This window comes from Cyprinus carpio, chromosome B12, assembly GCF_018340385.1.
Source record: "Cyprinus carpio isolate SPL01 chromosome B12, ASM1834038v1, whole genome shotgun sequence".
Lineage (NCBI taxonomy): Eukaryota > Metazoa > Chordata > Actinopteri > Cypriniformes > Cyprinidae > Cyprinus > Cyprinus carpio.
In genome coordinates, this window is record NC_056608.1 from 635,549 (window position 1) to 707,637 (window position 72,089).

Below are 72,089 nucleotides of genomic sequence, written 5' to 3' on the forward strand. Positions count from 1 at the left end.
TTTTTATTTTTTCCAAATAAATGAATAAATACAAAATTTAACAAACCACTACAATACAGAAACAATGTTTACTGTACCTTCTGAACACAACACACAAGTGTCTTTTCTTCATTAATATTTTTGTTTTGTTTTAATATCTAAAGATTCTTAAATCTCTTGAGAAGTAAAAAGACAAAAGTTAGAAATGGATCAAAATGAAGTGAGTTTATGCTTTAAACGAGAAAAAATATCTGCTAATGGACCGTAATATTTTAACTTTAATTTGCAAAACTTAATTCAGAGGGAAAACTAACTTTCATTTCTCACCGCCAGATATTTCTTCTTATATGAAGAATAAAACTCATTTTGTTCCTTTTCTGAGAAAACAACTTACTCTCGTAAAATTTCTTAAATGTAAAAAAAATCCATAAGATATACACAACAACATTCGATTCAACGACTTTAAATGGAAGGCTTTCTGCTCTTTTAATACCAGCAGACACCCTGCAATATAAATAAAGGACAGATTAATCAGTGCAAAAGAGGGTGCAAAAATATTTATTGCTAATAAACCAGTCGTCAGTTCGTGTACATTTGCGGTATATTTACAATAATGTATAGATGAATGGAAACGTGAGACAAAAATTCATAACATTTAAATAAATACAAAGGACTGCCACTGAACAACACTAATTTATTTATAAGCTTGGGGCTGCAAATGAACAACACTAGACTTTTAATGTGATTGGTCATTTATTAATTCATAATTGTATAATAATACAGCCTTGTTAATATTCTTTAGAGCAGCCCAAACCCTCCCAGGTCTGTTCCTGTGTGATTTACAGTCATCAGAAATGCTCCTTTTATTTAAAACATCCGGAGATGCTGCAGAAGGCCAGCGGTTAATGATGCAAGCGTCGACTAAATGCAGCTATTTTATATGCATCCCATTTCACTAAAACAAGAAAGAGCCGGAGGAAACTTCCAGCGTCACACACCAACCTGAAGCCGGGATGATAATCGGTAGAGTCGAGTCGTGACGTGGATTACTTCCTCCACTGGCGATTCACACAAACTAAAGAGTTCAAACAGTAGCTTACACAGTCGTGTTTAGTGTACGCATGATAGATGCTTCGTTAAAAACAAAGTATTTACATTAAGACATGGCAATGAAAACAAACCAACAACGTCACAGTAACTGAAGTGCATGAAATGCAGACTATAGACAAAACTCAAACTTCATACCATGTTTAATATGCGCTGTAGCTGTGACCAGTGTGTCTCTAAGTGATTAATTATTGGGCTAAAATACGCAGCTCTTTATTAGCATGCAGCGAGGCCGTGTCAGAAGTCCTTAGTGTCCTTGTTGTCGAACAAGTGAAGTCTCTGCTCCGCCGTCAAACCTTCCTTCAGACTCTGGAGATGCAAACAGAGAGACTCAAATGTGATGCTTGAAGCGGTTTCTGTGAGCATGTCCATAACAACAGGGTTTCTGCAGGGTTTATGAAAATTGACTTGTTTTAAGATCAATTAAGGAACACAAATGTGACCCTGGACCACAAAAGCAGGTATATTTGTAGCAATGGCCAACAATACATTGTATGGGTCAAAATTATCATTAGGATATTAAGTAAAGATTATGTTCCATGAAGATATTTTGTACATTTCTTACCATAAATGTATAAAAACTTAATTTTTGATTAATAATATGCATAGCTAAGAATTCATTTAGACAACTTTTAAAGATGAATTTTCTCAATATTTAGATTTTTTTGCACCCTCAGATTCCAGATTTTTAAATAGTTGCATCTCGGCCGAATATTATCCGATCCTAACAAACCATACATCAATGGAAAGCTTATTTATAAATCTTATGACTGGTTTTGTGGTCCAGGGTCACATATGTCAATATGATCTGTGAATGTAGATGTCCAGGGACATGCATGTATTGTTTTGCAAGTAATGCATTGTATTAGCAACACTTCAAAGTCTGAAAAATACTGCTTTTGACAATTACTTTTTATTTATTTTACAAAAAAAAAAATAGCTTAAGCTTTGAATTGCTTCTGCTCACACTGCAAAAGTACTTCTGTCTTGTTTTCCAGTGTGAATGTCTAAAGATTCTTAAATTAAGATACTTTACTTTTTTGTGATATTAATCCGAATGAAGTGAGTTTGATTGAAACAAGAACTAATATCTGCCAGTGGAGTCTGAAATATCAACTTAATTCAAAAGGAAAAGTTTTCACACCCCACTGACAGAAACTTGTTTATTTGTGTTCAGTTTCTCAGAAATCATTTTGCATCTCCAGTTAATGTATCTTGATTTAAGGATGTTTAGATATTTGTACTGGAATACGACAAAAACACTGAGGAAGATATTCATGTGTTTTGAGTTAATTGTATATTTATTTGAGTGTCTTTATGAATGTAAGACTTTCCGCTCCGATTTAAGATCTTTTTAAGGTCTTCATTTGTGGAAGAGCTGCAAAAGCCCTGTTCAAAGCAGAAAGTCTTTTATTTTCTTCATTACAAATCCCTGCTTTTTCGTGGCATTTAAATCAGTGACCTCAACAAAAATGACAAAAGTATTAAAAACTGCCAGCTGTGCCACCAACAAACTCCAGTGACACACACACACACACACACACTCGCACACACATGCCGTGAACCGCCGCGACGGTCCCGTGAAACTCAATCAGTCCGTCTGAAATCTGAACGATTTCCAGCAATGCATATGGAAATGCCCTTGAGTCCAGGAGACACGTCTGATGAACATGAGACGACACGGACAGCCCTTCATTCAGCAGGACCACATGCACCATGACAGAAATAATCTGATCGGTTGTCTTTCAATGAACTAGAGCTGGGCGATGTGGCCAAAAATACTATCACAATATCATAACTTGTAAGTCACTTTGATAGAAAAGCATCTGCTGAAGGACTAAATGTAAATGTAATAATCATTTAGCATTAATGAGGAAGGAAATGCTGAAATCACGTGGCTTTTGAAGTTTGACGCGCTCCAGATCACTGGATGATTCACCACGGTTTCATGACAACACACCTATCACTACATGACGGTAGTTTTTTCTTTAAGTAAATGGCGTAAAGCTGCTGAAGTGACTCTTGGAGCAGCTCTGGAGAGGAAGTTCCCTCATATATTGAGTTTGAGTTTGTGTAGTACATGAAACTACGCAGAACATGCAGATTATTACAGACACACACTAACATTCAATCAGATGCACTAAAAACCACCAGAGCTTATCACGGCTTTATCATGATCTCGATGTGATCTGGTTTATCGCCCAGCCCTAGCACGAATCCCTCTGAATGATGCACGGGGAGTTCAGCGCATGCGCTCCCTTCTAAGGGCTTTTACCTAAAATCAGAAGTCAAACATCTTCAGGTTTAGTCTTTAGCTGTCCCAGGGCATGTCACGACTCACAGACTGGGAACAGAGGGAAGGACAGAGGAAACACACACACACACACACGCGCACACACACACACACACACACAGGACTGTGTGTTAGAGGAGGGAATGTGCAAAAGACATTGTCTTACCGCTACATATCAGGCTTTTTCCTGGACAACACAAAACAGCACACACACAGTTCAGTTCCTGACTTCACAAGCAGAAGCTGCTGTATTTTGTCTTAAAGGCAACAACGTGTTGACCTGAGGGTGGCAGTGTGAGCTTAACTAACTCTTACTCAACACCAGAGGACTGAACGTGTGTGAGGAAACCTACCTTTGACCTCATGGTGCGTTCTGAGCGTTTGGCTGCTGCGGCCGCCATCTTTAAAATGTCAGGATTGCTCTTTGACTTCATGATATCTGAAGGACATGACCGCCGGTCAGTTCATAGCATGCACATGAATGTATTTGAGTGTGGGTTGATCTGGAGGCGAGGCTCGTACCGTAACCGCCGCGCTCCACGTCCTCCAGCGCGGGCTGCCCCAGTGCATCATGGGCCTGCTGCAGCTGCTCACGCAGGCGGCTCAGATCGCACTCCGCTTTGGCCCGGACGATGCTCAGCTCCGTGTAGATGTCCTTGTATTTATCAGCTGCGTATTTTTTATCCTATAAAGAGACGTGGCACACGTTAATCAGCATTTTCATCAGGGTCCTTTAAAAGTCTTAAAAATCAGTTCGATCAAATTCAGGTCATAAAAACTCTTTATTATCATTTTAGGAGATCTTAAATTTGGGTACAAAAAATAGTTTATTTAATAGTTTAAATTTATTGGCATATTAGCTACATGGCAGATACAGATTCAACATTTATCACAATAAAACAGATAGAAACATTTTAATACATTTCAATTAAAAAAAATTTATTTAAATGTACTTGAGTAAAATCTTATTTTTTCTGTCCATCTTATAAAATTCAGCAATCGCAATACATCATATTGTGATGATTAACTTCAAAAGGCAATGATGCTAAAAGTTAAAATAAAGGTTAAATAAATAAATCAAAATGATGCATTTAAATAAATATGAGCACTGCATGTTCGATGATTAACTTCAAATTTTGCCAAATCAAAGAAAATAGTACAAATTTATGTCAAGCAACTGATTATGATCTATTGATGATGAATTATATCAGCATTTATGGTACGGTATTTACATTGTTCTATGTTCTAGATGGTTTTAAGAGTGCAAGAGCTTCACATTTCAAAATAAGAGTCCCAGTGTTTTCAGGACTGTTTATAATTAAAAGTCCTGCATAATACATAAAATGCTTGTTTATTTTCTGGTTTCACAAACTATCAGGAATTTAATTTAAACGTTAACTCAATCTGGGAGGAAAGACTAAGACTAACATTATTTACCATCCAGTTTATATATTTTACAACTATCGGCACAATAATCAGTTTATTTCTTTGAACACATTATGATCATATCTACAAAATCAAATATCATTGACATATATTTTCTTACGTACTGATACTATATTAGAACATAAACCAATTGCAATACATAATATTTTAAACTTGAATGTGTGCCACAGCCTGTTTAATAAAAACAGAACAAAAAACAAATACAATAGTCATTTTGTAAGGACATACAGTATTCATTTTATTTGTGCAAGTCTTGAAAAATGTGTAACAAGTTCTTGAAATTTTATTTTGTTAACTCTTCAAACATAACTGAAGTTGCAGCACTTACTCTGTGGGCCGTCTGGAGCTCATCCTTTAGAGAGTTGATCTCCTGCTTCAGATACTGCACCTCTGACTCCTTCACCCTCCGCATCACCTGTGAACGCAAGTGTGACGATGAGCTTTTCATTCCCAGGATGCCGTGGGAACAGAGCGAGACATAAAGGGAAAGAAACAGACCTCCAGCTCATACAGCTCCTTCCCCTGTATGACCCCCGCCAGCGTCCCGCCGTCCTCGCTCGTCATCGATCGCATCTTAGTGATCTCAGCTGCCAGACGATTGTTTAGCTCCTGCGTAACAGACGAGAAGCATAAAACAAGCTCTTATGTGCATCTGAAGTGGATTTTATTTAAGGTCAGGTCATGGTTACCTGCAGTGGAAAATTTTGATTTAGTTTTAGTTAGTCTTTTGACAAACCTCATTTAGTTTTAGTCATCTGAACGGTTTTTAGTCGACTATATGTTAAACTGTAAAAGCATTCATTAATAATTTATGTCCTAAAAACTCATTATATACTCCTGGAGAAAACAATGTATTTACCTGTTAATATGATTTTAAGGTTTGAAGATGCAATACAGACACAGACATATAACATGCCTTTATTTATCTTTAAATTAAATAAAACAACTTCTCATTAAGAAACAACAACATGATGTTTCAATAAAAGACCAGTGGTTATATATGCATTCTTTGTAATAATTAGCTTACGTCCTTCTTCACTCTTTCAAGCAGACATCTATATGAACTAAATATAGATGAATACTAAAGTGATTCAGTCATGAGCAGAGAGGGATTTTCTCTCTTTTTTGAAACAGACAGTAGCAGGTTTATTAGGCTGCTGTCACTTTAAGACCTAATGCATGGATCCGATACACTGACACACATCTGAAATTTCTCACAACTGCTTACATTCACTTGATACATAACTGACTGAATACTCACCACAAGTGGACAGTTTGAGATAATTTTTTCGTATCTGTCTGTTAAATCACAACAAGATGAGAAAGAGAATTCAGTTCTCTCCCTAACATTTGTCTCTCATTTTCATTCATTGATGAAAAGGTCAATAGATTTGCCATAGTTTGTCATTCAAAATTGTTTTTTATTTATGGCACTTTTCCACTGAGTGGCACGACTCGGCACGGTTTGTGTTTCCACTGCAGTTTAGTATCGCCTTACAGTGGGCGGGATTATTCACATGTTGTTATAGTTGCACCACCTCTACTGCCAAAAAAAACTTTTTCATTCCGCGTCGCCCCAACAAGCTCTCGGTGGATCCACTCCTCTGCTATCAACGAGAGGAACGTCTGTACTTTCATAACAGACAAGGAAACGTTTTGGATGTTAAAAAAAGGTGCGCTCATTCAAAACATTTGCGTTCGATCCTTCGCTGGCTGTGCTGATTTAAAACTCTTTTTTGTGTTTGTGTCGCAAGTTCGGTGACCCAGGTAGTGACGATTCTTTCTGGCCAATCCGTGATCAGCAGAGTTTGTGTGTCACATTTTTTGGTAACGGTACGTTTCACTTGAAACCTCAACCGAGGTGGTAAACGGGTACCAGTACCAGGTACTGTACCCAGTGGAAAACTCCCCAAAAGTGAACGTACCGAGCCGTACCATGCAGTGGAAAAGCGCCATTAGTTGTAGTCTCATTTTTGTCAGTGAATAGGGCCCTGTAAAATCAGTTTCATTTTTTTTCCCAAATTAAGTATTTTTTTTCCAAATTCCATTTTAATTTTCCTAGATTTTATTCTTTGGATTCTGTTTTAATGGTTAAATTATATTTTATTAAAAAGCAACTCTAATGAATTAAAATCATGTAACTTATACAAGTTTAACAAAAAAATCAGATTTTTAGGGCCCTATTAATTACTTTTTTTTTTTTTTTTTTTTTTTTTGAGTTTTCCAAGTAGATTTTTCTGGATTTCATTTTAATGGCTTAATTAAATTTGAATAATCAAAATTAAATGTTTAGCGTTTTTTTTCCTTCTCCAGAAACACTGTTATGTGCTTTATTTTTTCTGGCATAATGATGGCATAAAACATACAATTTATTTTTTAATCAAATGACAATTAACCAAACCCTTTAATTTTTCTGGCAAACAAAATGCTGCTCAACAGAGGTTAATCACTAAATTTGAAATATGGAAAAAAAAATTATTATTTCCTAAAAATAAAGCTTTAATAATAATTTTATTTTTAGTAGTAAGACTATATTTTACTGTACAACAGTAATATATTTCTGTCACAATTTCTTCAAGTTAAACTGAACTTTTTTTTTTACGGGTTGCCGTGCAGAGTTTTTGTTTGTGTGTGTATATGATGTGACATAAGTTTTTTCGTCAGCAGTTCTGGAGGTTTTATGTATTTATGTCCTCTTTTAGTGAGACGGCAGACTCTGAAAACGTTGCGAGCGTCACATGCTTAAACAGGTGAAACTGCGCGTTTGCGCCATTCATTCACAGAGACACACAGAACATGAATTAGTCTGTATCACCATTTGATTTAAGTGTACTGACCTACTTTTGATTTATTCATTCAAAATTTGGCATCATAGAGCCCTAAGTGAAAAATAGTTGTGGACGAAAAGTATGCTGGAACATATTTTTCAGTGAAATTAGCACTGGTTACCTGGTTGTGCGCATTGAGTTCCTGGTTCTCCCGCTGGCACTGTCTGAGCGCCTGTCTCTCGGCCTCCAGCGCCTGGGCCAGATGAGCATTTTCTAAGCATTTCTGTGAGTACTGCTCCGACAACACCTCGATCTCTCTCTGGTACGACACCAGCTCTTCCCTGCAACACAAAGGCACTCTTCCTTTCAGTTTACAGTGATGATAACAGAGCAAGGCCTGTATGTCTAGACAGAAGTACAGCCGAGAGCTTGAGGGCAGATTACGAGCATGTACACAAAGAAAGAAACTGTGCAATCACTCCAGATTTGGCATCTAGGTTGCGTTGCCCCAGGATACACTTGGCAATAGAGGCAGTCATGCAGTCAGGCTTTAAACCCTTTATCCACTCCAATTAATGTAAGATGCAGAATGCACAAGACTTATTTGCGTATCACAGCTTCAACAGTGAAGTCAGAAGAAAAGCATCATAAAAGCGAGGTAGAGATGTGGCTTTGAAAACTCATTTCAAGCAATTCAATCTGAAGAGGCAGTTTATTTTTCAAAAGAATGCAAAGGTGCGGCTGCGCTGCATTATGAGGCTGAAATAGCGTAAAGGAATAGCAACTGACTCGTGCTGTTTGCGGATTTCCTCTATGTCTGCGTTTTCTTTGTTGCTGTTGGCCTTGCGTGCTTTCTCCAGCTCCCGCTCAAGCTCCGTCCGATGTGCGTTCTTCATCGCTTCGATAGCTAATCATGTGTATACTTAATTAAAAGGCTGTATATTTCGCAATGTGTCTTAAAATCAGAAATTGGCATTACTCTAAAACGCTCAAATAGATTCAGGAATGACTCTTCAAAATTTTATCATTTTATCTTTTTTACCTGGTGAAGGTTTTCTTTTTCCAGAAATGCTTGTTAATATCATGGTATTGGACTAAAACTTTCTAACTTTCTGGTCATACAGACTATAAATCGATTAAAAAATTCTTTTTTATAATTCTTGTATTTTTTGCCCACCTTGTTTACACATATCAAATATGACCAGCCTACAAAAAAGATCTAGGCCTATATTATTACAAAATATTTTGTGTCAGATTTTTCAGTTAACAAGTTTTGTATTTGTTTTTTGATCTGACTGATCACAGGCCTTATTGATCTGAGCTAATGCACCAAAGTTATCACTGCCAAAATAAGCCACAAATTTGTTCATAAACTCAGAGGCCTCAGTCTATTGCAAAAAGAAATACAAAACCTGTGCTAATTGAAATAAAACAAGGACTGAATCCAAGATTTGGTGATAATACAGCATAATAAGTAGGGATGCACGACATTTGTTTTTTGCCGAAATCCGATATTTTTCAACTCATTTTAGCCAATACCGATATATTTCCTTTTGTTTGGAAACAAGTCTCTCCTGTGTGGAAATTATAAGCAAATTATTTTTACTTTTGGTTAGTTTTTAACAAGAACTTATTTGTTAGAATTAAATAAACAATAATGACGTTCTTTTATAATGATCGGCAAAAAATATCGGTATAATTTTTCATATCAGGCGATGGTGATATGTACATTTTAAGCCATTATCGGCCGATTCCGGTCAGATAATACCGTGCATCCCTAATAATAAGATATTTACAAACTATTTTAAAAGTCTGGTCATTTTTAACTGGGAACACCAAATTAGGTAAGATTTTCAGCATTGCGCAAGAGTGCATGGCGCAAGAGTTAAATCAGCACAATTTAATATTTTATGTTTAGGAGATAATGGATTCTGGCATAAGGAGCATTTTTTTATTAAGAATTTGGAAGTGATTCTGGAATGTCCTATTCTACACTGCGTATATGTGATCTGATCCCTGCGAATGATCATATTCAGCAATATAATGACCCAAAACGTCTTCTCCTGGCCCTTTTCATCCTTACTAACCAGCTATAGTGGCTGCGGTCTCTTCTGCCAGCAGTCTCTCTTTCTCCTCCTGCAGTTTCTCCAGTTCCCGCTGGTGCTTTTTCTGCAGCTCATCAATTACCTTCTGGTGAGACTCTTCCATGGTGGCGAAGCCTCGTTCACACGTCGCCTGTAGGGAAATGCATGAAGCGGCATTTAGTGCATCTCTTTCAGATCGCTTCAAGTCCACTTCTATTGTGACAAGGACAACATTTACACAGACGACAGAGATTAGCGATGTGTGGACAGAAGAGTGTCCACACATAGCCAGGTATTAATAACCTACAATGACAAAGGGGACACAGAGGCCAGTGAGAGACGGCTTCTCAAAAGAAACAAATACACACACTATGATGGGACTGTTTGTTCATTCAATGTTCATCCCAAACACTTGGATACTTTAGCCAGATTTAATGCATGAATATAACTGGATTAGATACAAAATATCTAAGGCAATTTATTATAATAAAGAAAGACCGCAAAAGAGTCTTCAAATGATAAAGCAGTATATGTACTGTTCAAACTCAAGATAAAAAGTATTGGACAGTTTGTGGTTGTCAGATGTTGGTGGATCATGTTGATAGTAATAAACTGTGAGAGCTGACTTCATACATGCAGAAAAATCACCTTGACATCAATTAAAAGTCAATGCAAAAATTGTTCAGAAAAGTTGTAGCATTTGATTTGGTAAAAAAAAAGTCCTATGCCGTGATTAATTTAAAATAAATTTATTTCATACTAATTATAATTCAAACATATTTATTGACATAAATTAAGACTAACTGATATAAAATTGTAATTAAACTTTATTTGGAGTATTTCTTTATTGCACAATGCACATTTCTTAATATTAAGCCTAAAATATGTTTTAATATCACTATTATTAAGGACTGTGTGATCCTTGCATAATCAGTTGCAAGATATTTAAAGTGCACCTGAAGTATATTTGCAATAGTTCCACTTTAGCCCAATCAAATACACTTCAGTATATCTTTAGCTGGAATTCAGCACTGGTTCTGCACAATTTAAGTGCATTAAGCAAAAACTAAGTTGTTCAAATTTAGAAGACTTTAAGTATTCCAGTTTAGTATAGCAAAAATACAATTGCAGGGTATTTTTTTAAACGCATAAATATGTAAAATCATTTGTAGTATACTTAGCACAAAATAAATACATTTCAAATTCATTTTAGTATATTTTGTTTTCACTAGGGTACAGACACTTGATTTAAGATTTTAATGCATTGAAATTCAAACATTTGCAGCTTAAATGTCCAAGTATGTTTTCGTGTGTTTTGAGTTACAGATTTTAATGGATTGATATTTATATATTTATATATATATATATATATATATATATATATATATATCATTCTTTATATATATATATATATATATATATCGTCTGAAAAACAACTGGAAATTCTATTTTAAAAATGCAGCACCTATATTTGTACGATTTGCCATAAATGTGAAGACTCTTATAGGATTAGAGCTACTATACATCAACATGGAGTTTAATTTCAGTACAAGAGATGTCAATGCTCTTCAAACTTTGCAAACTCAATGCATTTCTGCTGTCTATTCAATGGCCCTAATCTCTGTCCTCTGTGCTCTAAACAGGGGAGTGAATTAAGCAATTGTTTTTGAAGGACTAGTGTCTACTGTCCAGGGACATGACCTGCGTCCTGATCCACTACAGGCCAACTCTTCCTGTCCCCGTATCACAGCCGCACCTGCACTTGTTTACTCAGAGCAGCCTCTATGGATGGAAAATCTCATTTCCTCTTTTGTCCGGACAAACATGAGTCCAGTAGCATATATTGATGACAAATTTTGCATTCAGAGCTATTTCTTTTTTCCCCATTATATTTTTTTCTTAAATCTTAATCTTAAATGAATTGAATAAATTGTAAGATGTAACATACAAACGTAAATGTTAATGTTCAATATAAACTGCAAGCACTCTTTTAAATATGAAATATATTAGAAAAGAAATAGTAGTAGGGGGAATGAGAAAATATTCCTGCAACTCCAAAGTACAAATTATGTTTTGCAAATAATAAAGAAAAAGAAAGAAGTAAATAAGCATTGCACAAATGCCAACGCCATTTAAAACTGGCCTCATAATTTCATGTTTATAATTTGTCCATAATCGCAAAATTATCTAGTTAGGAACTGACTTGAGCTCTGGTCTTTAAGGCCACATCACACTGACAAAATATAATGGAAAACTACAGAAATTATTCTAATTTTTAACCCATTATCCATGTGTTTTTAATCAGCAACTGAGCGACAATTTAACTGTTAACTGTTTTTTGTTTTGTGTTTTTGATATTTTTATTTTTTTTTTGTTCCGCTTAGTTGGTGCAACAATGCAATACTGTAACTGATATAATTTATTATCTGAATTTGTTATATTATAATAATACATAATGCAATTTTATCATCTCTGTCTTCAAAGCCAATTCTTTCACAAATACTTTCATATAAACTTAATTGTTTAAAATAAATTCAGTTATTGTCATGCATTATTTGTTACTGATTAAGTTAAGCAGCTGGCATTTTACAGTTATCAACGATAACCAGCGATTTATGCAAAGAGCACTGGCTGTTAATCAGGCAAAGAGTTTAAGTGTGAGAACAAGTTCAGATCAAAGTCAACCAGGTGAACCACATAAGTTCAGACTTGCTGGCATAAGGAGTATGCAGTTATGCATTCTCCAAAACGTCAGACGAATGGATTCTTAACTGTTCTCCATTGGACTTGAATTATCTAGAAATGGCTTCTTCTCAGTGAGAGAATGGTGTATTTTCCCCTCATCACAGTTGGCTCATCCACACTCCTAGTGTTAAACCGTACATGCAAACCTATTGTTAGCAGCCATGCATCACTGGTGAGAAATATTAGACCAGACCAAAGCACCACAAAGCAGGGTTAGTATGAGAAAAGGAGGGGAAAGGATCAGGTTTAAGGTTGCCACATGGGTTAGTTTGAGAGGGGGAGGAGGGGGGAGGTTGAGGTTTTTGGTTTTTAGGTTTTCCAGGTCTTTCTGGTATTTCAAACGCAGCAATGACGCATCCCCATCACGAGCTCGCATATTTACTTCCTCTGTCAGTTCTGACAGCCGGGAGACAAGTTTTTGGATCCGCACTTTGAGGGAAGTTGCGTTCGGGTCTCCGTCTGTTGCAGGTTCGACAGGGCCGACGGCGTCCGTAAGCTCTTCCATCTCTTGATTGAAGTGTGCTATTAAGTCCTTACGCTCCATCTCGTGCTTCTTCTTCAGGTTCTCCATGCACACCGTCAGAGAGTCGATCTCTTTCACGTTCTCCTCGGATCGCAGTCTCAGAGTCTCACCAGCCTTGGCCACTTCCAGCCTCAGCTTTTCTGCTTCTAGCTCGTACGCCTCCTTTAATTCTCGCAGCTCCTTCTTATGCTTGGCCATCATGTCCTGAAGCTGTATGGCCTTGTCCAGAGAGTCAATTGCTTCTCCTTCGATCTGAATGTGGGTTACACCGATGGGACTCTGGACGCTTGACATCAACTGTTTCTCAGACTCGAGTTGTGCTCTCAAATCAGCACAATTTGCACACGCAGACAGGTCTGACGGTCTTGTCCTTGGCAACATTTGAAGAACTACCAAGTACATGCATGTTATATCCATTATGGCCTCACGAACATACTCAGACCAGCTTCTTTGAGAGCCACAGCTTGACACGGTCAAAGCCAACGACTGAAGCTCCTCATTAGTTTGTTCCCTAAGAGCAGAAGCGGTTTGATTCAATAACGCCACTTTCTTCTGAATGACTTCAGCGAGCGTCTTCATGACGCAGGGGTTGGCAGCATCATCGAGCAACCAATTTAAAACATTCGATTTCATCGTATCTTCATTCAGTGCATTTCCACATGCAGCACTTTTTTCTGTGCAAGATACAGGTTTTGCGTCACTTTGAAGTTCTTGGAGGTGGGAGAGCTTATTCATAAGAAGCAGCATTTTATTATCCACTAGCATACATTCTACAACATTCCTTAGGGTTTGCTCAACCTCTGAGCCTTTCTGACAGTCCTCTAAACCAGCTAAAACCTTATGTAGAATCATTCTCTCAAACATCTCCATCATTCCTGCCTGATTCTCATCCAAAATGTTGGTGTCCATGCCGGTGTTGGACAAATCTGTCTTACTGCCTATTACCAACACGTCAAGTAGATGAGTAAGAGATTTAGACTTGCTCTTGAACTCCTCCACCACTTCCTCAATTACACCTTCATTTGTGAGCTTTTGCAACAACTCTTGGCACCCAATTTCTGTTCCTGGTTCACTACCAAATGTACCTTGAGTGCCTGCCTTCTCTTTCAACATCCTAATTTCCTCCTGAGCATCTACAAGCATCTGACTACACATCCTTGCGGTCTCTTCATGTTTCGCACTCTGGGACTGAAGTTCTCTACAGACCTGCTCAGCATTTTGAAGCTGCTTGTCCTTCTCCGAAAGCTTGGACTGAAGGACCTCCAATTGGCGCTTGAGGTCGTCTGTCTCCGAATCAAACTCTTTATCATCTTTTTCGCTCTCTGCCACCTGAAATCCAAGACCCCTAAGCGTTGCTTCTTTAAGTTGCAATCTTTTCTCTGTATCTTTCAAAGTATTACCAAGAGTTTCCAATTGAATAAGAGCCTCTTGTAGCTTTTGTGACTTTTCATATAGTTCTCGCTCGTACACATTTTTCTCAGAGGTCTCTTTGTTTTCTTGCTCCTGTTCCATGTTGGATTGTGGATATTGCTGACTGCTACGTAGTCTACAAAGCTCAGCTTTCAGCCTGTCTATTTCTCGATCCGCTTCTATCAACTGGTTCATAATTTCCTGATAGCGCTGGTTCAAAGCTACGTTTTCGCCCGCAAGCAACTCCACCTGCTGCGACAGATCCGGAGGGTCTTCCCTCGAGCAACCTAGTGCAAACGAACTCTCAATTTTCTGCTTATGAACTCTTCCCAACATGTCCTCCATGGTGACCAAATGAGCTTCATAGTCCCGAATACAGTCTCCAGCCTTTTCCAAGCTTTTCCTCGTCTCATTCTCAATCTCCTGTTGGTTCTTGAGGCTTTCCAACAGTTTCTGCGTCATTTCTACTGACTCACTTCTTTCCTGTCCTTGAGGACTTTCTACCCAAAGGTATTCGCTATGCAAATGCATGAGCTTTATCAGCTCTCTTAAAGACAGAGGCTCACTGGCATCTATCAAGCTCTCTAGCTCTCTGATCTTTCCCTCGCTATCCTGAAGCATGAAGCTGACCGTTTTTTGAATAGAGTTTGAGGGACAGACCTCGGAGGTGGTGGGATTTTTGGTGTCAGAAAGGTAAGGTTCCTTTGCCGGCCAGTGAGAGAGAGAAAGGCCAAGCTGTGCCTGCATGTTGCGCTTTTTCAGTTCTTGAAGCTGCAGGATCTCTTTGGTTTCCTGGTACTTCTTTGTTAAGCTCTGAGCTTGAGAACTAACCAGTTCAGTCCTCTTCATCTGGAGCTCTGTCTCAACACTCAAAGGGGACTCCAGCTTGGAAAAGGGGACCAGACAGTTGGTTAACAGTCAGCACAGATGAACAACGCTAATCAATTTCTAGATTATAATTAACAGTGTTGAGGATTTGAGGTAAATGTACATTTTATTACAACAACTGTGTCGAATCAATCTATTAAGATTAAAGGGAGAGTAAATTCATTCAGCGTCTTTCATGGAATAAGGCACATTAGAACGCTAGAAAAAAATGATGGCAAAAGGTTAGTAATTCGAAACAATGCATGCATATTAAAAGGTTAAAGAGTTGTTTCATGGGGTAAGTAACGCAAAATTAGTGCTAGCTAAGAATGCCAGAACAGTTACATGCCAACCAGTTAAGCCTTGCAGGCCTTATGCGGAAAGATTTAACCTAAACTACTGTGCAACCCCTACTGTGTCTGTTTATAGCAAACCTGAATAAATAAATAAATACATAAAAGACAACCCTTTAAAACTAGCTACTGGAGATGAAAATGTGTCCTTGACAGATATTCAACATAAAGCATCACCTTTTGTGGAACAAATGCCATGCCTAAGATAAAAATCACCACACATTTGCTTTTCATACAAATAAGCCTTAATTTTGGTATACTGAAAATATATACTACAAGATGTTAAAGAACAACAAAAATAACTGTAGCTATAACAAGTCAAAGAATTTTGAGAAGTCCAAATTAAGCTCAGAAGACAATGCAACAATATTTTGAACAAACACTAAAGACAAACATATACGCACACATAACACATAAACGAACACACAGACGTACTCTATAGCATATATGGAAGAAGGTTAAAATGAAATGAATAAATGTTAAATATGAATAAAACACATCATGCATGTATTCCTGAATAGGCATCTTTCGATGTCGATGTTCATGTAGCACTATTCTGCAAAAGATGCATTTTTAAATCATTTTCAACACCCTTAAGATACACTGATACTCAATGCTTTTTTAAAATATTGGTCACACTTTACTTTTATAAAGAAGTATATAAGTATTTTTAATGCATTAATTATGCCTTGTAATGCACCATGCAATGCATTGTATCTCATGAATAACCTTAACCACAGATATAATACACTATAATACTTATCTATTCATTGTTACACCTTTAGAAAGTAAAATGAAAGTAAATATTTTAATGCATTTTAACTTTGGTTACAATTATTTATGAATAATGCATTACAACATACATTACGAATACCTTTTTAGTCCATTATACATAAAGGTTTTAAGTAAAATGTGCAATACAAAATATGCTGTAAATTGTTTTCCAGTAATTTAAAATGTGTATCATTGAGTATGACTGTATCTGGAGGTCAATGTAAGTTCATAGTATTTTTTCATGCTATTAATGCATATTTATTAATTCAAGTTCAGTTATTGTTAATCAGTTCTATGTTGGAACATGCAATAGAGCTTGCATGAAATTGAAATTTTTAATGTAATGTCATTTTGCTTGAACATGGCAAGAGGAATCTTAAGCAGAGGCAAAACAGCGCTGTTTGTTTACATGCAACGGTCTCTAGACATGCAAAGCGCGCGTTTGCAGCTTCGATGATAAAGATGGAAGCCATGTGTTTGTTCTTCTCCTAATAATGACACACAATGTGTTCAATCAGGCAATACCTGAATTCGCTATGGAAACCAAGACATAAATGTGGCCTACCGGTGAAATGTAACCAGCACGGATTTGCTGTTCACGCTCAAGAGCGTTTTTGAGCTGACCCTCCAGCTCCAGCTTGTGCCGATTGGAGTCCATTAAATGCTGGTGGCAGCTCTCCAACTGAGCTTTCAGCTCTTCAACCTAACAATGTCCACACCACAAAGAGAAGTTATGATCTGAAATGATATCATATTTCATTTTTCAACTCTGGATGTTTAAACTAGGGCTGTTGAACACATTATTTGGTTGCGATTAATTATAGAGAAAATAACGCCACGGTCTACAAACCTGTCTGTCATCTTACACTGATGCAGTTATTGATGAACACGGATGGAGTCTATTAAAATGCAGTTATATAAGCCTACAATTCAAGATATGAGTGCAAAAAAAGACCCTCTTATTTTTATATAATATGATACAGTATCAATATCAATATCACATCAGCAAGAGTGCAGTTTCTCTAAGCCTAAGTAATTTAATTTAAATCTAAGTAATTTCTAAGCCTAAATGGACTTGTGATTAATTTTGTGTTGAATTCGTTTCGTTTGACAGGCCTAGTTTAAAGTAGTAACTGTGCATTGGATTTTGAAGCCCGTACCCCTTTTTTGTAGCTCTCGACGAGTTTCTCCAGCTCTGATGCGTCTCTGTTGTGATGGGTGGAGGGCAAAGGCACCCTCCTCTCCTCCCTGATGGGGGTCTTCTCCACCTGCTGCCAATGCTGCTCGATCTCGTCCTCCACTCTCTGCTGCCGCTCCACCGATGGGGGCGGGGCATCTACCTGGACCACGCCCACACTCTCAAAGTCCATCTTCGCGGCGTCTGCGGGCGGATCGAAGGACGAGCCGGTGACGCTCTCGTACCTCCTCCGCCTCTCCTCCCTCCTCTTGTTTCTCTCGGTTAGCTCAGCCTGGAAGGTGTCGGCCTCGTGCGCTCTCTGCTGCGCCAGAGCCTGGGCGATGGGACGAAACTCGGCCCAGTCAAATGTTTTGGACCGTCCTTCTCGCCTCCTTTCTCTCACTCGGCTCTTCTTTAATCCACCTTCCCGCTCTGCCGAGGCTTCAGAGGACGGGGAGTCCTGAGTGATGTCAGGCCGGGCGAGACTCTCAAACGGGCCGCAGGACGCGTGCTCATCTGTCAGGCTGTTTCAAAACATTTAAGATGCAAAACATAAATAATTTAAAGACAAAAACCTATTTTTGTGCCACTGCATCATGCATGGTAACACACCTAGCAACATCTGGTGCAGTGGACGGCCGGACATTTTTCATAACCGCTTGGATCCAGTTGCGGCGTATTCCTGCAGTCATTGCAGAGAGTGTGTGCACCGCCTCTTGAGTCTGGTGTGAGATCAGAAACAGATCAGAAGAATCTTCTGATTAATAAATTCTTCAAACTCTTGGAAAACAATAAAAAGACACATTCAAGTCAAGAACTGGACTATCTGTCCCTGCAGTGCTTGGATAATCCATTAAAAGGCATCAGAACCAACATTAATAACATGACAAATAAAATTAAAGAAAAAATAAATAGAAAAAATAAATAAAATCTGAAATATAAATCCATAAAATAAAACAAAAATAAAAAGTCAAAACAAAATATAAAATTTAAATCTCTATAAAATAAGTCCATGAAATATAAACTCCATAAAAAAGTCAATAAATTATAAGATAAAAAGTCCATTAGAAAAAAAAAAACTATAAAATAATAAGGCCCATAAAATGAAAATACAATGTCCATGAAACAAGATAAAATATAAAATAAAAAAGGCCATGAAAAAAAAAAAAATGAAAAAGTCCATGAAATAAAAACGCCATAAAACAAAAAAGTCCAAAAATAAAATAAAACCAAAATAAAAAGTCTGTAAGATAAAAAAAGAAATTAATTAAAAAGGCCCATAAAATAAAATGTCCATGAAACAAAATGAAATATAAAATAAAAAGTTCATAAAGTACAACATAAATAAAAAGTCTATGAACTCAAGTCTATAAAATAAAATCTAAAATTAAGTCCGTAAAATAAAAACTGCATAAAACAAAATTAGAATAAAAAGTTCATAATATACAATAAAAATAAAAAGTCCATAAAATAAAACAGAAAAAAAAAAACTCCATAAAATAAAAATTCCATGCAATAACATTACATAAAATATGAAACATAAATAAGCTTTAGACACACGTACATGAATCTGGAAGCCATAGTTCCGTTGAGCTTGATATTCTGTTACATTATAGCATGTACTGAGATCAATCTCTCCATCCAGATCAGACGCCTGTTGATATATAAAAAAAAAAACACTGATTCAGTGAGAGAAATATTATCATTACAGCAATAAAGCTTATTGCCAAATGAAAATCTAGAGGAAAAAAAAAAATCAGGAAAAACATTGTGAATTACCTCTTCAGCAATAGAATCTTTGTAGTATCGTAGACTGTGATCTGTCAGCACAAACCAATACTTCTTCCACTAAAACAGAAATAATAAAATGGCAAATGAGATAAGATATTGGAATAGATCAAATATAATACAATTAATAATATTAGAGAGAGCTGTTGGTCCGGGAGGATGCTGCATGTGTCTGATGTACAGGCAGGTTGTTTTTAAGACATTTATACTTCTTTAAAGACCACGGTGAAAAAGTTGAGAGGCTCTATCCTTTCAACTTTAACCTATTGCTGCAGTGCAATCAAAGTGTACTATGCCCTTTAAAAGCATCAGTGCTTTGAGTCAGGGCCATTTGAGCTGAACAACTTTGATCAACGTGAAGTCAGAAAGCAGATCAGTAAGTAGAGATGATGCATTTAACACTAAGAACTTGCTCTGTAAACACTAAACATCAAATACAGAGGCCAATAAGATAATTACACTGCTAAACTTTTTTTCTCTTTTGTGTTAAGCCACAGCTTGATAATATGTAAGACTCAGAGTAATAAATAATGCAATACTAGCGATGCACTAAATTTTTCACATTTTAATTTTATTTTTAATTATATTACTATCTTCATTATTAATGTATATTTAAATAACTCTGTCATTAAAACAAGTTATTACAGCCACCATTTAAATGTCTATATTTCCACAACGAATTAATGCATAAATAAGATTTAATAAAACCTGCCTTATAAGCAATTTAAAGGTTTGCATTTGAGCATTGATTTTTAAATAAATTTGACTAATTTATTATTAAATAAACTTTTAGTACAAATCAAAAATATATTATTTTATTATTAAATACAATTTTAGTTTTTGGCTAAATGAAAACAAAATTTAGGTGCATCACCGTATACATTACAATATGATATAACATAAGTATTAAATAAGTTTAATTTATTATTGTTATTATTATAAATACTAATAATAATAATAATTGGTATTATTATTATTAATATAATGAAAGAGTAATAAACAGCAATAACATTTACATATAATAATAAAAATAATAATACTGAAAGATTTTAATATATAAAATATTTAATTTTTTTTTTTGGATTTATATAATTATCAAATTAAAAAGCACTAAATTCAGCAATATTTGCAATGCTTTTATATGTGTTTCACTGCTGTGAAAACACTGAATATTCAACACATCGCCCAGCACTTAGATTCAGTATTTAATTTCCATACACTATTGTCTGATCTAATCGGTGAGATGATATTTTGTTTATTGTTCACACAGAAACATAAGCTCACCTGGCCCTGTTCATCAAGTTTCACCATCCAACCCTTCTTGAAGTTCAGCAGGTCTGGCTGTAATCCAAAAGGGAAACAGTTGTAAATATAAACAGAAGCAGTGGAGTTATGCGTGTCATATTGTGTGTGATCACACAGATCTTCATGCATTATGAGCTGAAGAATGAATGAATGTCAGGTGTGCCGAGTGAAGAACAGCCGCTGCTGAGCATTTACTCACATCCACGAGTCTGAGAGCTCACCTCATTTCTACACACTTCAACAAGCCTTTTCTGCTCTTTGACACTCTTGGGTGAAAGAAAAAAAAAATGCAAGCCAGGGTGTTTTTCTGGACTACTTGACAGTCACTTACAGCGGGTAAAATAAGAATTGAACACGTCACCATTTTTCTCAGTAAATATATTTCTGACGCTGCTGTTGACATGACATTTTCAACAGATGTCCGTAACGACCCAAGTCACCCATACATGAAAAAAAGGAAGTTCAGAAATTAAGTCATGTGTAATAAAATGGAGTGACACAGGGGAAAAAGTATTAAACACATTGAAGAAAGGGAGGTGCAAAAAGACATGGAAAGCCAAGACTCCAGCTGAAATCAGTAATTAGAAAGCAATCCTGCCCCTAGTCAGTGGAAATCAATATTAGCTGGTTCAGTCCCAACACCTGCAGTACCAGGATGATGATGATGAAACATTCCAGCGAGACAATGATCCCAAACACAGCCAAGGAAACTCTCAATTGGTTTCAGAGAAAGAAAATAAAGCTGCTAGAATGGCTCAGCTAATCACCTGACTCGAATCAAATAGAAAATGTGACCCCGGACCACAAAACCAGTCTTAAAGGTGCTTGTAGGATTGACACCGAGTGGTTGAACCAGGTACTGCAGTCCAAATTCAAAAAATTGGAGGATTTTTTTCACCAGGCCCCTCCTCCTCAGACTTGATGCACACGCAGGTTGCCAGATTGACGACACAAACAGGAACGAGCGCAAGTGATGATGAACGAAATGAAATACGCTGTGTTTTCCACCAACTGGCGACCCGGGGTGCTGAAATACAATTGGGTAAACTGGCAGTTTGTGCCAAAACAAACTCCGACATTCCGGCCCGGAACGCACATTCTCAAAGAAGAATAACTGACTGTAGCATTGTTTTTCAGATAAACTTATAACATAAAGTTATGTTAACTTAGAATGTTTTTTAAATATCGGCAAACATAATATGGTATTTTTATGCTTTAGTAGAGTCAAAATCTTACATACAGCACCTTTAAAGTGACAATTTTTTTAAATTGAGATTAATGCATCATCTTTATTAGGATAGAACAATATTTGGCCGAGATACAACTATTAAAAATATCTGGAATCTGAGGATGTAAAAAAAAATCTAAATATTGAGAAAATCACCTTTAAAGTTGTCCAAATGAATTCTTAGCTATGAATATTACTAATCAAAAATTAAGTTTACAGTAGGAAATTTACAAAATATTTTCATGGAACATGATCTTTACTTAATATCCTAATGATTTTTGGCATAAAAGAAAAATGTATAATTTTGACCCATACAATGTATTTTTTGGCTATTGCTACAAATATACCCCAGAGACTTAAGACTGCTTTTGTGCTCCAGGGTCACAAATAAGAACTAAAGATCAGAGTTCATAGAAGAGGCCCAAAGAAACCTTCAAGATTTCGAAGAAGTTTGTGTGGAAGAATGGGCCAAAATCATACCTAAGCAATGCATGTGACTAGTTTCTCCATACAGGAGGCGTCTTGAGCTGTCATTACCAACAAAGGCTTTTGCACGAAGCATTAAATACATTTCAGTAGTTCAGTACTTTTTCTGTGTCATTCCATTTTATCACCCATTACATAATTTCTATTTGTTTTGATTTCTTTCTATGTATGGGTGACTTGGGTCGTTACGGACATCTGTTGAAAGTGTCATGTCAGCAGCACTTTTAGAAATATATTTACTGAGAAAAATGGTGACGTGTTCAATACTTATTTTACCCGACAGACAGGAGAAACACACTCCACATGCCAGTTCAGAGCATCTGTACTTCACAGCTTGCTGAGGAGCAACACAACAGGCATTTGTGTGTTAAGAGTGCTGGACAGAGCAACACACACTCACACACACACAGTGACAAGGACTGCTCTCCATACACACAGACTGAAAAGAGAGCAACATATGTATAACATGGTGAGACCGCGCACACAGAGGACAGGAACACACAGCTGGATGCAGGACGAGCTGGAGATGACCTGGGCAGGAGAGAGGAACACGCGACACCCCGAGGAATAGGACGTCCGAGGACTTACAACAATGAAGTACACAAATAGCACAGAGAAACAAGAGGGCGACCAGGATTAGTCTGAGTGGAGATACCAGCAGAAAGATTTAAGGGTCAAAGACAAATGAGAGTGTCCACGATAAAGGAAAAATCTGTTTAAAAATACATATAACACTTGTTCATCAGTGTTATTTCAGTATTACTGATATAGTATTATAGCTTTTAATTAATATTTTGAAGTAAAAAAAGTCCATTTTTACTTAGAATTTTTATTTCTACTTTTTTTCTGTTTTCATGTTAACTTGAAAGAATTAGAAATGTATATACTACTATACTTTTTATTAAAATTCTGAATTAGAGCCTATTTTTGCATTTTCCATTTTCATGTTAATTGAAAGTATTAGAAATGTATATAATGTTATTATTTTTATTTTGATTTTTTTTATATCTTCCTTTTCATTTTAATTACAGTTTATACATTTTTAATTATAGTTTATACAATTATATTGAATATTTTTTTTTAGTTATAGTCATTTTTTTTATTACTGTTTACATAAATTTGTATTTATTGTTATTTCAGTTTTGATTTTAGTTGTTGTTTTATTATATTTTAGTTTTGATTTTAGTTGTTGTTTTATTATATTTAAGTTAAAGTTTATTTTACCTCAAGTAAAGGAATTATTTTAATGATTTAAGTTCTAGTTAACTATTCTAAATTTACGAAGAAAATTTATTTTGAGTTAGTTATATAAATTTTTTTTTTGAAGGAAAGTTTTTTTTTTTTTAATATATTTAATTATTTATTCTATTTATGAAAACTATTACCAAATGACTTTTACAACCTCAACTCTGCTTTGTAAGGCCCAATTATGTGATATTTACTGACGCTGAGTCACAAGAATTCTATCACACCACTTCTGACAAAAGTTTTTTTTTGCAATTCATAAACAAGGAATGAAGCGGTTATTTAAAAAATAATAAAGATTTCCATAAAAAAAAAAGGACACCGGATGACATCACTGTAGCCTGTACAATGCATTAAAAAGCAGCAATGAGTGATTTCTGGACAGCAGTGATCTCCATCTAATGCTAAAGTCTGTGTAAACCGAGATGTTCTTTATATCATGCTGACTAAAATATTCCAAAACAGTAGTCCTTCAAATCATGCCAAATCCTGCTGCTGCTCTCTTTAACCTTTGAACCTCAGAGAACAACAGAGCCACTGTGGAGGACCTGACAGCGGTTCACCTCACACACAATGTAGGCTGATTATAATGAAAAAGCCGTATGACTGTCCAGCATGTGTGCTGAGAGAAAACAGAGAGATGGATCTGTCTTACTGTCATGACTGATTCGGTGGTCCTGCGGTCCAGAGATTTGGCTCGTCTCAGAGGCGGCAGGGTGGAGTGATGGAAGTCTAAACCCTGGGCTGGGTCCATCTTCTGCTCCTGAATGTGTGAAAGAAACAGAAGAAGATTTACTCTTTATGATGTTTTAGTGCGCAGAATACAGGGAAGACAACATCACTATTGCTTACTGGATGGTTGCAAACACAAGTCAAGCAATCTACAAGAAAAGCACTAATCTGTTGATATCTAAAGTCAATAAATAATATTTTCATGTTGACTGAAAACCACTAAATGGCTAGTTTTCAAATGCTATAAACTAGTGTTCACAAGATTGGAATCAGTGAGATTTTTGAACGAAGTCTTTTTTGATCACCAAGGCTGCAGTTATTTTTGTTGTTGTTTTGATCAGAAATACAGTAAAAAAAAAAAAAAAACTGCTTTCTGTGTGATTATACTGTAATGTGTAATTTATTTCTGTGATCAAATCTGAATTTTCAGCATCATTACTCCAGTCTTCAGTGTCACGTGATCCTTTAGAAATCATTTTAAAATGCTGATCTGCTGCTCAAGAAACATTTCTGATTATTATCAGTTGAAAACAGTTGTGAGGCTTCATATTTTTAGTGGAAACTATGAGACATTTTATTTTTCAGGATTCTTTGATAAATAGAAAGTTTAAAAGAACAACTTTTGTTTGAAACAAACCTTTTTATGTTTTTTTTAATTATTTGAAATATTTTGAAACATCTTTACTGTCAATTTAATGCTGCCTTGCTGAATAAAAACATTCATAATTAAATCAACTTAATTTAAAAAATCTTTTGAAAGGTAGTCTACATTTCTGCGAAAATACATTTAAAAACAAAACATCTGCAAAAATCACATTTAACAATCTCATTAAATTAGTGTCAACTTAAAATAAGCATTAAATGAAGGCAAAGGTAAACTAAATGTAATGCATGCATTATAAAATTTCCAATATATAACCAACATTGACCAACACCAGACGGTCTCTAATGAAGGACGATGAGTGATAAATGCATCCACACAGATTGCCATAGTTATAAAAGTATTTATTAAAGGGTTACATCAAATGTTAAAGTTTCATTCAAGAGTTTGTGGACTTGTTTATCCATTCGCTGAAGATGTTTTGCCTGTTGTCTGAGCAGCTTGCTTGGATAGAGATGCATAATTAGGTCCATCTGCTGTAGAATAATATCAATACTTGACAGACACTCTGAGGATCACTGACCTCCACAGCAGAGAGGCTTCATAAACAGATCAACTGCCTTCGGAACGAGGCAGAAAACACCAGTTACACATCAAAACCCTGGACTGACCTTGAAAGCAGCACAAACAATAACAATCTTCAGCCTGAGAAGCTCTCAGCCTCATTTCAGATTCAACTTGAGCCTTGGTTACACTGACAGATGCGTGTACTTGCGACAATAATCCTTGTTATTTTTCAGAGCACTTTGCTTGCGAAACAAATGCCGTTTGTGCTCCTTCAATGATCACACACACGTAAAACCCTACGCAGCGAATGTTGTTTTTTTTCGGTGAAGTATGTCTTGTAAACAAGAGGCTTGATCAAAATCTCTATTGCTCACATTGTTGAGAAACCAGCAATCCTTGCACTGAACCAGCGTAAGTGGAAACAGACACAAAGGAAAGTGAACTTATACTAGCTCGACTAGTAGGCATGTGTGTGCGTGTGTGCAACAGACTTATTTTAATGGCGCCAGGGTGACGCGGAGGAGACGAATTGTTGAATAAAATCGTTGTTTTGTTTTCTTTTATGCACAAAAAGTATTCTCGTAGCTTCGTAAAATTACGGTTGAACCCCTGATGTCACATGGATTATTTTAAAAATGTCCTTGCTACATTTCTGGACCTTGATTGAGGACACTTGCTGTCTATGGGAGTGTCAGAGAGCTCATGGGATGCATCAAAAATCGAAGATGAGGTCTTATGGGTTTGGCACGACATGAGGGCGAGTAATAATGACAGAATTTTCATTTTAGGGTGAACTATCCCTTTAAGTTGACTATTTAATTGTGTAGTATGTAATATTGAGAGCTAGTGGTTGAAATGGGTACTGCAGTCCAAATTCAAAATACTGGGGGGATTCAGAACTTGTGGGTTGCCAGGTTGAGGACACGCAATAGAAACAAGCTCAGTTGACACTTAAAGGCAACAAGCCTTACTCTGTAAGCCGATGAGTTGATTTATTTGTGATTTAATATGCCTCTGATCATAGAGATTTTTAGATGGATGCAGAGTTTTTTTTTAGGTTGGGTAGAATCTGCTATCTCTGACCCAGTTCGTTTACCCGCCTTCATGACTGCAGTACGCTGTATTTGCCGACAACTGGCAACATGGAAACTTAAAATGGTAGTGGGCGGAGTCACACAGACCAAAACAAGACCAAAACAATAAAAGAAGTTACGAATTTGAATGTATTTTAATGTGGGAGTAGCTTTGTTTTTTATTGTTTTTTGTAGGTGCAAGTAGGTGTGTTTAGGAAATCTGTGCAAACATATAATTGTAATTTTATGCTTTAGTTCAAAAAAAAACATAAAAAAAAAACATATGGAACCTTGAATTTTTTTTTTTTTTTAATCAAATTTTTTTTTTTTTATCTACCAGCCCTAAATGAAATACAAAAAAAATTATTTGAGTGAAGTGAGAAAAAAAAAAAAAAAATAAAAAAAAAAAAAGGCCCTGACAAGATGCGGCACTCTATAAACCATGACGAAAAAGAGACGTGGCAACTATAAATTTTCTGTCAAAGAAATTTATTCGGCCCAAGGCACAAGACTGAGAAAAGGGAAAGAAACTGTCAGGGGAATCTGAGCACATAATGGAAACTGGAAATTAATTGAAGCAAAAGGTCATGCGTGCAAGAGCCAAAAAACAGCTAAACGTTTTCTTAAAAAAAAAAATTCATTAGGTCATCTTTTCTGTTTTGCTTTAAAGGGACAGTTCACATAAAAATGAAAATTCTGTCATCATTTACTCACCCTCATGTAATTCCAAACCTGTATAAGTGTCTTTCTTCTCCGAAACACATGATGATATTTTAAAGAATATTTTTTCTCGTACTATGGAAGTCAATGGCTGCCGACAACTGTTTGATTACCAACATTCTTCAAAATATCTTAATTAATGTTCAACAGAAGAAAAACTCATTCAAGTTTGGAACAACATAAGTGAGTAAATGATGACTGAATGATCATTTTTGGGGTAACTATCCCTTTAAGACGATTAAAGAACTTTAAATGCTGAGTTTCTAGGGATTCCAAGTTTTGGAAACATTCACATCGAGAGCTCGCGTGAGGAGACGGCGTCTCCAGGAAGTGCCTGATGACAGTGCCGGCTGTAAAACCATCAGAGTGTCTGTGGATATGAACACTGGGGGTTTGGGTAAGTATACATTACCTCCCGCTGGAATCGTCTCATTTCACTGCGGCCCTGCCGGACTCCACTGCATCTCTCCTCCACCTCCATTCTCTCAGCGTGCTCCAGCTCCAACGCCTCCAGCTTCTCGATCACATTCGAGCGCCCACTAAGAACGCAGAAACAGAAAGAGATCTTAACAGAGACATCACAGTGCAGTGTAGATTCTGCAGTTTCCGGCTTAATTTGCCTCTCAATCCTCTGCTCTCTCAATGCTCGAGTGGAAATCACCAGTAAAGGTAAACTGGAGGAACTAAAAAAATGTGCACCAAAATATAATAAAACATCACGTCTTACAGTGTAAATTCAGTAAAATGTACAGCTCATTTTAATTACAGACCTGCTGCTCAGTATCTATTAGAAATCTCAAGTCATCTCAAAGCTGTTATTTGTGTAGTTCTATTGCATATTTTCACTTTGTCTCCTGGTTTTGATGACCCCAAACACTCGAACATTTCCCGACATACAGTCAGGAATTCAGTTCACAAAACCATGTCTGAAAATATTAAATGAATTTGTTCAAATTTTGCCCTTATTTGGGTTCTGCACTGCATTGTCAGCCTCCTTAAAAGGAAGCAAGAAAGCCAGTCAGTGAGGTATTTGTGTCACATGACTGCTCACAGCCTCATTGGCTACTGGGTACAAAGTGGCACAATTCCCATAAACCCAAATTCAACCAGAGTAGAGAGCGTTCCGTTCTTTCTCTATGAATTCTTCAGTGCTGCTCATCTATGCTTGTCAGAAAAAACCGAGCCGTCTTAAGTGCGTCAGAGATGTTGTTTGAGACGGCGCTCTCAAGGGCTTTGACCTCAGAGGGTTGATGGGAGCTCCTTAAAGACAGCAGCATTTATCCTGTTAATTCAGTGGTAAACGCAAGCAAATGTAAGCTTATAGATTTCAGCTGAATACAGGCTCAGGACTCTGAGACCTTCCTCCTTTCATTTGATTAAACAAATGTCTCTTTTTACATTTTATTAACAAGAAAATAATGTGGAATGCTAGATAATAGTGACTGAACAAATCCCCAGTGTGTCAGTGAGATGCTATACTAGATCTTGAATCAGTTTTTGTTTATATTTTAATTTTAGTTAAAATTTTAGTAATTTTCATGTTTATTTTTAGCACTTTTGGTTTATGTCTACATACATTTTTTTATTTTTAATTTAGTTTTAGTTATTCTAGTACATCAAGTTAAACTAAATTGTGTAAGAGTTTTTGATATTTTATTTCGGTGACTTTTTTTTTTATAGGTTTGGTTAACTAAAATAACCCTGCAAATCACAGATGTGAGGGTCTTCTGTTTTTTATTTATTTTTTTAATAAGAGATTGTACTGATAACTATAACTTGGATAGTTTTAACAAATGTATTTTTATCATAATTTAAAAACTAATTATTTAGATTACAGTTATCAGCACAATTTAAGCTATTTATTATAATTTAATTACATTTATTATAAATGCTGGGGTGGGAAAATTATAAGTGTTATTATGTGTGTTACATCAAAGGTCCCAATTATGTTAAAACTGTAATAAATTATTAAATTGTATAAATTCAATAGATGAAAACCATTAATTAAATTAAACCATTAAAAAGAAAAACACAGAATCAGGGTTATGTAATCCCTTTGGACATTAAAACAAAATGTATCAAAAATAAATTAGAATTGGGGAAGCAGTGATGTTTACTGACTGTTTACGGCAGGGCGCCTATCTAATGACCTCCATTATTCCATGACAAAAGCATGTTGCAAAACACTCTCTGGCCTTATAAGGCACATGTGGTTTTATCCCTGTTATACACCGAGTGTAATCAGCATGCCTTAAAAGGAGACGCAGAGAGCAAGTGTGTGAGGGAACGGCCTGCGCTCACCTTCTCTCTGGGCTGAACACAGACTCTTGTCTTTCTGGACTGCGCAGGCGGCTCCGTTTCTCTGGCTTGCGGGTCTCAGCGTCTCCACGGCGGGACAGAGCGCGGTGCGCACGTCCGAAAGGTTCGGCCGGGTGGCTGTCGGTGCTGGTGACAGTGCTGCCGCTGGCATCCGAGTCCAGAGAACTCATGGAGCCGCTGATGTGGGAACCGTTGGACAGCAGGCTGCTACCTGATGGGAAGGGGTCGCTAGGAGCAGGAGACAGGCAGCGCGGGACGCCCCCCATCTCTACACTGTGCCGGCTGGACCAGCTGCCCGTGGGCGACAGGGGGTCATGAGCGGCCTGCGGAACAGCCGAGTGGAAGGAGAGCCTGCTCCGGTCCACCTCGTCCCCGTTCACGGAGCTCTGATCCGAGCAGCGGCTCACCATCGAGCCCTCGGGTGTAAAGTGCAATGGAAAAGAGTGACTTAATAAAGGGTTTTAGCCAAACTAATGTATTTGAATTCATTTAATTAATTAAATGATGTGCTGACTAATTATTTGGCCTGAGAATTTGACAGACTGGTCAGCCGTGTTAAATGCCTTAATCATTTTAAAGCATTATTTCTCCCACAATTAATCGCACCAAATTAACGTGTTAAATCAACAACCGAAGGTCTGCCACACCTGCAGAGGACAGTGGTGAGCCGAGAGGCGGCATCTCGCTCCACGTCTGGGACACCTCCGCCTCTCTGCTCTGCAGCTCCTCCTGCCATATGATGGACCTGGAGTCCGGCGTCGTCTCTGCTTCGGGGATACCTGAGCCGGTCACTGCTACCTTCGCTGGGCCTGAGTCCTGCGTCTTTTTTGTTTGGGGGATACCTGAGCCGGTCACTGCTACCTTCGCTGGGCCTGCTTCCTGAAACCAAAGGTAATGTATAACGCTGAATGTCACGGAATCATTTTTTAACAGTTGTGTGACTGCAGTGTGTGAAAACAACTAGCCCAGTAATGGTAGAAATACACCCACTCATTTTTTTATAATCCCAATAAATCATAAACAGTCTCTCAGAACAAGTGATTCCAGATTTCTCCCTTAGGTACAAAGTCCCACCTATTTGTGATGCTCTCTGCCCTATTAGCCTAGACACGGGAGACACATCTGAGCCGCTAAGGACACTGTGGTTAAGTTTCATTTTCGAAGGAAATATCCCGGAAAAAAAATTGATAAAGTCATGCCAATCATTTTACACCGGGCTACCTCCACAAGCGAGCGTCATTTCAATGCTGGATTTTCGCAAAGTCTGATTCTGAAAGAGGGATCAATACCAACGCTTCATGCTCGAACGTCAGATCCAGACAAAGCAAGCGCGTCATATTTTGTTTTCGAATAGCCTCTCTGAAAGAGCTTCTTGGCACTCGGTGAGGCTAATGTTAATAAAGCTACCACCGTCTCTGGCTGTTTTCACTGACGCTGCCTTCACGTGCTACCAGAACCATTGTAAATAGGAATGTGGTAGTTAGAAAAAAAAAATGCATATGAAAGCAATGTGAGTTGATCGCTTGAGAGTTTCTGATAGTTTCAGTGTGCAAGATTGTTTGTTGTTGCCGATGTCCCGGACTCTGAAGCTCCGCCCTCTTCTGAAAAGGGGGCCGGGAATACCAGCTCATTTGCATTTAAAGGGACAAATACAAAAATGCTGAGTTTTGGCTCATACCCTAAAAGTTGCAACTTAAACAAGCTATACAAATTTATCTGCGGGGTATTTTGAGCTAGAACTTCACATACACAGGGCAAATCAGAGACTTATTTTACATCTTGTAAAACGGGGCATAATAGGTCCCCCCTTTAAACAGTTAACCTGTTTGCATCACTTTCTTTGCTAAACAGAAAGAAATTGATTTAACTTCATTTGTTAACATCTTAAAAGATTAAATTGTTTATGCATTCATTTGATTAGTTTTTGATAATAATATTGTATTAAATAATAAAACACAGGCACAGATAAAAAAAAATTGTGAATTCTATTGATTAGACATCCTTTTTGATTATTAAAATGCAATAAAACCACAATCCAGAAACTTCCAGAAAATCACAGAATTTGGGAAAACAAAAATTTCAGTTTGAATTTGGTACAAATAAAACTGATTTCAGAGCACAGGTTGTAGTCATAAAGTACCTGTGAGGTTGTTGCTGGTTCCACTTTGCGTTTCTTCTGATTTTGCTTGTTGGTTCTTGGATAAAACCAACTAGCTGTTCACTCCACCTGGTGAACTTGAAAGACAGAAGAGGTCAAGCTGATCTCGTGTCCCATCGGTAGTGAGACTGACGCCCTGAACACGCCACATACCCATTGATGATCTCCTTGTTGTCTCCTCGTATGTAGTACTCCTGCTCCGGGGTGATGATGCACAGAGCGTTCTTCTGTCCGGTCCTGGCCTCAGCGTCGATCACATCAGTGCACAGGTTCATGTTGACCGTCCCTTGCGGTAGTGTACTTGGCTGCGTGGGACAACAGATGACAAGTTAACGATGACAAAAGTCCAGATTAATTTTGGTCCGACAGAGACAGCAATGGCTCAGATGTGGATATTTCATACATCTAGGAATGAGTAAAATATATATTGTGATCTTTGTCATTTAACCTCACCTCCGGCTGAAGCCGCTTGTTCTAGAGAAACAGTTTCTGAGTAAACATGTACGTCATTGATATTTTTTCATATCATTAAATCCGTGCTGGGACCAGCCTTTATCATTACTATAGTGCTGATGCCATTTGTTCCCTGATGCTCGAGGCCTGCCACCATCAGCCGTGCCAAGCACTTCACTGGAAACATGCTGCTTTATTTATGCCTGTCATCTAGGGTTGCTTTGAGATGCCGATCACGTCATACATTAAATCTGTACTGGACCCCCAGCAGCTGATCTAATGACAGCAGATCCATTACAGTCCCACATCAACAATACAAACACTGTCAGACTGCTGTTCAATGACCTCAGTGGCTCAGGACTCATGATACATGGGTACTTCACACAGATCAACGTGTACAAACCCATTCAAAAGTTTGGGGTTAGTACTTTTTTTGAATACTTTTATTCATCAAAGATACATTAAATTGATTGAATGCAACAGTAAAGGTTTTTATAATGTTACAAATGATTTCTGTCAAATAAATGCTGTTCTTTCGAACTTTTCTATTCATCTGTGAATCCTGAAAAATAAAATGTATCAGTTTCACAAAAATATGAAGCAGCACAACTGTTTTCAACATTGATAATAATCAGAAATGTTTCTTGAGCAGCAAATCGGCATATTTTCATGATTTCTGAAGGATTGTGTAAAATTCAACTTTGATCTAAGAAATAAATTACATTTTAATATATATATTCACATAGAACTTGGTTACTTTAAATTGTAATATTATTTAGCAATTTTGACTGCAAACTTTTGGACAAAGAAAAGCATATAAAGAGTATAAATTGTAAAAAGTGTATATGTCATGTGTGTATAAGTTTTCACAATTTTAAAACCAGCTTTCTGACTATATTTATTTTAAAATATCCTCTGGTGTCACTTGTTTTTTTTTTTAGAATGTTAACTATGACCTCATTTAATCTCAATTCACATGAGGTCATACAACTTTTTTTTTTTTTAATCAGAAAATCAGAAGACTTGAAATTCTGTGCATGCCCTCTGTATATGTGGTCCTTTCTTGCTATTATGGAGCTTGAAAAAGACAGTAAGTCAAACAGGTTTGGAACGAGATATGAGAACAGAGCATAATAAATGGCTTAATTTTTTGGGGTGAACTGTTTCTTTAAAGCACTGGACTGAGATTCTGTCAGTGTTAAGATCCAGAGATTCACACTCCACCGTCTCGCAACTTCTGCCCGGGCTGTTATCAGACGTTCTGCAGACTCGAGATGTAAAACAGGTGCCGTCTTTTCCCGATTCCTTTTATGGCCATTTTAAGTGATCTCGCTTTATTAAAAGCTGCCAGTAAACTCCAGGGAATGCCAAATATGGAAATTACAGTGTGTCACAGTTATAAACTGCAGCAGTGTTTCTGTTTCACTACAGAGTGAGTGCTGCGGAGGGAAAGAAATCTGGGTAACGAGACACCAGCAGCATAAGAACAGAAGACACATCAACAAAGAGTCTCACGTCACTTCGTGCACAGCCCCGAAAACACACAACGAGACATTTTTATCCCTTTGTTCCACCACAAATCATGATGAGAAACCTAGATGTATCGGATTACTAAATTTCATATTATTTTATCCAGAAGCCGTCAAGAACAAACCCAAAACTGTAGCATAAATCCCTGTAAAAAGTGCCAGTAGCCACAAGCACACAAATAATTTGAGCTATTTGTGTGCTAAGGTTCGCAAGCAGTTCAGTTAGATCATTTGGACTCGCTTGGTTTAGGGGTGTGAGTCTTTAAGTCATCTTCAGATAAGAGAGGAAAATATGAGGCAATGCATGAAAAAATAAAAAGAAAAAGAAAAACAGAAGAGCCAATAGCTGGAAGCAGGACTGTCATCAAGGGGAATGTCATCCCGCTGAGGTCCTCAAACATCTGCCCTGCAGGGACCAAGGGGCCACGCATTAAAAATACAGTCACAGACCTGTGAATTACAGCAACGGCCCGGGCCAAACGCCTAATGTGTGCGACGGTTAATGAAGCCATCATAACCATCTTAGTAAACACGCATATAGGCGGTGAATCAATGGCTTATCGGAAAAACAAAGACTTTACGTTTGCCAAGCTCACCATTCTTCATTTCACATTATCGTGGTTTTATTCCAAAACACATCAAATCTCATATCCTTTAATTGTCTTGCTATGCTCAGCTTTTTTTAGAACTGTAATAAAACTAAAAATGTTATGCTCACTTGCCAGTTTATCCTGCATTTGTAAAAAAAATTTAAACTGCAGTCAGAAACAGAATGAAAACAGATTCCTTGTTTAATAAAAGACTTTTTAATGGCTCTATGTTCCAGTTAAAACAAGGATCAGTGAATGAGGTCCTCTATAACCACTGTCCATCTTTAAAAACAGTAGTTTCTGGAGCCTGTCGATGTATGGAAAGGGCTGCGGTAAAGCAGAAAAACATTCATTGGATGCATACAGACTTGGATCCACAAAACTTTCATTGTTGGCTAAACCATTATTTTTACATTTCAGTTTGTTTCTCACACAAAGCTTAACTTTCGGAGGCTTAAAATACAGCCCATGAGCCATATGAACTACACTGTCAAAAATGATGTTTCAAAGTTGTATAAAACAAAGACTACTGGAAAATGATTTACAAGAAAATACTAACATGCCATGATGCAAAGCTCAACAGTGTCCATTTGTTGATGAGGGCAGATTAAAACACAAAAACAGCCAGAAGGACAAGTTTTTAGGAGTGTGATAGCAATGTTTTGGGTCACAACAACTGTTTTATCGCAAATATAAGTGGCACAATAGCAAAGCTGCTCCATTTTCAGGTAGCTCTTCTTATTTTACAGCACATATGTGCCCAGACGTGCCATGTCCTCTGTTAAAACACACCTATGTGAATCTTCCGGCTCTGGAACACCTGAGGGCGTAAAAACAGACGCATTTCATATTAAACACCTGGCAAACGGCTGCCCCTTCTGTCTAAAGCAAACGGTGACCTCCAGTAGATCTCAGATGATCAGAGGACTGAAAAACCAAGCTAAATGTGGGGTCGCTTGATGTACCGTGTAAAATAAATCTGTGTCTGAAACTCTGCTTTTATTCTGTAAAGCTGGTTTTCTCTAGGTGTCGTGGCAAAGCCCTCAGCGGACCGAGAATCTCAAAGCATTTTTAACATTTCCCTGTGGTTTTGAGGAAGCTAACGCTCTCCGAGCGGAGCACCGTGACCCACAGTCCTCTGCAGTTTCTCCTAATAAGGGCATATTGGGGGGAAGCGCAATCCTGAGCGCAGACTCCACGTTAAGAACATCTCAGTCTGACAATTAAAATACTTTGCTTCAAGACCGCAGCTGAACGCACATCATGTTTAGACAAAATTTTAACGTTTGAAATTTGCTAACATTAAAACACTTCACGTTTGCAAGAGTCACTAGTGAAGCTAGATGAATGGCTTCTTACTGGAGACTAAACAACTTCAACCATACTGGGATATGATTAAAACAGAGCCTGGAGTGAAATGAGCACACTTGAGCATTTCTTAAGCTCAACTGAAGTTCACAGTATATGTAACAAACCCTTATATAAATAAAAACTAGCCATAAAAAGAACATAGGTTCAATGGAAAAACATGCCTATCATGACATGTCTGTAAAAATAATTATTACGTTGCTTCTTGAATGTTTCTCAACACTGAAAGTGTGTTCAGTTCTCAAAAATGAAATACGCTAAAAGGTGAATGCTCTATCGCATTTTGAAAATAGCATAACTAAACCCGACCCCAAGTCGTTACTGATAGTGTTAACAAAAAGGAAAATGAGTCATGTCAATTTATTTGCTTCTACAAGTCTTTAAGTTCTTTTATCGCAACTTGTGTTTGACGGACTCGTCACAAGTGCAGAGCTGTACCGGGTGCGCTACCGAGCAAGTTTACAACCCCAGAAAAAGACAAAAATATGGAGTTTGCTATGTGATGCAAACATCAAAATCTATTAGTTTGCAAATGCACTATGGTTAAAGTGTTTTGAGCTCATAACATAGCATTGTGCAAGAAAACGTATTAAAAATAATTGATAATCTGCCATAGTAATCATAATCTGTGTGAAAAGGAATAAAAGTTGTTGGTGTTTTTTTTCTGCTACTAGTGTTAATTCGGCTGGAAACTGAAGTGAAATGTATGTACAAGTAAAAAATTAGGGGCACGTTTCACCAATGAACCAGAGTTGAAAGGAACGTTCACTAAGGAAACAGTATCTCTGACTATATAGAGGTCAAACAGACTCGGTGTTATGAGAAGATTCCCAGGAGACGAGAGAAAAATCAATTAAGACATTCACGGAAATCCATTTAGCCTCTTAGAAGTGAGCTAGTGTGTCATGTGCTCAGATATCAGATCAGTTCTCAGCTGTAATTCAATTTAGTTTATTAGAAGTGAGCTAGTGTGTCATGTATAACAAAGTTAGAGTCCTACTACCTTAACCCTAAGCACATTTTTGCACAAAAAAAAAAAAACCTAAGCCAAAGCGTTCCTGCTTATATCCATACTCTGAAGAGTCTTTTTTTTCTTGACCTAATTTAACAGCATTTCCTGAAACTCCCCACACAGATGAAAAGACTATAAAGACAACAGGGCTGACAGCATTTTCAAAGCAAAACAATAGCAGGAAACTCTGTAGTACCCTGAACTAGTTTGGACTGTCCTCACCACTCACTGGAAATAACAACAATGTCCTCTCTCAGCCATCTCGCACAATGATGCGACTCCAACCTTCTGCCTCGTGTTGCAATGCAGGATGATGAATTGCATGGCGTTAATGGGCATTGCTACAGTAAGCAACCTAAGCGTCGGGAGTCGAGGGTCTGGCGGGACTCAGCAACCCTGAACTGGTTGTGTTTGTCCTTAAATTTTTATACGTATAGAATTTTTTTTGATTGTGTGTGGAGATGGATGTTTTCTCTGGAAAGATGTGGCAGCTAATCTGGTCACCCGTGTGACCTCTCATTAAACACAGGACCGTGTTCTGCTAGTTCACATCCGATGGACTCCCTCAGCATTTCTCATCTCTGAGCTGCTGATGGAGCAATAAACTTTTCTTGGATTATTTTAGTTCAGGAATGGTTATGTTGTCTTTTTAGTGGAGAGGATTTCACTAAGGTTTGGCTTTGGTCAGGGCAGCTTTAAAGAGAACAAATGTAATCTCTCAACTATGCGATTAGATTCACAGATCACTCATGTGCAATTGTGTGAGATGTAAATAACAGGACAGCTTACCGATTCATTTCCAGAGCGAAGCGCAAGCAGCCGCGGTGTTCATAAAGAACAAAGAATCGCCGCTGCCATTTCTGTGTTGAAAGGAAAGTTAGTAATGTTATTCATATTTACTCAAATAAATACACTTTCTATTGGTAATACACATTTAAAGGGATACTCCACCCCACAATGAAAACGTAAGTCATTAATCACTTACCCCCATGTCGTTCCAAAACCGTAAAAGCTTTGTTCGTCTTCAGAACACAATTTAAGATATTTTGGATGAAAACCGGGAGGCTTGTGGCTGTCCCATAGACTGCCAAATAAATAACAGTGTCAAGGTCCATAAAAGATATGAAAAGCATCCTCAGAATACTCCATCTGCCATCAGTGGATCAACCGCGATGTTATGAAATTTTTTGTACATGAAGACAACAAAAATAACAACTTTATTCAACAATTTGTCTCCTCTGTGTATCTCTACAGTGATGTGGAGAGACACAGAGGAGACAAATTGTTGAATAAAGTTATTTTTGTTGTTTTCGCATACAAAAAGTATTCTCGTTGCTTCATAACGTTACGTTGAACCACTGATGGCAGATGGACTATTCTGACAATGTCTTTCATATCTTTCATGGACCTTGACACTGTTATTTATTTGGCAGTCTATGGGACAGTCACAAGCCTCCCGGTTTTCATCCAAATATCTTAAATTGTGTTTGAAGACGAACTGAGCTGTTACGGGTTTTGAACGACATGGGGGTAAGTGAATAATGACTAAATTTTCTCTGTGGGGTGGAGTATCCCTTTAAGTCTGCATTAAATGAAATTTTCCTTAAAATTCTAAATGCATGTTATTGATCTTACTGTAAACAATCCTCCCGTGCATTTCAGTTCTGATTTTTTATCGATATGTTGCAACTTGAATTTCTGGTGAAATGCTGGAATTCTCTGATTATTCATCTTTTTCAATCATCTCCAACCAAGTCCAGCTCCAGATTTTCCATTTTATTTCTATTTTCCATGTTAAGCCATTTAACTTAAGTGCTACCAATTCAAATTCATCAAGTACAACTATACAAATAATGAACAAACTATTAGTTTATAGTTTATTCGTAGTTTATATATTGCAGTCTCTCCATTTGTTAAAGTGTTAAATAAAATAAAAAATAAAAATTAATTTAGTCACACTCGAGGCATCCTAGGTGTATATGCCTTTCTTCTTTCAGACGAATCCAATCGGAGTTATATTAAAAATTGTCCTGGCACTTCTAAGCTCTTCTAAGAGAAGTAACTCTTTAACAAACGTAGAGACTACAATATATAAACTACAAATAAACTATAAACTAATAGTTTGCTTTATAAGTACTTTTATAAGTGTATAGTTATACTTAAGTGTTACCAATTCATCACATCAAATTAAAGCTCTGACTTGACAGCTCTAATACAAAGTTTTGAGTGATTCATCAACAGAAGCAAAATACAGTATCCCACACACACCGTGAATACACATCAGGTGAGCTTTATTTGTGTACAGTGTCAAGACCAATAATGCAAACAGACGCCAAACTTCATACAAATAAGTAACGAGAGCACATCTCAGACTGAAGTTAATGCAGTGTCCCACACACCTTATTACACACCAAACTAGTTTTATTTGTGTACAGATCCAGGATATTAACGCAAACAGACGCCATATATTCTTAAATCAAGTCAACAACTGTACATGTTCGAGTCAAAAGAAAAACAATTTGTGGTTTGATTTTGATAATGCTCTCATTTTCTGTAAAAACTTTAGATTTTGTTAATTTTGAGTGACTGACATAACTACTTTTAAAGTGTTAGCTACAGGTGCAAGCTTAGACGCAGCTAAGCAGGACTAGGCAAGTTAATATAACTTCACTTTAAAGCAGATGTTTGCCTCAAAGGTTTAAAAATGCAGTGTTATTAAGCAGCGTCTCACCTTCTCACTGAATGCAATGACCTCGAAATTATGACTTGAATATTTTTTACCCATGCATGCATACAAAAAAAGGAACAAGCAAGACTGATGTTGTAATATTATCCATCAGTTGAGCTTAAGCTAAATAATGCAGTGCTGCCCACACATAGACTTTACTTGGGTGGGCCGCCCAGGTATATTAACGCAAATAAAAATAGATGTGCGCAAACTGTAAAATGTATTTAAGGAGCACGTGTGCGAATAAAGCAAAATCCCTCTGGATGAGTTTTCTTAAACCTACTGCCATGAAAAGTCTTCAATACATGAAATGGTAAAACAAACGTCTTAATGATCATTTAAAGTCGTCTTATATTTTGGAGACGGAAAAACATAAATCACGATACAGCCTATCGATTATTAAACTTCAAAATGATTTCATTAATGATTTCATGCACTTCAGACTGCTTCAAAGTGATTCTCAATCAATAAATAGTGCACATTTATGCCAAGCGATTGCTTATGAACTCGAGTTGATGAATTATGACAATGTCTAATTTATGACCTTCATTTAATGTGTTTTAGACGGTTGTAAGAATGCATATTTTCTCTCTCATCTGTATGATCAGCCCGCAATTAGTCTCGCATAGCCAGACCTTCAGATTGAAGGAATCTATGGCAGCTTTCTTTGGCCAAGCCCCGCCCATGAGGCCGTTTGACCGACATGTCAAACAACCAATCACAGTTCGTTTTGTCCATCGTCACGTTTCGAGGCGTGGAAATGTCACCTCAGTAACAGACCAGTGTGTAAAACTCTTCGACATATTTTAAAGATTCTATGCCGCAAACTTTCAATATTTCACATACTTTTGAAAATCCAGCATTTAGTTGATCCTGATAAGCACTCATTGTCACAGTTGTAAACACTAGGCTTTCTTCTTTAGTGAGGGGGTTTGGCGCCACGGTATCTTTGTTTCCAGGCAGAACTTTAAAGAACGCGACACACACGTCTCGCGGAAATCCTGTAGAATTCAACCAATATGATGACGACTTTGACACTCCTGAAATAAGAGTCCTGGTGTATTTCGGGGCTTGTTTATGATTAAAAGTCACACGTTATGGTTTTTTTTTGTTTTGTTTGTTTGTTTTTCTTGGCATTATTGGTATTTGGTTAGGCAATTAATTGAATTCCATTTAATTTCCATTTCATTCATAGTAAACTATTGTAGTTTTTGGCAGAGATGCTTCCCCACAGGAAGAAGAGACTAAGAACATTATTTGACATATTCAATATATAGATTTCACTAGTATCAGTAAAATCTGTATCTCATTCACTGAGAGAGACACTATATGACAAAGTAAGGAGAACTCTGCCATTTAAATGCTGTAATTTTGCATAATTTACAATGCATATAATAATGCATAATATGTAATTAAATGCAATAGTAGCCTATAATAGTAGCCAATAGTAGCCTAAATTAAAATACTGTTAAAAATTACACATTATTTGTTATTTGTCACATGTAGACCATTTGTTGTGTCATGGGTAATAGGAGGATTTTCCACCCGGCTACCACCGCAAATATATTTCAAACCTATGGGAAGCACTGTAATGACACTACTGTCTTTACAGCAGAACCTGAACTGTCTTAGTTGAGGTTCTGCTACTGATTTTGCCATTTTTCTTTTTATTACTCTGAAGCTGCGTGACACAATCTGCATTGCTCAAGTGACATAACTTTACTTGGGAATCGTTAGGCACCTCATGATCCGTTCCAGTTCTAAACAATATTTTTTTCTAATTAATCAATTAATTAATTAGTTTACCACCACTGAATATAGGCTGTCCAATCAATCGCATTTGATTGTCATGTGCATCTCGTCAGTTAAGCCGGTCCCATGATTAGTAGTAAACCACCATCACCTGCTTTCAGATGGAGTGGCTTTCACTACACAGAGTGAAACTGACAAATAAGCAAAAATCGCTCTCATAATCGCAGATGAATCGCATTCGATTACAAACGCGATATCATCTAGCTTGTCAGTGAACTACGGCTCTGTGTAGTGAAAGCCGCTCAGTCTGAAACCAGGTGATGGTGATTTACTACTAGAATCACGGAACCGCTTTACTGACGAGATACGCATGACAATAGAATGCGATTCATTGCACAGCCCTAGTAATTGAATGTCAAATTTAGTTGTGCATTTTTATTAAATTACTTGTATGATTATAAGTACTCAAAATCACAATCACAAATTTAATAATAAAATTAAAACAACTGTATGTGAAGAATTATTAAATAAAGTTTAAAAATTTACAATATATCAAATGAAGGAGAACAAAGAAATGCAATACAAGCAACAAACAAAAAGTGTTTTCAGTATCTGAGATTGCCTGAAATTTTCTCTGGAAAACTTCCAGACAAAAGAGCCTTTCGCACCACTTTAGTTCTGGAACTAAATGTACAAATACTGGAATGGTTTTGCACGAACTATTTCCCAGTACCTTTTAAAGGGTTGCATTTGCACCGACAGTAAGCCGGTCGACAGCACGTCATTTGTGCACTGCGTTCATTAATGAAAACAAAGAAAAGCAACGTTAACAACAGGAGGATGGAGGATGCTGTGATCGGAGCTGTGTTTTTGTTGTGTCTCGCGGGTTTCACAATAATGGACATGGAATGTCGACGTATACGTAAAGCGACTGAAAGAACGGAAAGGAGGACTAAGATTCTCCAATGACAACTGGCAGTGCTACATTTGCTACAAGTGCCTGCACTTCAGCGTCCGTCCATCTATGTTCTCCATCCTTGCGAAAATAAGTTGACACAATGTTTGCAGTATGTTTACACAGCGTTTTTAAATCATAGCGGGTGAGGGCGTTTTCGTACGTGGTTTGGACAATCAATGTCTACTTACATCATTGAAACCCTGCTCTGTAGTAGGAGCTAATTTGGTTCTCGAAAAAGGCAGTCCGGTACTAAAACCGCACCCAGTCCCTGCGGTGCGAAAACGCCCAAAAGTGGGTATTTCCACAATTAGTTCAGGTTCCTGCGGTGCGAAAGGCCCTAAAGAGCAGACAGTTTTACAGCCTCTTTTGCTGAGCATTATTGCTGTTTGATTATTACTGATAGCATCACAGACAGCAGCAGGTCTGATATGCTGCATTCACACAAATGCACAGACATATTTTGACATTTCCTATGTTTTGTCCTGTTGTTAAAACAAAACTGTTTACAAGAATCACTGAAGAGAGAATCGTAGTGCATCGATTTTTTTTCTCTCCCAGTCCTCCCCCATAAGTACCCATAAATACATCTTTACAAAAAAAAAACAGAGGATACCTGGGGACCAAAATTTATCCGTTTTCCTCTCTGGAAGAGGTGGGGGGATTGGAAGCAAAAAACAAAACACAGCTGTGACTCCAGCATGTGTGCAGTGGCACACCCCCTGCGCTTTCCTTCTCTCTTCTCCAGCTTCACGTCTAACCCTACGGCCCCACCGGGCCGCATCACGTTTAAACTCCCAATTTCCTCCCCGGGCTGAATCCTGAGGGCGGCCGGCTCCCAATGGTCCACTTTATCCCTGCATCCCCTGGACGCACTCACCCTGACCTTCCACCCCCACCTAAAACAAACCCAACGCCCACCCCGGGCCCAACCGCAGCTTCAGAAGTGGGAGCGACCTCTGGGAAACTCTGCTCCACTTTCCCAACACGCACTTCCTTTCACAAGCCCCCGTTCCGCCTGCTCACAGCAGACCTCCTTCTGCATGGGAATCACACTGGGACCGCTTCAAGCCACTTGATGCAAGTTTCCATTTTTAACATGCGGGCTAGACCTTGACGTAAAAGACAACTCTAGAAGACAAGTATAAGCAAAATCCAATACATGTATGATTCCTGTTGCTCTCGCAATGAGATCAGTAGGAAACTGTAATATATTCTAGCAATTTCATTTCTGCATCAAGCTTCTGAAGATATCAACAGTCTTTCTTTCAAAATCAGAAGATTTTTTTTTAATTATTATTTTATTTTTTTTTTTACATCTAGTCCTGTAAAGCTAATAAAAGCCAAATCTCATATGAGCTAATCTCTTTTAATAGACTCCATGCATGATTGCTTTCTCATTTAGCCCCTCAACTTCAGGTGCAATGCAGTGTATCGAAATTGTGAGAAATATAAGCACAAAATTAAATCTTTGACTAAGTGTTACACGACAGAGCAATACTAATACAATCCACCTTCACAAAAAATATATTTAAAGCTTCTGGAACTGTTAGGTTTACTGAAAATGTTAGGTTTAATATACTATGCTAAAATGTTTTACATACATATACACACTGCCATTCAAAAGTTTTCTGATGTTTCTTTAAAGAAGTCCATTATGCTCATCAAGGCTGCATTTACTTTATTAAAAATAAAGTAAAAAAAAATAATATTGTGAAATATTATATATACATGTAATATACGAACAGGAAACAAAAACACGCAAATAAGAAACACATATGAAAATATGATATTGGAAAGCTTGCACAGAACTAGAGTTTTTCAGAGGAAATGCTTATAAAGCCTTTTTCCATAGAGTCAATTCCACTGAGCTCGCTCTGGAAGGCCTTGAGAGAATCAGGAGCATTCTTAAAGGAATGAGTCTGTGAAGATTACAGTATTTTGAAAGCCTTTTAACCCCGGGTGAGTAAATGACTATGTGCTGCCAACATTTCCTGAAAGGAACCGTTTGACTTAAACCTCCAACATGTACTGTAACTTCAACTTCCTCTGTAAATTACATAGAAGGCAACTCAGATGATTTTAACGTATACATTTCATAGATCTGCAATGGTCTAGCTATGAAAATTAAGGTTATTTTCAGACTTTTACAACATTTGTTTTGTTACGAAGTCTGAACTTAAACGTAGGGCTGGGCGATAAATCGATTTATCGATTAACTCGAATGTGTAGTTTACATCGGTTTGTTTGAATGAAAATCGGTTTTCTTTTTAACATCCACCGGCGCTCCACTCAGGGCTCCCGTTGTTCCGATTGGGCTCAACCCTCATCCGTGCATTTGCCATAAAGACATGCTGGCGAGCAAAATATGTTTCTCCGGAGCGCGGAGTAGAGCGGTGTGATTTTGACTGGAGCGAGGCGCGGGTTTTTTTAAAAGTCAGAGCGTCGTGGTTTTCACTCGCTCCAAGAGCATTCCTCCACTGCTCCATCACGAGTACAATTCATGCCAACGGCCCGTAATATAACTGCATATTTAGCAATAATTCACATGTTAAACATATTTAGCTTTAGCTTGATACAGATGAATCTCTCAAATCAGAAGATTATAATGACAGGAATAACCCCGACCGAGCGGGAAGTTATAGGCTAGTTCTCAAGGAGTTTGTCTTTTCTTTTTTACTGAATATTTCTGGGTTAAAGCATGATTTACAATAATGCATTCAAACAAATGTAATCTTACAATACTTCATCTTTATCTGATTTTGAAATCTGTAAGAAATGCATCGACTTTAGCCACGGAGCGAAGGCGGAGCGGTGTTTCTGGTATCAGTGAGCGTGGAGTGATTATTAAATGCTCGGAACGCGGAGGGAAATAGTTCCCGCTCCACTCCACTCACATACTCCGCTACCAAGTGAGAGAGATGTTTTGCCCTACAAAATGAACAAGACCGCGGCAGCACAAGCACAGCATATCCGCCAAAAAGCAACCTGCAGCAATGCTCATTGCACGGCTCGCCAAGCTTTTACTTTTGTGGCTCGCATGGCAGTAAATAATACGATGATATGATGCAGTCAATACAGATATTTAATAAAAAAAATAAAAAACAAGCAGGGCTGTAACATAACCCATTAAAAAAATGCATGCAATGTCTACACCGGGCATGAGTGGTGCGATCCGACAGAAGACAATAGAACCCAGTGATGTTGTCTAAACTGGACGCGGCGTGATGAGACACGATCCCCATCAGTAAACTGATGCTCGTTCTATTTATGACAAAATGTTCTGGACACTACGTTCAGATGATTGTCAAGTTTAGACAGACTTTTAGCACAACGGGGCGCAGCACGACCACTCTCGCGGTCCAGTGTAGACACAGTTAGACAGTGTCTGCTCTATTTACAAATAATTTATATAAGAAAAAAATGACTCACTGCGTAGTTGCCAATTTTAATTTTAACAGTTCTTAACGCCGAGTGGATGATTAGATGCATGAGGGGCTAGTATTAAATAAATTTTTTAAAAATCATCTTCTCAGTTATAAATTTGACTGGTAAAATAATAAATAATGAATTATATTAAAACGTGTTTTGAACAATTTCTTTGTCATTTGAATATTGTAGGGGGGGGGCTGGGCAAAAAAAATCGATTTAAATCGTAAATCGGATTTTTGGTGAAAAAAATCGGGGATTTTTTTTTTAGGCCATATCGCCCAGCCCTACTTAAACGGTTACAATGTTGCATTTTTTTCTTGATTTGTTTGCTTTAACACAGCAACAATTCACAGTGTATCAAAAAGTGTTTATGCAAGTCACATGGGAGTAAAACCGTCCTCTCATTGGTCAGAGTGCACCTGTTTATGTTCCTCATATCATCATCCACCAAGATGGATTGATAATCAAGCCTGGTTTGTTGAGTCGGGTTGCTTTTTCAACCAAAACCAAGCTGCTCGAGTTGGTTTTCAATCAGACCAAGACCATCTCATTTCAGGAGATGTCTGACTGATTTTTTGTTCCGTTCTGATGCAGATCCAAGCATAACTGCTGTGTTCATATATGCCAAAACAAACCAAACTAAGGGAGCGATTGTGCCAGATTCAGAAACAAGCCCTAAGAGGCACCATCTCTGAAATCGGAAAACTATGAAGGTAAACTACATTTGACAGTTATTTACTAATCAACAGAATAAGAAAAACATTTCAAAATGCTCAAGGCATTCTTGGCAAAATGGAGGCAAACAATTGGGACTGGAATATTCTGCTGTGCCACGGAAACAGAAAAGATGATGCAGGAATATTAGATTTGATCTGTGAACAAACGGCATGTCTGACACATGGATGATCTCACTTTGATCACTTATAACATTACGTAACTCACATCAAGCACACAAGTTTGACCATATCCGATGAGCTCTAGAACATGTGTGGATCGATGAATAAAAGCCTAAATTAATTCTGGACTTGGATTGTATTTCGTTCTTTTTATGAACTTTGAGTGTCAAAGCTTTGATTGACTTTCAACCAGAGGGAATGAAAGCTTTCAGGAACGAGATGCAGTCCTAAACACAATGGCTGAAACCATTGCTTTAATTTCCATTTTATGGGAAATTATGGACAGGGGAAATTATTTTTATGGACAGGGGAAGTATTGGCCTAATGGTTAGATAGTTTCATTCCTAACCCTAAGGTTGTGGGTTCGAGTCTCGGGCCGGCAATACCACGGACTGAGGTGCCCCTTGAGCAAGGCACCGAACCCCCAAGTGCTCCCCGGGCACTTTCACTTTTTCACGTTTCATATTAAAATTGGAGAATGCACTTGGTCTAACCGTATGGTCTGAGTCCAATCTGAATCTTTGGTAATACTGTTGTCAAAACAGAAATAAAGAAATCATGAACAATGTCTGAAGATGACTGTTGCAACAACACCAGAGCCCAAAAGGGTTTTGATTTAGTAATGAATATTGGGTCATTTTAGCGGGATTAGTGAGTGATATAATCCATAACAATGACTCATGAATCTGGCACAGAATGGGTTAACCGTTGGGTAATCTCACTCAAACCACAACACACACACGCTGGAGGATGCTGACGTCGCTCGACGGCCCCTGAAGAGTATGGGATCAATTAAAAAAAACACAACAGGGCCCTTATGGTCTAAAACTTTTCCTCTCATTCATTCCCTTTCAAGAGCTCATATGGAAATTATGGTCACAGTTTGTATTTTCATGCAATCAACCAAAGCTTTCTTTCCCTGAATAAGATAATTAGAGGGGGGGGGAAATACATTGGATTTTTTAAGAAATGGACTCCAACATGAGCTCAAATCACACACATCCAGAAACGCACGGAGATGGCCAATTATTTCCCAATCTTAATCTGTAATCCTGACGAGGTTTGGAAATGCTCTGGGGGCGCATTTCTCAAAAGCGTTTGCAAGTTCGGCCATTTCCAATAGAGTTCAATAGAACTAGACGACCACATTTAGCTAACTATGCTTTTGAAAAATGCACTCCTGGTTCTGCCCACCTTTACCTTACAATTAAAAGTCTCCTCTAGCATAAAATAATGCCTTCTTACATCTTAGAAATATTCAAATGGGAGGTTTTTACATGCAGCCAATGTACAGTACAATGGCCAATGTGGTTGTTAAATGGTAGCCATACTGTAAATATAGTCATCTGAATTGTGAGAGACCTTTAATGTCAAAATATGATTGAAGAAAAAAAATGTAGTTGTTGTAACAACACTGTTTTAACACTTTAGTGCTCAATGGTTGTAAAAGTCTAACAAAATACTTCTAAATCAATTCAGAATTTTTTATTAGATCTATACGAAAAACAAAAAAATGAGAATCTTTACGCTAATCTAAACAATTTCAGCAGCGATTTCAACTTCAATTCCTGAAATACAGGCTGATTTTAAAAGTTACTACATATATAAAAATTCAAAAACATTTAATTAAACCTCATTTTATTAAAAAAAATTATTTGCCATACTTCAACTAGAGCATAAATTAACGATTCTGTGCAGAAAAAAAAAAAAATATGTGATTGAAGCTGAGCAGCGACAGAGATTACAGAACGGTTGTAACGCGGTTTTGACCAATCAGATATCAGGAGCAGACCTCTACTGACTTCTGATTGGTCATTTTAGCGTTCCAACCACTTTAGCGCAACTGAAAACACATATACAGTATATACATTAAATCATCCGTTTAGAATAATTAAAAAAATTAAAAAGTACCTGCATGCGCCACTAAAACAATGTAAAAAGCCTTGTCAAAACAACTATAATTACACCAGTTTTAGAGTTTTACACAACAAACCCTTTCTAAACAAAATAAGCCTAAAAGGGCTGATTAGTGGTCACCGCAAATTGATCGATTAAAGCGCTGTCAGCTAATGGAAAATCCATTGTCAGCTTCACTGTCTACAATCAATAAGTATCTCTACATAACAAACTGCATTTTTCCGAACGAGCCATTTCGCTTTTACCCGTTCACACGAACGAATTCGAAGTGATATAACCATCTATCTAACCGTTCATACCTGATTGAGATCCTGGGTCCGTCAGCAGATGCAGCTCTCGGGGCTTGAAGCAGTTCTGACAGTTGCTTTTGTTGAAAATGTTCGCTTGAAATTCCTACACGTGTTTTCCTTGGCGCTAGACATCTTATTCATCTATTTGTGCGCGTATCAAATCCCAGCACCCGAGAAGAAAACAGACAGCAATTAACGTAATTTATCCCGACGCTCTTTCATCCGATTCTTGACACACGGTCGTCATGCAAAACATGACCGGTATCAGCAGCTTTCCTCCTCGAATCTCCTCTGCAGCGGCGGCCGGACTAATGAGTCAGAGTGAGAGTAGTTTATATAAGCAGATCTCTAGTTAACAGGCCTGCTCAGTGTTTTGGCTGATGTGCTTGAGTTCATGGCCTGGCCTCACAAAGCGACTCTCTAATCTCATGTTTCTGTTCTGCGCGAATCAATGCTGGAATTGTGCAAGCGGTAAACAAAGCGATTACTTCACGTGTTCCTCCCGGTCAAATGAAGCTAGACTTTCTACCGGAAGCGATAGAAGAAACGAAAAAACCCGCTGGTGAGGTTATCCTGATTTCAAATCCCAATGGCAAATTGTGTCTGTTAGGCTCGAAGTTTTCACGCACTTCGCTGCTAGCGTCAGTTAGCTCGCTAATGAAGCCTCTCCCCCTGCTCGTTTAGCGGAGCGTTAAAAATCCCAAAGCTCGGCGAACCTGACGCGATATCCTCCGCCGGTACCGGGCATGTCTTAGCTCGAACCTTACGGCTCCGTGAGCTGCGATGAACGCGTCGTTTCGAAGCTTTCCCAGGCTAACGAGGGGCTGTTTTCCTCTCCCCTCAGTCGCGCTCGAGCTTTCCCAATGGAGGACGGGGTCGCGTCGCGAGCTCGCAGATTTGCTTGCTGGAATTTCATTTTCTCTCGCGAGAGAGTTTTTTTTTTCGGAGCGCGAGAGCAGAGCAGGACGGTCCCGGAGCGGCAGACAGAAGATAGATATCCACACCCTGTGGACACTAGTGAACATTGTGCACAATTCAGTACAAAAGGAGCACCTATAAATTAAAAATGGCATCTGGGGTAAAAAATTAAATAAATATAATGTAGCTGTCAAAATAATGCAAATACATTTGTAAACCTTTCCCGATGCTTTCCTGTTAGGTCTACTTTCTTTATGCATATTAAGAGATAAAACCTTTTTACAAGCCATTCTAAAACAAACGGTTCATCTTTGCAATCACACATTAATTAAAAATATTTTATATATGTACTATCAATAAAATAACATTGAAAAAAATCAATAAAAATCTATCAATAAAAATGGTGCATTTTAACAATATTTCCATATGGCACTATCAATAAAATAAAATTTAAAAATGTATAAAAATATATAAAATCTGTATATTTTAACAATATTTTCCATATGCACTATCAATAAAATAAAATTTAAAAATGTATAAAAATATATAAAATCTGTATATTTTAACAATATTTTCCATATGCACTATCAATAAAATAAAATTAAAAAACATCTATAAAAAAATAAAATCTGTATATTTTAACAATATTTTACATATGCACTATCAATAAAATAAAATTTAAAAATCTATAAAAATGATTTTTTTTGCATTTTAACAATATTTTACATATGTACTATCAATAAAATAAAATTTAAAAATCTATAAAAAAAATATAATCTGTATATTTTAACAATATTTTACATATGCACTATCAAATAAATAAAATTAAAAAAAACATCTATAAAAAAATAAAATCTGTATATTTTAACAATATTTTACATATGCACTATCAATAAAATAAAATTTAAAAATCTATAAAAAATATAAAATCTGTATATTTTAACAATATTTTACATATGCACTATCAATAAAATAAAATGTAAAAATGTATAAAAAAAGTATAAAAATGAGCATTTAAAAAATGAGCATTTAACAATATTTTACATATGTAATATCAATAAAATAACATTGAAAAAAATCAATACAAATTCTATCAATAAAAATTGTTGCAATTTAACAATATTTTCATATTTTACCTATCAATAAAAAACTTTATTTTACAGTGTACACATTACATGTCCTTACTGTATTAATTAACAGTACGTTATGCATTACATCCAACTAACCCTAAACCAAACCCTATTGTCCTAACCCTAACTGTGTAAAAGTATGTAGTTAATTAATATTACTCAAAAAACTTGACTGTATAATTACATGTTTTTAACAAAGACATCTTAAAATATAAAGTTTTATGCAATGCAATATAGAAAGAACCTCAAGGTACCCTTGAATGCCTCTCTACATGCCTGAGATAGTATTCACAACATGCATGAGCCGTCAGTTGCTCAGCCACATGCTATTAAAAGAGCTGTGATCCGGGACGAGTGATAGCGCTATGCTGCCACTGGCTCTGAATGCACAGGGAGGACAGCAGGCTTCAGTCTGCTTTCCTGACCGGACAACAACACACAATTTCCACTGAAGGCTAGCGGCTCTAACTCCTTTACGCATACTGTAAGTACACTGAAAAAATAAAACAGATTATGGTTGCCTGCATGTAGGTTAGTGTGTGTGTGTGCTATATTTCAGTGCTGGTCAGGCGGCTTAATCTATCTTTGACACTGCTGCTTTTGTTGGACTTAGAAATGTTTTGATAAACAGCAACAAAATGGTTGTTGGCTAAATCATAGAATTCATAACAGTGACGAGGGGGACATCTATTCTCCCCCCTTTCATGTAATGGTCCAAAATATGTGCCCTCTTGTGTGTCCAGTGTTAGTGGCGAGAGCTCCGGCTATTTTATAGAGCTCTGTCCTCCAGCCACCACTTTTATGGCAGCTTGAGTTGACACACATTACTGTATACAGCTGATCAGCATTTGTTAAACAAATAGTTCACACACAAATAAACTGATAATGTGCTCACCCCCAGGCTTTCCAAGATGTAGATGAGTTTGTTTCTTCTTCAGATTTGAAGAAATGTAGCATTGCGTCACTTGCTCATCAATGGATCCTCTGCAGTGAATGGGTGCCGTCAGAATGAGAGTCCAAACAGCTGATAAAAACATCACAATAATCCACAACACTCCACTCTATCAGTTAATGTCTTTTGAAGACAAAAGTTTGTGTTTGTAAGAAACAAATCCATCAATACGACTTTTTAACTAAAACAAGTCCCATAATCCGTAATAATGCTTTCTCCAATGAAAAAAAAAAGGGGTCTGGTCTGCTGAATCAGGAGAGAAATCTGCACATATCAAGCATTGTTTACATGCCAAAACAACTCTGAACAAAATAAGTGGCTGATCTCTTTGATATGAGAGGAACGTCTTGATGGATTTGTTTCATACAAAACATGCATCTTTTGTCTTCTCCAAGATGTAACTGATGGACTGGAGTGGGTGTGGATTATTGTGAGTTTTTATCAGCTGTTTGGACTCTCATTCTGACGGCACCCATTCACTGCAGAGCATCCATTGCTGAGCAAGTGATGCAATGCTATATAAATGATGAGAGGATTTTCATTTTGGGTGAACTATTCATTTAAATGTAGTCAAGCCAAAAATATTGACTTGTAAAACAATGATACTGTAGCATCTGTCACAGGAAGTGTTTCATCGCACCTTTTATATGCCTCCAGTTTAGAAAGTTAATGAAGGATCATTCCTGTAAGCTCACATGCCAAGCGTTTTATTTTAGTATGAAATGAACTCTATTTTTCTTGGTTTTCAGAAGATGGGTGCCCATCGGTTATGCACCAGGCTGTGCCTGCTGCTGTACTGCATCGTGCCATGTCTTCGCTGAGAGTTTACTCTATGTTTACAATGAGGTCATGCGCTTCATGTCCAAGTCCATGGTGCGGAACAAAGTCGTGGTGATCACAGACGCCGTGTCCGGAATGGGAAATGGTAATGCTTAATTAATGGTCTATTTCTTCACCACAAAATTGAACAAAGCCAGCATAAAACTTGGCTTCCACTCATTTTTTAGTTCCAATATGACACTCTCTCAAAAATAAGATTCCTCTAAGGGAAGTTTTTGCATGATGCCAAAGAAGAACCATTCCTTTTGGTTCCCTGAAGAACCTTCAGAATGGTCACTTCTTAAAAGAACCATTTTTCTACATTTTAATAATCTTTAACGAACCTTTTGTCAAAGTGAATGAGTTCCATGGATATTGCGAGGGTTCTTCATGCGAACCAGATATAAATTCTTTTTATGTTTTTGAGACTATTTTATGATGTCCCACCCCTTTTTATTCTATTTTGTTTAAAACAATAGCTTTATTGTCATAATACATGCCCTGCCATGAGTAATTATTACCAAAAAGTATAATTAGTGGCTGTTAATTCAATAAGACATTAAATTATTTAAAAGCCACCTCGATACTAAATATCTAAAGATTAGTTTTTCTCCATATTTAAATACCTTTTAAAACAAAATAAACTGCATCGGAAAATATTCTTGTTTCAAATTATCTAAAGTGTTCTGTTACAGTGTCATGTGTGACGGGTTTGGTGAAAAGATCTCCAGTCCACATGCATACTGTACCAGGAGACAAAAGAGCAGTCTAGTGTGAAGTCTGCAGAGGAAGAGCAGGAGAGCAGAAAGGACTGATAGAAAGTGCGCCCGGTTGTGTGCTTTCAGAGCTGCTGGGATTAGTGGGTGTTTTAGGTTGTGATATGAGGGTCAGGCAGACACTTTTGTTGTCTTTACAGATATTTGTTGTCTGAAAGGAACCGAGCAGAAGCACGGATACAATTATCCTGTTTGCATTTCATCACCAACTATTGACCAGGGTCCTCCGGTCTTTACGCCTATTGTACAACTGCTAAAATGATATTTTGTACTCAGTACTTTTGTCTTGTTTATCTAAACATTCCTAAATCAAGACACATTTACTGGAGAATCAAAATAACATAAGATATTAAAGTATTGCATTTCATATAATTGCTTGCAAGTATATATCGTCTCACTTCTATTTTTATACTTGCAATTCGTAGAATTTGCTTTATCTCAATTCTAAGAAAATCAGAAAAAAACGTCAAAATAAAGTTTTGAAAATGAAAAAGGCAACAATTACCTTTTTAAATTTTTATTCCATTGCAGAAGCAAGCTTTCATAAATTTCACTTTCAATTAAGTTTATTTTTCTGACCTCAGTGGCAGATATTTTTTGTGTTTTCAGTAAAAACTAAATTTTTCAGAAAGCTTAAAATATCTTATATATTTTTTTATTACACTGTATTAGTGTTCTCATTCTTGGCCCAAACTTGATTTGCATTGCATGAATACCTCCCACTGAGAAGGCATTTTTCTCCAGTATTGTCATCTCTCTGAGTTCGTGTCTCTGCCTGTTTGTCAGAATGTGCCCAGACTGTTTCATGAAGGCGGCGTACAGGAGGGGTGGTTTTGTGGTGCGGGCCGAGCACTGGATAAGCCTTGAATCTCTGTATTGATTCTCTGTGGCGTGGATCAGGACCCCAGTAAAGTGCGGAGTACTGAACCACAATATAAGACAGACATCATCAGGCAAGCCCGGTCTCTCATACTCACTGTGAATCACACTCGCTCTCTTCACTTTCAGGATTTTAATAGTTCCGGCTGATGTCTGGTGTGTCTCTGCTTCAGCGGTGAAGTGATTGTGAGATGTGTTTAGTGGTGTCATAGATGTATGATATGTCAGTAGAAATCATCAGAAATGTTTTATGATGTCCTCGATGCCTGCCATGTCCGTTGAAGTGATTTGTCATAATCATAATGGCCATGAGAAATGCTGAATTTTTAAATGCTATTTAAAAAGGAAAAAAACTATTAAATTATGGCTGCAGTCCATAAAGACAGTAATTATTTAAAGCACTCAGTACTAATATAATCAAAGAACACTTCGTTATGCAGCAGCCAGAACATCATTTTTTCCCCAAATAAAAATACCTTTAAAAACAAAATAAAGTTACTTAAGGAGGAGCCAGAAAATTGCAATATGATATGCGTTTTTAAATTATTCTAGTGCTCAACGTCACTCTGTACGGACATTAAGAGAGCTGTATTTAAGGTTAAAGCAGCTTTAATAAATAAAACGTAACTCATCTAAAAACGCAAGATTGTAATGGCCGTACTGCTATAAAATATAACGTAAACTACAACATTCTAAAGATCGCTTAATAACCAATACGGTGCACCAAAACAAGTCAAGGATTCTTCTTCCACTTTAGAAAGATAATTTTTCTCCATTACAAACATATCTAAATACAATGAAATCTTCTGATCAGCAGTGATTATTGTATATTTATTTATTAATTAATACAACTTGTTAAAAATAACCGTTTACTATTCTGAATATATTTTAAAAGCAAGTCATAAGTATATATATATTATATTACTGCATAGGGTACACACACACACACAAACACATCATTACTGACCTCCAAAATACCATCTAAAAAGTAGTTTTCATTGCCATTTAATGTACGGGGCATCGGGTCATATCCTATATCATATACTTCCTGTGTCAGTGATTCACACCCAAGCTAGGATGACCTCCGCTGTGACTTCGTAAGCTGAGATTGGAGAACCAATTTCATGTCTGCTTGTGATTCACAGACGAGTCGGACGAGGAGTGTTACCGGCGGATGGTGTGGACGTGGTGGCACGGGATATGACAACATAGGACCCAGGCATTGCTAGAGGTCCAAAGCCACGCGGATACAGGGAATTCTCTCGTCTGGAGATGGGACAAAACCCGTCATGGACTGCTCAACCTAGCTTACGCGGCCCGAGTCGCAGACCGCTAGGGCCAGAAGGTTAGACTTCTGCAGAAAACTCAGCGAGGCGAACATGCCGATGGTTTTATGGCAGAAAGGAATTCGTTAAAGCCACTGCCCCTTGCTTTTTGTTGCAGGTATTCTTCCTGCGACTGATCCACGAGACGGACGGTCAGTTGTCAGTTGATGCCTGCGTCAACGCCCCCCTCCACTTCACCAAGGGAAACTGGCTCTAGCATCAGCGACATGCTGTAAGAGTCACTTCCATACGACTGTTCACCAGTGGACCCTCGGCAGTGATGGGCTGACGTCAGCCAGGCGGAAGTCGCAAAGCCGGATTAACAACACACAATAACCATAGTAATTACCACCGTGCTCTACGCCATCGAATTAATGTCTCTTGTAAAGCGCCAAAAATAAGCGGGTCGCACAATCGGGCGCGGTGCTTGTGAGACACAGGACAGTTTTTAACGATAAATACCCGAGTCTATAATACACATTTTCCAGGTGAACACATGTCATTTGGTCTGAATCACGGAGCGAACTGGCAGCATTTTTTCAAGCACCTCGTTTTACAAGCCACAGACATAAATTAACTTCTGGAAAAAACAAAATTGTGTGGGGGGATTTTGATGTGAGGGGGGGGACCAAAAAACAGGTGCTAGGGACTTTTTTCACTGGGAGGGGGAGGCTGTTTCTGATAGTAGCTATGGTTTATTAGTATGATTATATCCGGATTTGAGCGTTAGGAAAGCCCCCGAACCGGTATCGGTGAACGTTAAATAGACAATTCCTAAGTGGATGTTATTGGTTTTTTCTGTTTTTTCAGCTTTTGTCTTCTCCAAGAAGTAACGCTGATGCTTGGACGGGGAGTCGGTGTGGATTCTTGTGGGTATATGTGATCTGTTTTAATCAGCTACATAATCTGACGGACGACCATTCCTAACTTGAGCAAAATATGCAACACTAAGGTCTTCATTAATTTAAATATGCCATACTTTGCAGTAGGCGCTTTGGAATGTGTTTTGAGGAGGCCGCGTCCAAGCATGCAGTCCAGGCGATCTTGACTGTCTGAGAGCAGAGGTGGAGGATGTACGTGGATCTCCGGTCAGCGACCACGCCACCCACACCTTCATTACTGCGAGTAGCTAGCCGTGAAAGAACGCCGCGCTCCCTCCAAAACACCACCCACCAACCCCGTCTGGGCCTGGGGTGTGAGTAACCGATCAGACCAGCCACTGGAGTCACACCAACGCTTCAATAATCCAAAGTATTAGTGTAGCTACTTGTTCATTTTGTACTGTAAAAATGCTGACATACACCCTTAGATACATCTAGATTCCTGAGCATCTGTGATTCACTGAATTGCATCACACACCTTCTGTTTGCTGTAGTTCTCTGTCAGTGTCACACCTTTGCTCTGGTCCAGAAACCTAGTGAGAAACCTGCCTGTGTGTGTAGACAGTGGGACTTTAAGGCATCATAGGTCTGCAACTCATAGAGTGTTGCCAGATTGGGTAGGCTATAAGGCTTGGTTTTGACAGAAGTATGATTCATACCTTTTTTGGCCCAGTACTACATAAGAAATAGAAGTCAGAAATAGTTAGGATCAGAAACACACACACCTATCACCCAAACCACCACGACACCACACACCACCAACCACTGATAGAGTACTCTCATATATATATATTATATTAAAAGAAGAAAATATGCACTCATATCGAAACAAAGGTTAAAAGTGCTTTGCAAGAAGAAAGTATGTTCAGAGCAACATATTCTAATACTATATACAGATATCGATAATTGTATATACCTATATGTCTATATATATCTAACTATATATATAGATATATATAGATGTATATAATCATAATATAATACAAAATGTACATAGAAAAAAATACTAAAAAATCGCGTATAAATTAAAATTTTTTTTAATTTTTTTTTTTTTTTACATTTTGGGCCAGTAATCCAATGCTTCAGGCCTGGAAAACATAAGAACAAACGTAACATGTCAAAAGGAGCATAACAGGGAGTTGATTCCTGTAATAATAAATATATTGGATATATAGACATTTATACTTCGGATTGAAATTTAAGCTTCTCAGGTCAATTTAATAAAAAGTTAGCTTATTAGAAATATCGCAGTTGTTAGATTTAACAGCTGCTAAAGTTTTTAGGCCTCTATTATTCTTATTTAGTGATGCAAGACCACAGGCCCTCAGTTTGTGTCTATGTATCATCGTTCCAAACTCTGTCTCTAATACAGTTCCTGTAGGAGAGAAAGCTGCACATATTTGCACATAAATAGCTGAGGGCTTATGTAATACTTCGGCTGTTTGAAGCTCCAGTCTTGTTCAAGACCAATTACTCTAGAAGCTTCGAACACTAACGGCGTGAGTCCCAGCAGTCTCAACCCGCAAGGTGTGAGGCAGTGAGCCGGCAGGAAATAGAGTTCTCCTGCGCCCCATCCCATGCCGTGCGGTAGCCCTCTTCACATCCATCCGCTTTAACGCATCTTTAGCTATTTTAGTGGCCAGCCCTGGCGTGAAAGAACGGAGGCCATCAGGCAAACCGGCTGAGATAAAGAAGGCATACTGCCTGCAGGGTCAGTGTGATGACGCCAGTAGATATCATACTTCTCCCGGTGATTAATCCCCGAACTACTGTGCATTCACAGTAAAAAAGTTGCCTCTACTGGAATAGGTATGTTGTTTTGAAAGCTATGCAAATGAGGCATCATCTACACAATTAAATATGCACTCATTTGCATGCATTTTCTGAACAAAGAGTAGAAATTTGTTGACACATTATTGGGTTACCTACTCCCAGAGGATTTTTTTGGTTTTGCTCTTTTTTGCTCACTCCAGCCCGCATCAGAAAACCTGCATGTCCAGCGAACCAGCTCAAAGTATTTTGCACCCAATTCTTTGCTTCATCGGTATGAATGATATGTAAAATAAGCTACACTCAGTAAAACTTCCCCTTCAGTCTATTGATAGGAATAAAACTGTAAAGTTTGCTGAATGTATGAGAAAAAAAATTAACTCTTTAAAGAATTGAAATATACAGATGCAAATAGATAAAGTGCAATAAAATAAACTCTTCTATGTGCATATAAAAGATTTTTTTATAGTTTTCTGAGAGTATACATTTGAAGTTTTTAGAGATTTTTAATATATGTGATGTGTGTGAATATGTGTAGTGTGTTATAAACTTTTTATATTAATAGAATAAGATACAAACTAAATAGTACAATTTAAATGCTTGTTGTGTTTTTGTGTCTTTTCTTCAATGCATCATGCGGTAGAAATCACACATATAAAGCTGTGGTGATGTGACACTGTTAAGGTGGCACCCAGTGATGAAACAGGTGCCACCGTTGCACTCCTGAAGAGTGGGCAGGTGCTACCGCCATACACCAGGAAAACAATAGAACTGGTACACAAACATGTGCTTGATGAGGCCTACTGATATTCACACAGAGTCAATAACACCATAATAAAGCATATGAATAATACATTTAATACACGTCTGTTATATAATTGAATCTAGTGTTCATATGTTATAGTCAACACGTGAGAGATATTGTAAAACACACAATGTTATTTGTGCTCTGATGAGCGTTTATGACATTCAGAAAAAAAACTGTCTTAAAAAATATAAAACATAAAGATGATAAAAATTTGAGGTGAAAAAAGTAGAATGTGGTCAGAAAAGTTTTAGGAACCTTTAAATAAGGCTCTAATGAAGACAAGAAAACTGGACATTTCAATGTTCTTGGAATATTACAAATAAACATTTAAATAACGTTTTGTTTTGGGTAAAAAATACAATTATTAAAACATTACATAAAAAAAATGTTCATGTTCTAGTGTTCAATTTTTAAATATTATCAAACCATTTAACTATGTGTGTTTTACCTCAATACAATCCCTCAATTTCTGCTATGTAGGATAGCCGTTATCGCAGAATGTATTGTGCTTTTGTCAAATCCCAGGCTAATATGTTACAGTTGCGTACACACAAAATCTTTACTTCGGCCACATCGATGTCTGGACCCTGACATTACTGCAACTCCCAGACACAAAAACCGTTCCACTTATTCTCAGCCTTTGACTCCAGCTTTTCCAGTTTTCATACGACACTTTTTGCAAAACACAACACACAATTCTCTATGTAACACAAAAATCTAACAGAAAGTATCTTGATTTCCTTTTTTCAAACACAACCAGTCAAAATGCAACACTAATTCATCAGCGCCCCACACTTACTCCTCACATGTGCTTTACTGAACACCAACCAATCATGGCTTTAAATACACATCTACACAACTACACATGCTTGATGTACATCTATTCTTGGTAATGTGTGAAAAAATTGCTTTTTGTGTTCTCTCTCTGCCAATTACTTTCAATCTCAATGTACAGAAATGTACGCAGGAGCTCCTGAACAGCTTAGGTTTTGAATCACTGTGTGTATATCCAATCTTATGGCAAAGGTGTTTGCAGTGTAAGACAAATGTTTGCTTTTGAGATGTGTTTGTGATATTTTGAATGCAGAGCTTCATTTTGCAGGAGATGTTAGGCATTTTGCATGTGCAATTCTTGGATTTGTGTGTAACGTTTTTGACAAAAAAAAAAAAAAAAAAAGAGGCAAGGTTTTGAAAAAGCGTGTAAGCAGTTAAAAAATCCTGTTGTAATAAACATGCTAATAATCAACTTCTAATAGTGAGACTGATTCTCCTACACTCAAAGTAAGCTACTGAAAAGTTTTTGTAACTTCAAATAACTAATTTGTTTATTTATTTGCTATTCATATGGCAAATGAAATTCTTTTCTTTCAATTTAACAATTTTTGTCATGGAAATTTTTATTTCTTTGTCTCTAAATGTTCTGCAACAAGTAATAACATTAAAAAAATTACGTCAAACATCTAGTTAGAAGAACCTCCAACTAAAATGTTTCAGAAAAATGTTCACGGACAATGTGTGTAAATGTGTGTGTGTTTTTTAAATGTTCATTCTAATTTTAAAAAGATAGTTCACCCAAAAAAGAAAATTCTGTAATTAATTACTCACCCGCATAGCGTTGTTCAAAACCTATAAGCCCTATCGCTCATATTATTATATATGAGTATGGGTGATGAACTCCGGAAGCTTTCCTGACCCTCCATAGACCACATATACCAAATTCCTACGGCCAGAAATGTAGTAAGGTCATTGTTAAAATAGTCCATGCAAGTGGTCTTAACCGTATCTTTTGAGGAGAAGCCTACGAGAATACTTTTTGTGAACAAAAAAAACAAAAATACGACCTAACTTTATCTCAACAACAATTCTATCTCTCCTGTCAGTCTTTGATGCAGGTCCCACGAGAGCACCAAGACGCATGCAGTGACTGCAGGAGTCCATCAAAATTACATGTTGTGTTCTGAAGATGAACAAATTTCCTTGCAGGGTTTGGAACGACATGAGGGTGAGCTATTAATGACAGAATTTCATTTTTGGGTGAACTATCGCTTTAGGAGAACCTTGCCAGAACTTTCTCTCGTGATGTGGGAAGTTATTCACTGGAGAAAGAGGGCGCGGACAACTCTGCCCCCTATAGGCTTTAATCCAGTTCCCCTGCAGTGCGGGAGTGGTACCACAATGAATTGTGTGTGTGTGGTGTGGTGTGTGTGTTGTGTGTTTCTATGCATCCAGCGCAGTGATCAGCATATGTCGTTAAATAATGAGTACCCTACAGCTTGGCCTCCATTTGACCAGCACATGCTGTAATTCCTGCATGAACGCCTGAAGGCAAACGCCTCGAAAGCCAGCCGGCTCTGGTAGGAGAGGTGATGAGATCTTCCTGAAACGGCAACCCATCGTCCCCACACCAACACAGATCCGAATGAATACAGACTGTTATGTTGTTATGTTAATGCCAGCATGAGAAGGGTCCTTGACACCGGAGTTAAAGTCCAGCTGGCCTCATGCGTGGCATTTATCCCGACGGGTCACTCGAGCCACGCCCCAAACTGGGGATCTGACCCTGCTTTCATACTGACAGCTGAATGAATCATACTAATCTTACTCAACACCCTCAAATGTGAGCAACTATCTCATCTCAGAAAGTGGCTGAAAAGTGACAAAAATGTATTTGTGGCACTTATGTGAACTGGATCTTGGGCTGTAGTGGGATGTCAGAAACAGGGGTAGCTGTGTATGAAATCGTAATGCAGAGATGAGAATAAACTCTCTGCTGTGTTCACACAGGCCTAGGGATTCATAAGCCTAATCCATGCATTTGTGAGAGCAATAATTTTGAATCCCTCAAGAAATTCATTTTGCCCTTCCTAATTTACAAAAAAAAAACTAGACAAAAAAAAGAAAGACCATCTGTTTCAGAGAAACACTTTTAAAACATTAAAATAAACATTAATATGAGTTTTGACATTGTAATCATTGTAACAAAGTATATGTGCATGACAGAAACAATAGACATGGTGACAATTTTTGTGTGTGTTTAAATTATAATTTCACAACTTTATTACCACATGATAATGCAACGCCATAAACCTAAAATTACATAAAAACGGTAGGATTTAAACAACAATCGATAAATTTTACACGATATCATACAAATATATGTTAATACATGTAGATAATAACCATTTAGTCATTTTAATTTGATACAACATTTGATTTTAAAATGTATTAATAATCTACATTAAATGCTGTAGAAGTTTCTTCATCATTATAGTTCATTAACTAATGTAGCTTAAAATGAACCTTATTATAATAGTGTGTTTTTATCTAATATTTCATTCAAAAAAAGGAGCCTCACTTATTAATATTTAAAGGCTACATTTATTGACAGCATCAGTGTTGATTTTTTGGTTGTGTGCATGGCTCTAGTGATTAATTCAAAGCTCTTGGGTTTTCTCATGGATGCGCTGCTGTTGGATGGATGTCCTTGTGTTTTTGTCCCAGATTAGACTGTAATCTTCAGGATGGAGTTAGAATTAATCTTCTATTAAACTCTTACTTTAAAGGATACTTGGCTGGATTTATTTGCCCACTATCATTTTTAATTTCTGAGGAAATGTTAGTAATTTAAAGTCCTTCAGTCAGACGGTGACTTTATTTAGCACAAATGAAAGACTTGACATGAATCTGTCCTTCTGTAAGAAGCATCTTTTAGGATTTCGTGAGTACATCATGACTAAGGGATTCACGTGACAGCAGATGCTATTAATGAAGTCTTTGTTGCTCATGCAGACTTGTATTAATGATGGTCTGCTAATTAGCAGCATTAATTACACATTATGACACACGTGGCAGAAAGCTTAATCGTTTCACCCAAACGAAGGGAATCTGCTGCCGATATTCAGTCTTTCATTTCAGCAAGACAATAAAACTGAATTAAATTATACAATCTTTACCGGATTTGCATTGAAATCACAGAACCCTCAGACATTGTTTTTCTTTTCTTTTTTCAGATTCTTAAGACATTATTTTAAGACAAATTTTAATCTGAAATAAAAAAAAACAAATAATGAAATAAATAAATATTTTAAGATAAATGAATATAACATATAAATTGTAAAAATATAAATAAATAAAAATATACAAAATATAAATAAATATGATAAATATAAATATGATAAATATAAAATAATCATTGAATGTTAAACAAACAAACAGAATAATTAATGAATAAATTAATCATTTAAAATAAATAAATATTAAATAAATTATAAAAACGAATAAATTAACAAAGAAATATAAGTTAACAAAGAAATATTAAAAATATAAATTATTAAATTATTTAAAATAAATCATTTAAAATAAATATTACACAAACCATCATTTAATAAAAAAAGAATAAATATTAAGTATCTGAATGAATGAATGAATGAATGAATGAACGAATGAATGAATATTTATTCATGATAATATTGCTTAAAAAAGTCAGATCTTCTGTTATGTGACTATTTCGGTTATAATTCAATAGACCTGACAATCAGTTTAAAACCCTGTCCTATCCTACATTATCAGCTGATTTTAAAAAGAAGTGAAAGCTGCATTTATCAATATTATCTTACATGACAATACTCATTGATTGTTATCTCTGACAGCAAGAAAAACAAGAAAGAATGACAATTTGTGACCAAATGAATGAAGCATAAGGTGCAAACATGGGCAATAAATATCTCTGGAAGTGCATCAGAAATACTTCCCTGGCACAGCCCAGATAGTTCTCAGATGTGTTGATGAGTATCTGTATCTCATCACGCTCGAGTTCAAAGGTTTCAGACATCCACCTCAGGATTTCCTTTGTTAATCTGAAGACAGTATGTTAAAAGAGATTTGATTTGTGTTTCGCTGCAGTAATCTAACACAGCACTGAATCTGATTGTGATTATGACAGGTCAAGAGAGGATGCTGGAGTAACGGAAGGATTAAAAACATGCAGCGGATGCAAGCTTCATCCTGAGAAAGCCATGTTTGCAGCTTGCCACATTTCACTGTGCTTTTTTAAAGGAACGGTTCACCCAAAAATGAACATTCTGCCATCGTTTACTCACCCTCATGTTGTTTCAAATGTTCTTTCTTTTGGAAAAGAAAAGATTATTTCTGTAAAAATGTCTGGGGTTTTTTTTGTCCGAACAATGAAAGCCAATGTCAAGTGTTGTTTTGGATCCAAATTACTTTAATGATATAGAAAAAAAAAAAAGAAGTTGAAATTCAATGCAAAATAAAAACATTTTGCTCAGAAATTGCTAGTAAATTTCACAGCAACTAACATGTTGAATTAAACAAGAAATTTTGAAATAGAGAAATTGGAATAGTTTTTTATAAATACTAATTTACAATGGAGGCCTGTTTCCACCACTGAATAAAAAATAATAAAAGCTAATTGCAACTTTTTAATCTCACAATTCTGAGGCAGAAACTCGCAATTGTCAGATATAAAGTCAGAATTGAAGGATATAAACAGTTGTAATAAATTGGTACCCCCCCCCCCCTTCTGAACCAGAATTTTTATATTATACAACTGAGAGTTTATATCTCACAACTCTGAGAAAAGACTCAGAATTGTGAGAAAAGACTCAGAATTGTGAGAAAAAGTAAGAATTGTGAGATAAAAAGTCGCAATTACCTTGTTTCATTTTATTTATTTTTTATTCAGTAGTAATAGACTTTAGTCTACAGATAAACATCTTTGTTGTATTCACAACTTTGAAAAATATTCTTAATGAAAAAACTTCTGTGTTTTGCAGAAAAGAAAAAAAAATACATGCACACAGGTTTATAATGACATATAATGACAGAATTTTCATTTTTTAAAAAAACATGTTCACTATGGTACCGTCTCAATTTACGGTTCTTCAATGAAAAGTGGGATTTCCTGTAAACACGGCTCTTTCTGAGGAAGAAATCCCAAAGGACACTGTCCGTGTTGAGACTTCAGCCACAGTTGAGTTTTTGATTCTGTGTTTTATTGTTTAAGTTAGATGTTATGTTTGATGGTCTGGTTGTTAGGGAGGATGTTGATGTGGTTGTTGATTTGATGGGTTATTGGAGACTTTGTTTTATCCTCCGACTGCTTCACTCATTATCAATCAGGCTGCTGTTCTCAAATGTCATTTGATGTTTAACTTTGGGCTTAAACGCACCCATTTTTTCACATCATCAAGCATTTATTTTAATTCCTACAAACCTAAAAAAGACGAGGCTTTATAGAAATGGAAAGCCCTCTGGTCCTGACATAACAAATGGACACTGGCTCGTTGTTCATAGACATGAATAGAGAGCTCCGTTTCTTGTAATTGGAATGAGATTGGAATGCAACAGTATTGACTCTTTGTAACTAGAGGGGGTCATTATATCCACAGACGTTTAGGGCCATGAAAATGCATTTGGCTCCTGGAATGTAGCGGCGCTGACAAAGCATTCGGCCCGAGCTGAAATTAAATTGGTGTGGTAATGTGTAAAGATAGGAGCAGATAATAACAAAGAAATGTGCTGGAAGAGGAGAGATCGAGAGGTTTTATGGAATAATCTGGGAAAACCACACTCTTGTAATTCATATAATCCCATGCACACACTTCTTGCTTTTGCTGTGTTCTTGACTCAATTTTTCACATTTGTGATTATTGCCACCAGGAGTACCTTTCATCACACCAGACCCACTACTGCTCAAATCAAATTTCCATGATAGTTGGGTCATGGAATTCCTTACTTGATTCAGGGAAGGCTAGAGATACTCATTTAAGTGCTTTATTTTGGAGCCTGCTGGGACATGCGGTGCATGTTGGAGGGTGTGATGGACTTCATAAAGAATGATTGTCTGAGTGACCTCAGCGTGACCCTTGCCTTTACTGACCAGCGCTGAAGACTGGAAAACCACTTTATTATGCACAGTTCAAAGGGCAGCGGGCTGCTCGTCTTATGTCTTCTTTAGTGGGAAAAAATGGGTTAGCGCTTCCTGAAGTGATTATGAGAGACACACCTTCAAGAGAGGGTCACTAATTTGATTGTCTTCCAAATGAATGCTTTTTAGATTGTGTCTGAATGATTGTTTTAAACAAATCTGTTCAGTGAATGGTTCAATGGCTCATTCATAAGGTCAGTCACTTTTTTCACTCTTGAACGAATCATTTTTTTAATGAATCGGTTGGTTCAATGACTCACTTATGAAGTCTTTTGTTGCAACCCACTGGTGTAACTGTGTAACATGCAGAAAGAGTCACTGAAAAATTGCCACCACTAATGGACAGACTGATGGATTGTGTATTAACAAGAAAAATTTAACAAGCGTTGTCATACAAACAGTGAAATTCCCAGTGCTAAATATCTATAATCACACTTAGTAAATCAAATTCAAGGACTGGAACCGATGTATAATCATAAATATTTAAAGCCCCTTTCTTATTAACCAAAATAGGACTTTTCTTTTTTCCTCTACTTATTCATAAACATCTGTTCAAGTTATTGTTTTACTCTTGCTTAACCTTGAAATTTGATATGGCAGTACTTCTAATATTTTTGATTCTAGATTGATAATTGTTCTTATTCATATAAAGTTTTACATGCTTTGGATAAAAGTGTCTGCTAAATGACTGAATGTGAATATAAAAGGTAAACTGCAACCATAACCATTTTTGCCTTTTACTGATGTTAAACGTTCTTTCTTTCCCCTGAAGAGTCATGCCCCATATGGAGAGAGTCATTACACACAGAGTGAAAACCCAGCAAAACTGCAGGGAGAAATGAATGAGTCCCCGGGTAAAGATAAAAAGAGCCATTAACCGATGGACCAGAGTAGTCACACACCAGTTAATGAAGTCATCACATGTTTTCAAGCCCAAAAACATTACACCCCCACAACATTACGTCCCACAACATTACGTTGTAGAACTAGCATGATGAGATTTGGGACAATTTTCTTATCGCTCAACTTATATTGTTCCAGCAGTATAGGCTATAGGGCACATATATGACACTATAGGGCTTACTACACTTTATAAGAGCTAACCTTCATATGATGTCTAGGACAAAATAAGAAGTGTTTTAGGACATGATACAGACATTTATATCAGATTATATCAGATTATCTACTTGTTGTTTATCAACATTTTTGGACAATGGTAAAGTCATCAAAATGACATCTTATATATTTTGAACAAAATATGTTGAACAAAAATTATACAAAATATGTTGAACAAATCTTCAGATGAATCCTGGGATGTTTTCTATCTTTGGTTAATGTTCCTGCAAGGTTCTCTCAAAGTTATGAACAATCGGTCTTCCAGTAATGTTTATAATGTTCTCAAAATGTTAACACAAAAACATCATTTACACTTTATGGAGTGTTTTCTGAAATGTTTCAGTTGAACGTTTAACGTTTTTTTAAAAATATTACTACAGTAATGTTCCTCCAGTAACAATAGTTGTTTTTGAACAAACGTTCTTTTAGTAACATTAATAGAACGCTTGTTCAAAGTTATCTGGATTTTATTCTTGTTATTTTTGTGTTATAACAAAAGTAATATTTTAATGACTTAAAAGGAACGTTGTCAAAACATTGTGGGAGAAGGCTTGTGTCTTAGAAATCATAAAAAAATAAATAAAAAAAAGTCTATTTCTGTTGTGGGTTCACATCATGTCAACTGGAAGGAAAAATGTAAATCCAGACTTCACACCGGCAACAGCTCGCATTCAGATTGGATGAAATGATCTTTTTTTGTTTGTTATTATTTAATTGTGTAAGGAGAGCAGTATATTAAAGCTTTAGATGTTAGTGATAAATTGTATGTTGCTCCTGTGTTCTTTTCAGGATCACTGATCCGAGACCTGTTAGTGGTTGCTGCATAAAGAGGGAGATTTGGGCATCAGGAGAGAGAACAAAAACCCCTGTCAAACCGTGGACCACGTCTTTCCTCAAGTCTTGAATACACAAGCTGTCATCTCTCACTAACATTAGTGAAATGTATTCACACAGAAACCAAGGTGTCATTTATTAGTAACATTAGTGAAATGTATTCACACAGAAACCCTGAATAGACACTCTCAGACTGAAAGCAAGCCACTAATTTGGGGTAATGCAATTGCGATGTGTTTTAGGGTTCAAAAAACACATTATTTCCACATAATGTCATTATTGTTTCTCCTCTATGCCCCGCCTTTCGAAAACGCTCAATTTTTACAAAGCTCATCGTGCCTGAAAAATGAGGTGGGCTCAGATTGGCCAGCTATCCAGTGTGTTGTGATTGGCCGAATACCTCAAGCATGTGACAAAAATGTTACGCCCCTTACCGCACTGTGAAGCCATGTCCCGGAGCGACAAGACAAAAACAATAAAACCCATTATATACATTAATTATGCATCCAGTGGGGACATAATTACTGATTATAATGACTTATCTGTCTTTTTACGTGTTGCGGTTGCGTATTTGCGGCGTTAAACATAAAACCATGTCCTGATTGATTGATCGGAGAAATGAAACAAACAACAAGCGCTACTCTAACACTGCTCAATACTTGTGTTTGAATCAGCAGTGACAAATCCTTAAAGTTGAAAAGCGTAACTTCACAGGCTGTGAGTCCAGAGCGCCAACGGTCCTTGCCAAGTTGGAATTGCCCCACTTTATAGACACGGACAACTGACATTGTAGGTCTACGCTCACAGGAAAACAGTCCTTGTCCCTCCTGCAAAATGTGCGCACACGTCGGAAATATTTGGGTTGAACATGTTCTGGAACAGTGGTTCAAATACAACTTAACCACTGATTTATAGTTGTGTCCACTCCTGTATTGGAAGGCAAACAAAGTATTTTCACTTTCACAATGAAATAGCGTCCCAACGACATGGCGCCGGCGGCCCAGCAAGAATAAAATGCTACGCCTTCTGTTCGTTGCGTGAACATTTGGGTGCCGTTATGCAAACTTCCCACATAGTGAGGTAGACATGTGGGGGAGTGGTTAGAACGAGTCCAACTTTGATAAAGTTTGCTAAATTTGAATAAATCTCTTGTGGATTTGCGACTTTAAGTCTTTGTAACTTTAACAGATCTTTCTTTATGCACCAAGAGCTTTTTGTGGACACTCCAAGAGAGATATGAAAAATTGAAATCCGCCATCATATGACCCCCTTTGATAAGTTTGCATGTTGCATTATTATTGGCTAAAAGAAAGCTTTTACTATGTCCTGTATGGATTGGTTAATCAAGGGCCACTTTAAGCCCTGGTTTATCATGTTTACTTTACACAACTATTCACCCCTTTTTATTTTATCTGGGCAATCAGTTCAAGATCCAAACTGTATAGTTTGTAAACTATTCAGTTTCACATGTTACTTATTTGTATATTATACAAATGATACAAGACCTATAATAAATGGAACCCGGTTTTCAGGTAGTTGCAACTTTTTATCGTCAAACAATACTCAGACATTTTTTGCACAATTCTTCTGCAAAAAAAAAGTAAGAACTTGACAGAAATTTGAAAATAAACCTATTAGTTGTATGGCAAACACAACAACATAACAAAACAAAACAAAACAACAAAAAAAAAACGTTAGTCGCAAGATGCAAATGCCAGAAGAAAAAAAAGTGAAAATTTCTAAGATGTAAAATGCCAGATTGTGTGAGAAAATCTGATTTTTTTAGTATAAGATTTTGGCAATATTCTTGACTTTTTTTTTTTTTCCTCAAATTACAAGAGGAATGGGTCTAATTGTGAGAGAGAATCTCAGAATTGTGGGGAAAACTCCTGAATTCTGAGATTAAAAAAAGTCACGAATTAGTCTTTTTTTTTTATTCTCTAGTGGCACCCTGGGCGCGTCCCATAGTCAGTTTAACGAGCCTGCTAATGGGTTTGTAAATACCGGTGCAAAACATTGTTGCCACACAAACGCCACTACAAAACTGGCTCTCTAGAACGGCAAGTAACTTGCAGACTTGTTTTTTCCACATTAGCTGTTATGACAGCGCTTCTTCAAGGATCATTCTGATGCTTTGAGGTGGAAAAATGCCACGAGCAAGTGCATATGGAAAATTACATAACATGAAATATCTGCCAAATCTGACCGACCGCTCAAAATAAATAATCATGGTAGGTCAACAATGAACTGATTGCAACTGAATAATGACTGTTTACTATTGTATTTTTAGAGCGGCTTATATATTACCAGAGTTGAATTCTGTTTGCATCATTGCATTACTAAACCTAGTAAAAAAAGTAAATATATTTAAAATACATTTCATAATAGTAACATAAAGTATAGTTCAAATCTATTATCATATTTACTGACATATTGCCCAAGACTTACTTTATTTGGAGTACTACTAGCGCACAACACACATTTCTTAATGTTAAGCCTAAACTGTGTTTTAATGTCACTATTGCGAGGAGTGACTGTAAATGCAGAAGAGGCACTGGGAGATCCTAGTTTTAGCACTTTAGCCTGGACAAACCCCTCAAGCTTTTAAAATGATACTGTCCCCTGTTAAGTACATACAGTTAAATATGTCAATGTAGTATACTGTAAGCATTGAAATAAATGTATTTCAAATGACATTTTAGAATCATGTGCGTTGTTTTATTCACTTTAAAAGCTGCTTTGAAACAATCCTGTAGTGTGTAATAAATCCGCTATAAACAAGACAGGTATACTGTAGCTAAATCAGGGTACAACAAAAACACAAATTCATCATCTGCTTGCTCAATAACATTTTTGTTACATTTTACCCAAAATTTGTCCTGTAGTGCAGCTTTAAGTCTGCTTAAAACACTTCAAAATGTGTTCATACAATTTTCAATTTAGTCCCTTCTCAGATACTGAAAACTAAACACATCATCTGGCATGCATTTCTGTGTCTGTTATAGAGCTCGATTCGTGTAATAACTTGCCTAGGCGTGGAGGTAAGGATCGCTGGGGCGGGGCACCTTCTTATGCGATGCGTTTGTGCTTTTCAGTTTGTGCACACAACAGTTCTTAGCACCCCATACCTGGTTGTTCCGAGTTACCCAGAGGTGTAAAAGTGCGATTGGTGAGAACATTTCTTAACCCGAGGGTTTAAGTGGCCTTATTCTGGGATTCTGGGAAGGTTAACACACTGATGATGCGTTTAAAATCTATTTCATGCGTTAAAATCTTTGCTTCCTGGCTGATCACAACCGAACACACAGTGGGGGGATCAGATGAGCGCTCTGCGGTTTATCAATAGTGTTTGGCTAATGGGCAGTAATCTAATGTCCATTAGGGTCGTGGAGCTATGCCGGCTGTGATCTCCATCTTCTCGCCAACAGGGACACCACACGCATGTGGAGGCACCATTAGAACGTTACCTTCATGTGCAGTTGAAAATGTTTTTGCTTCCAATGTAATTAGGCTGAGGATTAAAGCCTTTCACATTCAGAAAAACACCAAGGAGTCGGCAGTATTTGGTGAAATCACACTTGGTGAAGATTGGCAAGCAAGTGTGCCAAATAAAGTAACGTATAATGCACAAAAAAAAATAAAATAAATGAATAAAGACCTAAATCTGACTTTGAATCTAGCCAGAATTTCTTTCGAAATGTTAACTTGTGTCCTAGAGATTTACCACCTGTTTACACATCATCGCCAACAACAACAACAAAGAGAAAACACACAAGACCATTTTAAATAGTAGAAAATATAAAAAGTTCTGTAAACAACGCTTCCATTGCTCTATAGCCCAGATTTGATGTAGACAGACGATGTAAGGTGAGCTGTTTCTCTGTATGGGTGGAGTTTGAGGTCGTATGTCTGACATATGGGCTAAACAGTAGCTGCTTCAAGGCGATGCTGCCGCTTCATTCCTTAGCTCAAGGCCCTTTCCTGATCTTGTTCCCTTCTTCAACAAGGAACACTGCTTCCTTCTCTGTTTCTATCAAAACGGCCAAAATATAAACTTCAGGAAATGGTTTTAGGGCTGGACTGTGGTGATGGGATAGTTAAAGTGTTTGGATAAACCTTGTTCGAGTTTTATATTTTTAGTTTTGTGTCTCTAGTCATGCGAGACTACATCTAAACACAGTTCAAATTTTAACCAGAGAAATAAAAGAAACTACAGGTGAATGAAATTAATAAAAACAGTCTTTTTATATATTTTTTATTTT

The 72,089-nt window shown here is 37.1% G+C and overlaps 1 protein-coding gene across 1 annotated transcript; it reads right to left on the reverse strand.

Moving 5' to 3' along the window:
- Positions 1-760: 760 nt before the first annotated feature.
- Positions 761-48,832, reverse strand: LOC109099843 (myosin phosphatase Rho-interacting protein-like). The gene is given in 28 exon segments (XM_042734886.1): positions 761-1,395; positions 3,733-3,818; positions 3,902-4,064; positions 5,154-5,240; positions 5,324-5,434; positions 7,775-7,934; positions 8,383-8,500; positions 9,681-9,830; positions 12,732-15,240; positions 16,915-17,052; positions 17,510-18,050; positions 18,139-18,248; positions 19,091-19,180; positions 19,306-19,374; positions 20,599-20,655; positions 24,234-24,341; positions 27,684-27,810; positions 29,573-30,013; positions 30,237-30,406; positions 31,731-31,796; positions 31,799-31,817; positions 31,902-32,053; positions 37,483-37,560; positions 41,152-41,188; positions 45,471-45,487; positions 48,659-48,694; positions 48,696-48,772; positions 48,775-48,832. Coding segments are annotated over 28 exon segments (5,826 nt in total). The 5' UTR covers positions 48,812-48,832; the 3' UTR covers positions 761-1,323.
- Positions 48,833-72,089: the final 23,257 nt, after the last annotated feature.